General features: G+C 42.9%; 7 protein-coding genes across 11 annotated transcripts; 4 read left to right on the top strand and 3 right to left on the bottom strand.

Annotated features, from left to right (window-relative positions):
* Nucleotides 1–3,873: 3,873 nt before the first annotated feature.
* Nucleotides 3,874–7,789, top strand: LOC4350534 (cytochrome P450 78A5). Of its 2 annotated transcripts, XR_010737674.1 has the most exons (3): nt 3,874–5,373; nt 5,458–6,817; nt 6,940–7,789. XR_010737674.1 is itself a non-coding variant. In XM_015760006.3 (2 exons), exons 1-2 carry the CDS (start codon nt 4,360–4,362, stop codon nt 7,540–7,542), a joined length of 1,617 nt encoding a protein of 538 aa, XP_015615492.1. In that variant the 5' UTR covers nt 3,874–4,359; the 3' UTR covers nt 7,543–7,789. The 2 variants fall into 2 exon arrangements, 1 of the variants encoding a protein (XP_015615492.1); XM_015760006.3 differs by lacking the exon at nt 5,458–6,817.
* A 2,839-nt stretch (nt 7,790–10,628) lies between these two features.
* On the bottom strand, nt 10,629–12,335 carry LOC9272396 (F-box protein At5g50450). 2 transcript variants are annotated; one of them, XM_015760429.3, is made up of 3 exons: nt 12,007–12,335; nt 11,736–11,898; nt 10,629–11,649 (listed from the first exon to the last, which is right to left on the bottom strand). In XM_015760429.3, exons 1-3 carry the CDS (start codon nt 12,255–12,257, stop codon nt 10,987–10,989), a joined length of 1,077 nt encoding a protein of 358 aa, XP_015615915.1. In that variant the 5' UTR covers nt 12,258–12,335; the 3' UTR covers nt 10,629–10,986. The 2 variants fall into 2 exon arrangements, with proteins under 2 accessions (XP_015615915.1, XP_066161829.1); XM_066305732.1 differs by having other exon boundaries at nt 11,736–11,892.
* Nucleotides 12,336–29,446: 17,111 nt separating this feature from the next.
* Nucleotides 29,447–31,566, top strand: LOC4350537 (uncharacterized). 2 transcript variants are annotated; one of them, XM_015760285.3, is made up of 8 exons: nt 29,447–29,615; nt 29,727–29,767; nt 29,903–29,947; nt 30,060–30,117; nt 30,490–30,583; nt 30,963–31,047; nt 31,143–31,208; nt 31,346–31,566. In XM_015760285.3, the coding sequence occupies exons 1-8, from the start codon at nt 29,459–29,461 to the stop codon at nt 31,430–31,432; spliced, it is 633 nt and encodes a 210-aa protein (XP_015615771.1). In that variant the 5' UTR covers nt 29,447–29,458; the 3' UTR covers nt 31,433–31,566. The 2 variants fall into 2 exon arrangements, with proteins under 2 accessions (XP_015615771.1, XP_015615772.1); XM_015760286.3 differs by lacking the exon at nt 29,903–29,947.
* Nucleotides 31,567–32,140: 574 nt separating this feature from the next.
* On the bottom strand, nt 32,141–35,464 carry LOC4350536 (alpha-ketoglutarate-dependent dioxygenase alkB). The gene is made up of 7 exons (XM_015760245.3): nt 35,290–35,464; nt 35,022–35,191; nt 34,044–34,393; nt 33,059–33,197; nt 32,895–32,961; nt 32,692–32,813; nt 32,141–32,588 (listed from the first exon to the last, which is right to left on the bottom strand). The coding sequence occupies exons 1-7, from the start codon at nt 35,403–35,405 to the stop codon at nt 32,449–32,451; spliced, it is 1,104 nt and encodes a 367-aa protein (XP_015615731.1). The 5' UTR covers nt 35,406–35,464; the 3' UTR covers nt 32,141–32,448.
* Nucleotides 35,465–37,500: 2,036 nt separating this feature from the next.
* On the bottom strand, nt 37,501–38,986 carry LOC9272549 (arabinogalactan O-methyltransferase 2). Its single transcript, XM_066305332.1, has one exon. The coding sequence runs from the start codon at nt 38,699–38,701 to the stop codon at nt 37,814–37,816; it is 888 nt and encodes a 295-aa protein (XP_066161429.1). The 5' UTR covers nt 38,702–38,986; the 3' UTR covers nt 37,501–37,813.
* Nucleotides 38,987–48,289: 9,303 nt separating this feature from the next.
* On the top strand, nt 48,290–51,564 carry LOC136354126 (uncharacterized; the record flags this gene model as incomplete). Its single annotated transcript, XM_066305805.1, has 4 exons — nt 48,290–49,322; nt 49,424–49,962; nt 50,104–50,876; nt 50,985–51,564. Coding segments are annotated over exons 1-4 (2,925 nt in total), but the record flags the coding sequence as incomplete, so codon positions are not given.
* An 8,286-nt stretch (nt 51,565–59,850) lies between these two features.
* On the top strand, nt 59,851–61,811 carry LOC9271875 (uncharacterized). Of its 2 annotated transcripts, none has more exons than XM_015760393.3 (3): nt 59,851–60,123; nt 60,233–60,328; nt 60,714–61,811. In XM_015760393.3, exons 1-3 carry the CDS (start codon nt 60,076–60,078, stop codon nt 61,674–61,676), a joined length of 1,107 nt encoding a protein of 368 aa, XP_015615879.1. In that variant the 5' UTR covers nt 59,851–60,075; the 3' UTR covers nt 61,677–61,811. The 2 variants fall into 2 exon arrangements, with proteins under 2 accessions (XP_015615879.1, XP_015615880.1); XM_015760394.3 differs by having other exon boundaries at nt 59,883–60,123; nt 60,717–61,811.
* Nucleotides 61,812–70,765: the final 8,954 nt, after the last annotated feature.

Below are 70,765 nucleotides of genomic sequence, written 5' to 3'. Positions count from 1 at the left end.
TTCTATTATGAAGTGCTTTAGTATGTTATGTAAAATCAAAGTGTGTTTGATTGATATTTTGTGATGAACAATTGGTATATGATATTATTGGATTTGATATTTAGAAATTATTGGCGAAGTGGTTTTCGAGATGATTGAATTTTTGAATGATGAACAAGAGATTACTGACAGTGTGCACCAATCAGACCGGACAATGGTGGCCGTCAGAGTACTTGATAGAATAGGTGTCAAATCTACTAGTCCTATTTAGTTACAGTTGGACTTGTAGTTGTAATAGGCGGTAGGGGTCGAGCTAGAGTCGGACTCTGTAACCCAGCAATTCTCTTAAATAGAGAGGAGGGCACCACAATATAACCATGGCGACTACAATATGTTGGCGATGTTGTAGGGAGATGTTGGCGCCGTGGCTATGGACTCATAGCGGCTTGGAGATATATTGATTGGAAGTAGTGCCTAAAATCAGAGCCCCAGAGATGTAGGCTTCAGTTGTACTTCGTTAACAAATATCGTTGTTGATGCCAAAAAACACACACTGGCCTGGGAGATCTGCTTAACTCCAGTGCAGGTCCAAAAGTTGATGAGATGCGGGCGTGCCAGTCAGTTTAATCCTGCAACAGACAAGATATGCAAATAGTAGATCAATGAGCCGATCGACTGACAAGCCGATGGAGTAGTTCTAGCTGATAGCCGATAATAGCCGATGCCGATACCAGCTAATAACGATAGGGTTTAAGCAATCGGCTATATGTCCAATGTAGATAATGATATAAAGGCAATCGGCTGATGATAATAAAATATAACAATAATATAATCCAATAGAAACCAATCGGTTGATAATGATATGATAGATAAGTATTGATCCGAAGGTTAAAGCATACATCGGCTGTAGGTCCGATGTCATAAAATCCACAAGATTAGATAGATCAATGAAACCTTTGTCGTCATCGGCTAAATCCAACTTATATGTATATGCAATCCTTATAAGCTGATGCAACGTCCAGATAACTTATCGGCTAGCACCCTGATAAAACACTGGCATGAACCTATCGGCTTAATAAGACTTATATTATCAACAACAATCTAGTAGATCGAACCTAACCGATGCAACACGAGATTGTCTATGATAATCTAATACTCGATGAGCCGATAGATCTGTCTAATGTGATGGATATAACAAATCTATTTAGAACAACATTGTAGAGATATATCGGCTAATACAGAAGATCGGACCTAACCGAGACAGTCCCAATTAAACCGATGCGTCTCTAAACACAATGTAATTAGAGATAGAATTGAGATATCAGGTAGGTAAATATATCAACCAAACCAGAGCGATCCAAGAGATCAAAGCGATGCAGCCTTGAACAACACCAACGTAGCCGATAGATTCATCAAGGCCGGTGGAACGTAGGACTTACCCCTTCGCCGGAGATCGAAAACCGATGCAGCCCCACGTCAGGTGCTAAGTTCTGCCGGATGATAAGTAAAAACCTCGGTAAAGAGGGTGGCTATGCGCCGAGAGTAGTTGTATTGATCTGTGTGTGTGATATTTTACATAGACCCCGGGTGTACATATTTATACCCGTGGGTAGATACTATTCCTTGTCGGACAAGAAAGAAACTTTCCTAAAGATAAAAGGAAAACATAGTCCTTATCAGACACTAAACGTACTTTCCTAAAGATAAAAGGAAACTAACAAATACTGCCTAATTAATAGATAAACTACCATGCCACATCCTCCTTGAACTCGGACTCTTCTAGATAAGCTTCCTTTAGTTGATCTGACTTCATCAAGAAGACAATTGTTGACGATTTGATGACTCCCATCGGCTGATTCCGTAACTCTGAAGCCGATACTGACTCTAAGCCGATGATGACTTTGGGCTTACCAAATTTTGGCGTTAACAATCATGTGTTCCTGTGTTGTCATCTGGCGTGTCTTGGGTGATCAAACTGAAGCGATCGAGAAGGTTAGCCGTCGTTCTGCTATATCGACTAAATTTTGCAAGAAGTGTTATCACAGCAGAACGTTTTAACATTGGATCAAGAAGACATGTAGAGTAGGAAACACGAGGTGGGAATCAAGCATCGACAAGAGATCGCCAGCCATGGTGATGAGATCGATGGCGACAGCGAGGACGTCGCAGAGGCGATGATCTCGCTCATGATCAAACCGGCGATGGCGGAATGTGACCGGAAGATGGGGCTAGGCATGGCCGGAGGCGACCGGAGAGATCGGAGGGGTAGCGCCATCAACGACACGCCCGATGCACGCGGCTATCGCGCCACGGTTGTCGGGAGGCCAGTGTCGGAAAGGCGAAGCCAACGAGTGTGACATGGCGTCGCGGACATGTAAGGCCGATGACGATGGGGTCATGGACGGTGACACAAGGGCTGCGACTGCGGTGTGTGCATCGGCACAAACATCGTGTACGAGGCGCGATAGACACACTTGATATGTGCACTACATGATATGAAATTTGAGGCAATAAAATGATTTTTTTTTGAAAATCCTCATCAGTGTCAGGTTATAACACAACCTTGTCACGAGTGAACAACATATTTATTGGTTTGCATCTTGAAGCCGACACCGATGAGTTATGTATGACAAGCTCTTATGTACCCCGTCAAATGTGAACGAGTCATCTTTGATGGGTTAGAGCTGGAACCCATCACAGTTAAGTCATCCATGATGGGACTTTAGATAGGTCTCGCACTCTGGATATAGCTTATTGTTAATAGGTTGTGTTACATTGGTGATAGTTGCTCGTCCAACACAGATGTCTTTTACACATCACTGACCATTAATCAATGACTAGGCCCTCCGCCGACACAGATGAGGGTTATAACCCATTATGAATGACCGGTTTCATAGTGGAGACTAATGCTCTTTTGGGAATTCGTCTTAGGCATGCATTTTCCTAATAGAGACCATTGATTGAATTTTGAATCATGTTTCTTTTGTAAAAGAATTCACCAATAAAGTATATCCATTTTTTTATTTTTATATATTTTTCACAAGCATTGAGACATGGATGTGAAGACTATGTCGGAATGACGTGGGAAATTATGTAGTACATACCTAAAAATTATCGTATGATCAATGGATATCTGATATTTGTCTTTGTCACCACGATATAGTTATGGCACATTTTACTACAGGACATCGCGACTTTGTGGTTTTAGCTGTAGGACACCGCACAAAGTCACTTTTGAGGGAAAACACTATCTAACCTTGGTTATTTGCCAGAGGACACTGTGTCCATTAAAATAGTGTATTCGTGCTGACGAGTCGATATGGGGCCCAAATTTCTACACAAAATGACCAAATTGCCCCTCCTTTCTTTTCGTCTTCCTCTCTTCTTCCTTTATCTCTTCCTCTTTCTCCCTCCACGGCGTCTCACAGGCGATGCGCCCACGGCTCAAGATGGCAGGCGTGGGGCGAGAGAGTCCCAACCGCCGGTGGCCGTGGTCGTCAGGCGAAACCTCCTGCTAGGTGCGCCTCGTCCAGACACCATGGCTAAGCTGCTGCCAGTGGTGCCTGAGCACTCCACAGCGGTGGCACGTCGATGGGGAGCAGCTGCAGCAGCTGCTGCTAGTGCTTGTGTGTGGCTTGCTACTGCACGATGTGGTGTTTGAGTGTTGCAATTTGGCTCAATGGAAAAAGGAAGAAATTGGAGAGGAGAGATTTGACTCTGTGATGTTGGTTGCTTGTGGATTAGCACAGAGAGGGGGAGAGTTCCGAGCTGTAATATATAACATTTATTTTGAGGTATATATTTAAGGAATCGTTTGGGACAAGATGTCACGGTCTATATGACCTTATTTTATAGTGGCACACACTATAACTGAGACATAAGTCATTACTCACAGTATAACTTCCATGCCATAACAATGTAGCAAAACAAGCTATAGCTAAATACATATCCATTGCCACAATAGTTGAGCCTCAGAGGCCCAATTAACTATGCCTGCATATCCAGCCATTAGTTAGAAAAGATAGAGCACTAGCAAAATGCACAAACTTTACCCCAACCAACCACAGCCTCTCACCCTCACTATAAATAAGCCCATTAATTTGTCCCAAGCAAAGCAAGCTCCTTGTGCCCACTTCTAGCTAGCTTCCAAGTTCCAACCAATTAACAAAATAACCAACAACACATATTACACAACTAAATCTCTCTTGTGCTTTGCTTGTTCCCTCCTATGTAGCATTAGCTTCATCCATTAGTAAAATTAATATCATTACTCACTACTCACTCTAGTTAAGGTTAGCTATCTATAGTTAGAGGAATTAAACCCTAATTACTATAGCTTTGTCTTCTTCTTCTTCTTCTTCTTCCCCTAGCTTAATTACCATGAGGAATGAAGTACTCTCCACCATTTTCTTGCTCCTCATCTTCTTCACCACAACCATAAACCCTAGCTCTTCACAGCTTCCATGGCTCTTCTCTCTCTTGTATCTCTCTCTGGCCATGGCGGTCGTCGCCTTGCCGCCGCTTCTTGCGAAACGCCATGGACATGCACGCCGGGTTAATGGCGGCGGCGCTGCCATTCCCGGGCCGCGGGGGTGGCCGCTGCTGGGGTCGCTCCCGGTGGTGTCCGGTCCGCTCATGCACCGCCGCCTCGCCGCGCTGGCCGACGCGCACGGCGGCGGCGCGCGGCGCCTGATGTCGCTGACGCTCGGCGCGACGCCCGTGGTGGTGAGCAGCCACCCGGACACGGTGCGGGAGATCCTCGCCGGCGCCGCGTTCCGCGACCGTCCCGCCAGGGCCGCGGCGCGGGAGCTCATGTTCCTCCGCGCCGTCGGCTTCGCCCCGGCCTCCGGAGACGACGGCGGCGCCTACTGGCGCCGCCTCCGCCGCGCCGCGGGCGCGGGCATGCTCTCCCCGCGCCGCGCCGCCGCGCTCGCCGCGCTGCGCGCCCGCGTCGCGCGCCGCACGTCCGAGGCCGTGTCCCGCGGCATGGCCGTGCCGCCCGGCCGCGTCGCCATGCGCGCCCTCCTCCACGCCGCCTCCCTCGACAACATGGTTGGCAGCGTGCTAGGGCTCGAACACCATGACCACCATGGCGGCGTCATCAGCGACATGGGTGACATGGTGAGGGAAGGGTACGAGCTGGTTGGCAAGTTCAACCTAGGAGACTACTACAGTACTACACAGTACCAGTGCCTGTGGGGGTTGCTGGATTTCCATGGGGTGGGGCCCAGGTGTCAGAGGCTGGCAGCTAGGGTTAGGGAGCAGTTTGGGAGGGTGATGGAGGAGAGGAGGAAGGTGAGTGACCTGCACAAGAGGGATGATCTTCTTAGCTACATGCTCTCCATGCCACAGGAGGAGAGGATTGAGGACTCTGATGTCATTGCTGTCCTCTGGGTGAGCTTACATGTTCTCTAGCTCCATCTTTTTTTGCTGCTACCTCAGTCTTATATTACTATCTCCATTTTCGTTTTTAAATAGAGGGATGCTATAGGACGGGATGAGCCGATACCTATCGGGTACCAGGCGATACTACCTCAGAGGTGTCATCCCGTTCGAACGGGATACCGTCGTGTAGCATCTTCCTTTTAAATATATGACACTGTTGATTTTTTAGATATGACGTTGAACCATTTGTCTTATTAAAAAAATATCTAAATATAACTTATTTTGCTGTGAGACCCGCTTTATCGATAAAGGTACTATAGACATGACTTATTCTTTTTATAGCTATACTAATTTTTTTTAATAATGAAGAGAATGTTATAATATCATGTTAAAAAGTAAAAAATATCATATATTTAAAAACGGTGGGAGTATATGTGCATGAGTGAGGCAAAAATTGGCTTGGAAGTAGGGTTAAACTAATTTTTGTGGCCGTGGCACTTTTTTTTGGGAGTGGGGGTAATAATTTATTGACAATTGGTGCAAAAATTAGTGGATAGAGCACCAAATAAGTAAGTGATAATAATGCATAAATTTCTACATAGTCGTACCTCAATTGTACTTTATGTACAATCACGTTAATAAATTAATCAGTACAATAAAGTTAGTTTAAGCTAGTCATGCTGGATTTTTGTTGGTACTCCTATATATTATCATGGTCCTTTTATTTTACACAATAAACATAACTTTTTGGATTCAATAATTAATCAATATATTTCATTCTTCACTGGTCTTTATTGATTACTCCCTTAGTCCCAAAATATATATAGCCCCGTAGTATTAGTTAAAATATATCCAATTCGGTTCTAAGTTGGTATATTTTGGAACAGAGGGAGTACTTATTTATGACCTAAATTCATATGCACTTTCATGCAAGTTTTTTTAATAAGCTGGACTATTTTGCATTAATAACTAATACTCCCTCCATTCCAAATTGATCTACATATAATTTTTTTGAGGTTATTTCTAAATGATCTATATATTTGTGTTTATTCATTAAGTATATTTGTTATTTGTGCATTGGAGTAAATGGACATTGATGCATGCATCCATGCACACAAGTATTTATAACTCACATGCAATATCTTGATTTGCTATTGGCTAGGAAATAGTGGGAATGGTGCATGCATAGAATTTGTTGCTAGAGTAAATATAGTATGAGAGAGTTATTAGCTTTTCTTGGTCTTGGTGTACCTATGAAATATATGTAGATCAATTTGTAATGGAGGGATTACGTGAGATCAATTGGCCCACACCTCGAAAGGCAAAAATAATGGGTGGGTCATCTCGCAGAAGCTCCTAATTATTAGGAGCAAATTCATTTGGCCAATTATTGATTGAGACATGGACAAGATTTGAGGGAAAATGAAGTGACAGACAGCGCTTAGTACCACTAGTATGTCCCTTTATGATGTTTCGACTTTCAACACTAGTAGCAAAATAACAAAGGCACTGTCGTTTCTTCAGGTAGGAAAAACATCACTCTTTCTAATGTTTGGTCTTGTCCATTGGATGCAGGAGATGATCTTTCGTGGGACAGATGTAGTTGCAATACTCCTGGAATGGGCCATGGCCCGGATGGTACTCCACCCAGACATCCAGTCCAAGGTGCAAGAAGAACTAGATAGGGCGGTGGGCCACCGGCCCATGACCGACTCGGACATCCCCAACCTTCGCTTCCTCCATTGTGTCATCAAGGAAACCCTCCGCATGCACCCGCCTGGCCCACTTCTCTCATGGGCCCGCTTGGCGGTGCATGATACCTATGTGGGCAAGCACCTAGTACCCGCAGGGACTACGGCAATGGTGAATATGTGGGCCATATCCCATGATGAGACGATATGGGGTGACCCATGGGTGTTTCGACCCGAAAGGTTTATGGAAGAGGATATCAATGTGTTGGGATCAGATTTAAGGTTGGCACCGTTTGGATCAGGTCGTCGGGTGTGCCCTGGACGGATGATGGGTCTCTCCACTGCCTATCTATGGTTTGGCCGGATGTTGCAAGAGTATAAGTGGGCAGCGGCTCAGCCGGTTAAACTTACGGAGTGCCTCCGTCTTTCTATGGAGATGAAGAAACCTTTGGTTTGTCATGCAGTTCCTCGTAGCAAAACTGGCTAAGCTAGCCAAGCTTGTATCATATAGGTGGTGTTAAAAGAGAACTTAAATGGTTTGTATGTAAATTAGGCAAATATACTTAGATGGTATCACTATGTGAAGCCATGTTTTTGACTTGATGAAGTTGTCAAGTAGACATGGAGAATTAGAAGATACGCAGGCGTAGGGCTGACTAATTTATTCCATGCAATCAGCCCTGTATGAATTATTATAATATGTTACTAAAATTTGTACTTGAGTTGCTATAGCATTTCTGCTTGTTAAGGTTTTATTTTAGTCGATTTTTTATTGCAGAATAGGTCGTCCTTTAGCATGTCGTAGATTTGGACCTAATTTTTACATGGTTGTCCTCAAGCTAGCCACCCCTAAAGTTAGGTCATGGATAAGCTAAACTTTATTTATACTCTACCATATTATTATCTTAAGGCTAACCTGAGGGTGAAGAGCCAATTTGATCCTTGATGATAATCTACTCATGGGACCATAGTTTGGTTCCTTCATTTTCCTTTCAGAATGGCCAGAAAATTCTTAAGGATTCTTGTTAGGCCAACCATGCCACCTATGATTTGTCATGCTAACGCTTATTCAGCTTTTGCTGACTTGGCTTAATGGGAATGACCTTTTTCATCGTCGTGATAATTGAAACAGGATCGTCGGATTCGTTAATTATGTTATATCTAGTACTAGAGTTTTTTTTTCTATATATGTATAAATAAATCATGAATAATATGATGTAGCACTCTCCTTTTTTTCAGTTTCCTTCCTTTTTGCATTGGCTTGTTCTAGTGCAAGAATATTGATATGATATTCTTGCAATATGGTCGAGCCAATAGGTTCTTGGACATGTACATAATAACCACTTTGCCTTTTTATGAATAGTTCTCTCCCAATACCATTAATTCCTTCACTATTCAGATCAGCTGCAGATCAGAAGGAAAACATCTTTAGAGCATATAACATCTGGATCAGAATCTTTCCATGGCTACACCTACACGCGAGAACCAGACCAGGTTCTTCATTATTAAGAATTAATGGTGAGGATACAGCCTCAAAAGTGAGGAATTATTCCCTGTTAAGAGAGAAATCTAGAGAGAGAGAGAGAGAGAGAGAGAGAGAGCGCATATACACTAGTAGTATGTAAGAAATAGATTTGTTGCTTTCACCAAATACACACACAAAAGAAAAATGAATGAGTCATACTTTTTTTTTACAGAATCAGATTCTCATTCTCTCTTTTAACAAAGGTGTTTCCTTGGCCAAACAGGCATTCCATGCATCTGCAGTTCTGCATCCATGGTTTTCAGGCAGAACAAGAGGCTTCTTTGTGCCCATGTATTTGTATAGAGTAAAATACACCAACGGTCCTTAAACTTGTCAGGAGGTTTCACTTAGGTCCACGAACTTGCAAAGCGCACATCAAGGTCCCTAAATTTGGTTTATTGTATCATCCCGGTCCAAAGCTGCGTTTGACTGTGGTCTTACCTACATGGCACACCACGTGGATAATGACATGGAATTTTTTTATTTTTTTCTCCCTTCTCCCTTCTTTTTTCTCTTTCTTCCTTCTTTTTTCTCGGTGGTGAGAGGCGGCACGAGGGGAGGGGTTGTCGCAGTGGTGAAAAAAGAAGGAAGAAGGGAGAAAAAAATAAAAAAAATCCATGTCATCGTTCACGTAGCGTGCCACGTAGGCAAAACCACGGTCAAACGCGGCTTTGGACCGGGATGATACAATAAACCAAGTTTAGGGACTTCGATGTACACTTTGCAATTTCGTGGACCTAAGTGAAACCTTCTGACAAGTTTAATGACCGCTGGTGCATTTTACTCTATTTGTATATAACAAAGCTCCTTCATTTGTATATAACAAAGCTGGAAGGAGCTTAGTTATGCCTTAGTCAATAAATCAAACTTGCATGAAGAATTGTGGATGAGCCCCACAGTTAATTGATTTACAATTAGACTGTGTACATGAAATTAAGGTAAAAACGATTAATGAAACGGAGCTAATACAAACATATATTTAAAATTTTACATGGAACATGAGAAGTTCTCATCTCAAAGGAAAACACAAGGATCTCAGACATTTTCAGCATAAGAAATCTGAAACTTTCAGTTGGAAAGGTTCAATGCAAACTTGCATATAGGAAATTCCAAATTAAAACACAATTTGGAGTGAAAACATATATATTTTTTCCAAATCCCTGTTTCGACCTAAGGGCCCCTTTAAATCGCAGGGTTGAAAAAATGGAGGAATAGTAAAAACAGATGATTCTGATAGGAATTGAAGTGTAAAATAGAGGATTGCAAAACACAGGAAAAACACATGAATGGTCGTTTGATTGGAGCGCAGGAAAAATGCAGGAATCGGATGAGAGAGATAGACTCAAAGGGAATTTTCCAAGACGTTAAAGCTCTTGCTATATTTCCTCCAAAATTCACATACAATGTGTCATTCCATAGAAATTTTATAGGATTTGAAAAACTTCAATCCTTTGAATTAAAGGGCCGAGTAGATAAATTTCCTATAGGATTTGAATCCTATGAAATTCCTACATGGGAAATGAAAGTTTCAATCTGAAAAAGGGTGATGTACAACAAACACTTGTTGAAACTTAGAAAGAAGATTCTCCATTTACCAATGAGCTCTGAGCTCAAATTTGGAAATGACACTGCATGCCAAGGAAACAAGGATGACTTTATATTGTACATTAGGTTTGTGCATTTGCGTACTTATAAAAAGGTTACCAATATGTTCATGAATGTGATAAACATGATTTCTTAGGGAAATAATAAATGAAGCACCATATTAGTCAAATCGATTATTTGCAACTGAAGTTTCTTTGATTTTTCTTGTGCCGTGCACATATGGTCATATTTTTCGAACATTTTTTATGGATTAATAATACACATGTTCCTACATGCTCTGCACTATTATATAACAAAACCAAAGTTCTTATTAATTATGTAGGGCAAATTAAACTAATTATGGAAAGACGACACCAAATCTAATCCAAGTCTACTCGAAAGAGACACAAACATAGGTTGGTCCTTGACACAAACAAAAGCTTATGCACACCACAAGAAAACCATTTGCAAATGCAACACACAAACCTTTTTCTTCTCCTTTACACCAGAAGAACCCCTACACACGCCGATGGCATGCATTGCCTAACATCCAAAACAGCTAGCTCACACTACACAAACACAAACAAATTAAACCATCATCATTAACATCTTAAACAGCTCACTAATCACTATCCTCCCTAACCACTAGCCAAAGCGACTAATTAAATTATTAAGCAAGAATACATAAGTGCCTAAGTTAACTAGTCATTATTATCCCTCACTAATCTAATTGAAGTATTAAACCTCGTATTTACACTGGTGAGTTGAGCTAGTGTGTACAGGGGTGTGTGTGTATGTACATGGATGCGCGACGTGTCGCGCTCAGTGCGCGACGCCGTCGGCGGCGGCGGCGGCCGCGGCGAGCCAGCGCGCGGCGGCGCACTGGGCGCGGTGGGCGCGCTTCCAGTCGAGCGCCTGGCACGCGCGCGAGCAGTAGCTGGCGGCGCCGCACACCGAGCACCGCCGGAACTCGTGCCGCCGCGTCTCCCGCCGCCCGCACCGCGCGTGCGAGCACAGCCGCAGGTCCTCGCCGCCGTCGTGCTCGCCGTCGCCGTGTTCGCCAGGGAGGCACCCCCGCGCCGCCGCCTTGGCGCGGTGCGAGTCCCACCACGCGACCATGAACCGGCTCACCGCGTCCTCGGCGGCGCTGCCGTCGTGGTGTCCGTGGTTGTGCTTCTTCCAGGAGAGGTGCTCGCGGGCGGCGGCGTGGAGGAGGAGGCGGCGGCCGGCGGGGGCGTCGCGGCGGGCGCCGTAGCCGTCCTGGAGGCAGTGGCCGAGCTCGCGGAGCGCCGGGGTGTGGCCTAGCCACGCGGCGCGCGCGCACAGCGCGACGCCCGCGCGCGCGTCCTTGTCCGCCTTGCCCCCGCCGCTGCCGTTGAACTGCACCACCGCCAGCGCGTACAGCGCCGGCGCGTGCCCGCCGCCCGCCGCGCGCCCCAGCAGCGCCGCCCCCGTCGCCCTGCTCCCCAGGCAGTAGAACCTCACCTGCACCGCCGCCGCCATCAGCCGACGAGATCGAACAAAAAAACAGAGCAAAGAAGCAGAGCAAGGGGAGCTTGGGTGACTCTCACCATGCCGAGGAAGTAGCAGGCGTGGAGGCTGCCGGCGGCCGCGCACCGCCGCAAGAACCGGTGAGCCGCCTCCGACCACGCGCCCCACCGCACCGCGACGGCCGCCGCCGACGCGCGCGACAGCACCGCCGGGTGCGTCGCGAGCTCCCGGAACCTCCTGCACCTGCGCCCGCGCGCGCACCCATGAGAAATCTCTTCGCCTCGACGGACGAACACGACACCGAGGGGGAATAAAAAAAAAAACAGAGCAGCAGCAGCAGCAGCCACATACGTGAGTGCCGCCGAGGCGACGTCGGCGGGGGACGCGGCGTTGGCGGCGAGCCTGGAGAGCACGACGAGGACGATGTCGTCGGGGAGCCGGTCGAACACGTCGGAGTCGTCGCCGTCGCCAGCCACCACCACCGCCCGCTTCTTCGCCGCTGGCGGCGAGCGAGGGCTCGCCGCGCCGCTCGCCATGGCGGAACACGGCGGCGCCGTCGCCGCCGCCGGGTGGACGCCGCGCCGCCTCCTAGGGCTCCTCATGGCTGGCTCGCCGGCGCGCGACGCGACGCGCGTGGCGCGGGGGCAGTGAGCTTTGGAGAGAGAGGAGGAGAGATCGATGGAGAGAGAGAGAGAGAGACAAATATATATATATATATATATACTCTATACGCACAAGTATACGTACGGACGCACGCATCCTCGCGTAATTTATACCGCGGGGGGTGAAATGACGGGTTTGCCCTCGGGGTGGATTCACCGCGCGGCCGCCGGCGGGGAGGTCGGCGCGGCGGCGGGGTCGGGGGGTTTGACCGCCGTAGTTGGGGTAATTTTGTTTCCATTTTTACCGGCGGGTCAGTTTAAAACAAGTGAACAAGAAAAGGAAACGGTATTTGGTTTTGCATCAAAATAGAACCATCGACGGCATGCATATTACTCCCTCCATCCCAAAATGTTTGACGCCGTTGACTTTTTTAAAAATATTTGACCGTTCGTCTTATTCAAAAAATTTAAGTAATTATTAATTCTTTTTGTATCATTTGATTTATTGTTAAATATACTTTCATGTATACATATAGTTTTACACATTTCATAAAAGTTTTTGAATAAAACGAATGGTCAAACATATTTAAAAAAGTCCACGGTGTCAAACATTTAGGGAAGGAGGGAGTAATTATTCTTTTCTTGCGAGAATGATCTTATTTCTTTTTGTTACATGATATTAGAGGCCGCGCACAAACACCACTACACACGCACACCATACCCACACGGTTAAGAATATGTCCTCTAACATGTTAGGAAACGATGGGCGAACAAACGATAAATAACAATAGATCAAACACAGAAGACACGAGATTTAACGTGGAAAACCCTCCCAAAACAGGAGAGAAAAAACCACGGGCGCCAGCCAGCAAAATATCTTCACTATATCTAAGGTGAGGTTACATCGCCGCACGGCGGCTTACAAGAGATATATATATATGGTGGAACCCTAAAAGGGATGACGATCCATACCAAGTTGGATCGTTAAAAACATTTGGATCACAACTCAACATAACACACGCTAAGAGAGTTAACTTGGGTCAGCGGTAAATCCATGATCTCACTATAAATGTGTTATTGGAAGCACATAAACTTATGTGGTAATATTTACGAGCGTTGAGATTTAAGCCTTTGTGAGTTTTGGGTGTGGTGGATCCACAATTCTACCACCATATTATCGGTGATTCCCATGATCATATTTGCTGAAAACAACCCGCCCATCAATTCTATATTTTTAAGTGACTTGTAGACACGATGCAAATGTTTGATTATTGATTTTTTTTTCTAATCATATTCATAAGTTACTAAATAAACTAGTTGTACGACAATATTTATCATGACAAGTCTATACATAAATGTTATTTTCACATGCCAAACTTAAATATTTCCTACATATCAGTAAGTATTTCAAGGTTTAATAAACACACATTTCAACGCACAAAATCGATTTTAGGATGGACAACTCAACTCATCTAGATAGAGAAGGGGTTGCATAATTTTTCCATGAAAAGCGAGGTTGAACATTAATCTCATTCACACAAATGTTTTCATGGTATAACAGTTTACAATTGTTCAGTTTTTATGTCTATGATCCAGTTTTCAAAAAGAAAAACATCACATTAAGTATCTCGATCTATTTGTAAAAAAAAATATTTCTAAAAAGGCCAAATTGTCAAAACTACTCGAGAGATTACGGCCGGGTTAATTAACCTAAAGTCAAATCTGTATGGACAAGATCGAGTACCCTTTCGGTTTTACAATTTTTAGCTAAGTTAGCTATATATGTGATCATCAAATTAAAACCCCCATCCTGCAGTGTGTTCATGCAGGCAGGCGTAGATATATATGCATATATGGTTGGCAAGCTATAGCCTAATTAACGCAAAGCTAATCAATTAAGGTCTCTATCGTGTGTGTAGCAGGATCAAAATAATTAGATCCATGTTAAATTAAAGAATCAGATCGAGATGATGGAGATATATATTGAATGCTGTCGTGTAGTTTTAGCGAAGGACAAGAGTTTCAACGGCATGCGCGGGTTGACATAATTTGTTGAGAAGCTAGCTAGAGGCAAGAGCAGAGCCACACTGGCAGATCGACCAAGGAGACAGCAAAGCTCCGCGAAACATGGCTTGTGTCTTGGATTATTGCTTACGTAGCTGGATTAATTACTAGCTGCGATCAACTCCACTCGATCGGATCATCCATATCCATCGAGCCGTAAAATATACAGTACTTCATCTGTCTTCAATATATAACGTATATACTTTGACCAATATTTTATTTCATTCTATAATCCTAATAAATATGAAATTAGCATCACATGAAAGTACTCTAAAATATGAAAATAGTGATATAACATACATAATACTTACTATATATAGATGTAGTTAGTATGATTATTAGTCAAAAGCTACAGAGTTTAAATTTTCTTAAAAAGGGGACGTCCTGTAATTTAGGACGGAGGGAGTATATGTTAAGAATACTCTTTCGTAAAACCCTCATGCATGTATCATGATCCAGAATACAAAACCGCATGAATTTTAACACGTAGGTACACAAACTCCACGTATTATGATCCAATCCAAGTTATACGAAACCATACGAATTTTAACACATATTATGTTACGAAAGTTTTGCAAAACCATATTATTGATCATTTTGACTTTGATCTATAATACTTTTGAGCTTCACATCTTAGATTTATGAGGATTTTATCCATAATGTAGTTGTTGCACCCGCTTGTTTTAAAATTTTATATAGAGTAAAGTGTATAGGCAGTCCTTAAACTTGTAATGTTGTGTCATCTAGGTTCCTAAACTCTTAAAATACAGATACAGATCCCATAACATGTCAAAGTGTATCATCTAGGGCCCAAATCAACACAACCCCTCTAGGATCCTACGTGGCGCTGATGTCTTATGCCACATGGACGTGACGGTCCTTTTCTCCTTTTTTTTTCTTCTTTTCTTTTCCTTTTTCCTTTTCATTTTCTTCTCATTCTTCCTTTTGTCCTTTCTTCTGCTCGGGTCACAAATAAAGAAGAAGAAAGGAAAAAAAAAGAGAAGAATGAGAAGAAAAAAGAAAAAGAATTTTTTTTAAATGGGTCACATTTATTAGTCAAAATGATGCCACGTCATGTTCTGGCATGCCACATCAACGCCACGTAGGATCGTAAAGGGGTTGTGACGATTTGGGATCTAGATGACACACTATGATAAGTTATGGGACTTGGATATGCATTTAAGAGTTTAGGGATCTAGATGACACACCCATACAATTTTAAGGACTGCCCGTGCACTTTACTCTTTTATATAGGTGCATGTCAAAATGGCTAACAACGTGGTTTTGTGAAAATTAGAACTATAATATCTGAGGTATGAGGTTATGTACCACACGCCAAAGTTTCTATGGTTTTATACAACCTAGACATAATAGATGGGTTTTATAAATTTAGGTGGGGTAATGTATATAAGAAATTTTGGCTATATAGATTGGTAAACTGGAGTAGTCTGTTCCCCTCCATTAATCCTCTTACAATGCATAAGTGCAGCTATTGTCCCCCTTAGGAAAGTTTAAAAAAAAGTAATGAAAAAACATATAGTTGGATGGAGAAAAAAGTGGTTGCATACTATGCTTTTTTTTAGATCCACATTTCAGTCGCATGGGTAGATAAAAAAGTGGTTGCATACTATGAAAAAGATTATATATTTTGATACAATTTACTTGTTGTTCTAAAATTCAAATATCATACCCAAGGAGATATATAATTTTAAAACTTCTGAAAAACACATGGTAGCACAATGGAGTATATAATTAAATTCATGGCAAAATAAAATTTACTCAACGAAGAAACATGCATATATACTACAGGTTTTATGTAGTTTCAGTTAAAACTATCTTCAGGACCCAGTTATTCCTTCTTTGATTTATACTGCATTTGTCAAGATTATAAATGCACTTAATGCAAATTTTCCTGATGTACTTTTTAATTTTTATAAATCAATAATAGTTTCAACCTTTGCACCATATCACAAGTGGTCTAGTTCCGATAAGGCCAAGGCTGAAAAGGGAACAATTTAATTTGAAGTTTAGTGTTCATATGATTTACATGCTTTTGAGAATAAAGTAACTTTTTATTTGTCGATGGGCAAAGCAAAGGCTGGCCAGCTAATCGACCTCAACACTATCAGTAGTTGTTCGACAAATCATATGGTAAGGATGGATATATACATGTGGTTGGTAACAAAGGCTTGGCTTCTTGCTTAATTAACAAACCATATGCATGCATGTACATTTGTTTTATCTCCTATAAGCTGATATTTTGCAGACAACTTAATGATTACATGATAGCAACATATTGCTTGATTAATGCCTTCTATTTTTCTCCTAATTTTCGAATGCGTGTTGCTTAATTTCCAGTTGATGGCAATATATACAGCTGTATAGGATAAATTAATTATATTCCATCAGAATAAAATGAGAGTCTGGTACTCCCATGACAATTATATATCTGTTCTTAAGAAATTTTGATTTTCCTTAATGGCTAATAAAACCAACATGATCATCGACTCCTCTAGGCACATGCATATGTTGTCACCCTCACACTGGCCTCTGCTTGCACGCACGCAATCTTTAAAAATTTAAGTGGTTTTATATCCAACTTGTTCGACTAGCAACATATCATCGTACATATTATGATCGAGATGTTCACATGGTCGTTTTCATGATATATTATGAAATAGACTAAATTGGAGCTAGCTATACTTCGATTTGATCAAAGATATTTATGTGATCATCTTATCCTGATCTGTAGAAGATTGACGAGAAACCAAACAGAAGAAAGTAAATTGATTGGTAATAAATCAGAACATTTTAATAAAATTGTTTTGTTTCATTTTTAGGATTCAATTAAGTTAATCTTGTTTGGTTTCATTTTTAGAAGTAAAGTTGATTGGTAATCAGAACATTTTATATTCTTTTATGAAACTTGAGATTTATTCAAAGTTACTTGAAATTGGAATCAAAATAGCATTCAAACCAATGCACACACAATATATATATATATCTACAGGTTAATCAAGAACCAAAAAAATTCTAGCTATATATTAAGAGCCAATAAGATGTAAGAAACTTGATTATCACACACGAATTGCACAGAAATAAGCTATATCATCAACTTTATGAAACAATATGTACGTATATATTTGTGCATCATTTCTTTTTCAGAAAAAAAAACAACCTAGCAACAAGCATATATATCCACAAAATGACATGCAAATCCTGCCGATGTGGATCATGAGACAAATTGATGTCAGTATCAAAAAGGTTCACAACTGTCCATGCACATACAATGTTTTGACGTACACAACTTTACAAGCTCGGAAACACACGATACATACAAATAATTATCAGGAAAATTTATCTCATTATTTGAGCGACACATCATCAAATTCGTTGAGTCGATCCTCAAAAATCAAAATTGGAATTTGACTGACATACGAGAGCCACTAATTGGTTATCTTCATAAATATTGTGGTCCCGATTGATCAACGTATGCATGAACCATATAGCAATCAAATGCAGAGCTGGAATATAATTAAGCAGATCGAGCATCGGATTGATCGACTTACAGTTTTATTGAAGTCGTTAATTTTTTTGGGTGACTTTGATAAATCTTGAATTCATTTTTTAATTTTCATAGATATTAAACTCAGAACAGATGCAAGCATTCATACACACGCATGTATACACCCACCCATATGATCAAACTCCTCGAAGTCGAAGGGACTAGGTAGATTTGATTCTAAGATTAATGAAGTCATCATGAGCGACTTACTGGTAGTAGGTTGCCTATCAGTCGACTTCCCTAAGATTACTTAAAACTAGGTGATTTCTCGTGTTTTGCTGCGGAAATTATTAAGCAATTCTCAACTTTTTTATAATCAAGTTAGGAGTAAAAAATATAATGAAATATCAGGGTTTATCAGTCAAATGATACCCATGCTTTACTGTGAAACATATTAATAAGTATATGTTAAATATTGTAAAAGTGATAGATAAATTTGTTAAAATATTGTGCAAATGATATGAGGGGTGATGATTGGATATGCTTACATTTTGATTTTTAGAATTAAATAAATTGTACATGATGTTGTATGCTTGCATGAGATTAAATATGTAATTATTGCTAGTGGATGATGATGTGGCATGATTGTATGTTAAGCTTTAGACTCAGTAAGCTTTAACTTTATAGAAAATATAGAAGAATTTGCTGATTAACATAACAAATAGCATGATGTTGAATCCTGGCTTTGATCTGGTCGCATGTAGTACGACCACCACCTTAATCATCCAAAGCGATACCTGGATCACGTTATTACATATGACTTCTATTCTAGTGTCGTGTATATCAGCAATCCTTGGCATGGAATGTTAATTAATTATGGCCCTAATTGTTTAGTACAGCTTGAAAATTACAATCATGTATAATTGCTGGCTATAACTATCTACTTACTAGCTAGCTACTTATATATTATTCCAGGCGAATAGTTAATTTCACATGTCATATATATATATAATTGAGCAAGCTTATTGAATATCGTTTTTCTATATATATTATTTTGTATATATACCGATCCCCAAAAGTCGTTGTTTTATCTTAAGTGTGACAGAGACACCTATTTGTCGTTAAATATTTGTTCTTGGCAAAAGGTTGTTCATAATTTCAGGGAAAATACTTTGTACCAGTGCTGCTGAGATATTAATTCCTGGAATTCCACAATGTTGTCATCGCTCCAACCAGCAAAGTCACAATCTGATGGTGCTATGCATGTGCTTGCCTAACTAGCTAGCTATGTACGCCTTCATATATATAATTTTATAAAAGAAAAATGTTGATATCGTACATGCACATGTATTGAAATTCGATCGATTCCCCAAAACAAAATAATTTATTAATTATTATGTCCTTTTTGTTCTATTTTTATTTTGTAACATATGTAGCAAGAGCAAAATGAGGAAGTAAAATTCAGCAAATTCATCGTAACATGTCTAGTTATACTCCCTCCATACTCGTAAAGAAAGTCATTTTGGACAGCAACACGGTCTCCAAAATACAACTTTGACTTCTTGTTTTAATAAAAATATTTATTGAAAAGTGATATATGTATACTTTTATGAAAGCATTTTTCAAGACAAATCTATTCATATAATTTTTACATTTTTCAAACTCAACAACTTGAGAGTTATTCATGATTTATATTCCCAAGGTTTGACTTAAACATTGTCTTAAACGACTTTCTTTACGAGTACGGAGGGAGTATAGTTTAAACAAAACCAACAAGATGCAAGAGTACCTAGACATTTGTAAAATTCAGCCATATTACTTATCCCAATTTTGTATGATTTATTTAAAGAAAATCAAAATGGGTGTGGTTTCTTATATGTGTTTTTAGCCTATTTTTTCTTACGCATAGTGTTATGGTCTGATTGTTTGATCTACGGCTGATAAGCTGTGAAAAAAAAAGAACTAAGCAAATGAAGAAGCAAAACTTATATATCTATATTATTATATTTTAAAACTAAAACCAATGATGAAAATAAACTATGACAAAGAAACAGAAATCAATTCTAAAAAACTTAAAATTCAAATTCAAATTTTGGCTATGGATAATAAGATAACGAGTAAACGACGAGAGACTATTTTTCTGACGCAAGTCTTCAAACCATGCATATTTTTCTTATTTTGAAAGGAAGGAAAAACTAGTGAAGAAGCCTATCTGCTCTAGCTCCCATGCATCTGTCTCCATTCTTCCCTTCAACTGTACGAGATGTTCTGATCTGTCAATTAATCCTAACCATGTTGCTTTCAGAAAGAGACCTGCTGGTCAAGTCTAACATAACATGATAGGCTTCAATTCAAAACCAACATGTACACACTTTTGGGCTTTTGCATAGCATGCATGCAACTTGCATTATATTGCACATCACACATGCCAACTTTGTCCACTGATTATATACATATTGCATGCAATGGACGATAGGATCGGCTCTCTGTCACGTCTGATCTCGATCTTGTTGTTACAAATTATTCTCAACACCCAGAGAAGTAGAGGTAAATTCGACTTTAATGTTCACTTGATTGAAGCAAGTTACAATTCGTCATGTAGGGTTATAATATCTACCATCCTAGCTAGCTTCTCTTCGTCAATTCTTCTTCCTTGTTTGAACATTGGATCTTGAAACGAAGATAAGATTAGTTGAGAAACATGACTAGAAGCCCAATTATATCCATACATTTGACCCGCTGGATAGTTTTGTTTGGAAGCAATGATATGATATGCAACATGTGGGATCCAATCATTATTTGATTTTATAGAAAAACATCTCAATTGACTATATATATTGATATTATTCAACTTTCATATGGTTTAAACAGTTACATGCTAAATCTTTGGATATTAATTTGTCTTCCCAATTACTACATAATCAATTATTAGTAATTATGACAGGAATACTCGGTGAAACTAATTACCTGGCCATTTAGTTTCATTGAAATTAGTTAAATTAGATAATGCCCCGCGTTTTGTTGTGGGATATATGTTAGATAATGGAGAAATGATGAAATGATTTGGATTGAAATATTATGAAAATGATTTGAGAATGATGATTTACCATATGTATGTTTAGTTTTAGAATGAAGTAAATTATAGATGTAATTACTATATGCTTGCATGTTGAGCTTTGTATTCTTAATGGGTTGATGTGGTATGCTTGCATGTAGGTTTTATGAGTGCTAATAAATACTATGCTTCCATATTGAGCTTTAGGTGTTTAGTGGAACATAAGGTTTATAGAACGAAGAGATATAGATTGTATCGATAGCCATGGAGCCAGCTAGCTAAGTAATTTGATTTCTCTATGTTCATCCTAGTGAATTCAAATTATGTCATTTGGAGCTAGCTTTCAAGTTAAGGATGCTGACCTAGTTAAGGCAATCCTTTAAAACTTATTGCTTAATTGTGATGTCATTGGGAGACCAAAATATGTAATCTTGGTTTACATGTGCATATATATAGTAAGCAGTTTAAAACTCAATTTTAGGGTTGATTTCGAGGTTTTTTTTTCTATTATAGTTTATTTTTCAGTATTGACTTTTACACTGCTAAGAACATAGATACATAAGTTTTCCCCACTAATTATTTCTTGTTGTTTAACTCCAATTTCAACCGCTTCTCAGCATAGATGAATTAATCCAAGCATTTTTTTAAAAAAAACATCCTTCATATGCCTTATACCTTTTTTTGGAATGTTGCAATTTTTTATGATTTTAGGAAAAAAAATCCATACTTGAGCAAAAACATAAAATATATATACTCCTTTTCTCTGCATATCATCAATCAATCAATCGTCACTCTATCTCAGTGGCTGTCCTGATAGCTGATTGGGCCACATGGCGCCCTTAAGTTTGCAAATAGATCCAAAGGAAAAAAAATGCTAAGAGGAAATAAACACTTGGTACCAGAAGGGGCTAGAAGAGGGTTAGGAGGGTGACCAGGTTTTATAAAATCACGTGGTTATTATGCAGTTATCGAGATTATTACATGCGATAACCTTCTCAATTTTTGAAACCACATGGTATATCTCACAGTAACCGCCGAACTGTGAAGGGGGGGGGTGGTAATCCCATCGAAAGCGGTTTGGTAAAAACCCTAGAGGCGACATAGATAAATTGATATAGACAAACTAAATACTGCATCAATATTTTTGTTTTAGAAAGTGTGTTGCATGATATAACGTTGTAATAGAAAATTAATTAGATTATAAAGGAAAAGGTACGAATTACCCCCCTCCCAAACTTTTGCGGTCATCCGAATTACCCCCCGAACCACAAAACCGGATATTTTTCACCCCCAACTATGCATACCGGACGAAATACCCCCCTCAATCCAATCCGCGGTGGTTTTAGCCTACGTGGCGTACACGTGGCAGTCCAGTCAGCATTCTATTTTAAAAAAATTGTGGGACCCACATGCCATACTCCTCCTCCACTCTTCCTCTCTCTTCTTTCTCTCACTCTGGTCAGCGGCAGCCGGGGGACGGTGACGCGGGGGCGGCGGCTGAGGGCGGCGGCCTGGGCGCGGAGCTGCGGCGCCGCCGTGCTGGTCACCCACGACCCGGCGCTCCGGCCCCACGCCAAGATGGAGCTCGGCTGCCTCGTGCACGCCAACATCGCTGCCAACGACGACGCCCACGCCTGCACGCTGCAGCGGGAGGACGACGACGGCAGCGGTGGACGGTGACGCGGGGGCGGCGGCTAAGGGCGGCGGCGTCGGCACAGAGGTGTGCGTTGGCGAGGTGGACGAGGCCCGCGCGGCCGCGGACGGCGTGCCCGCGCGCCACGAGCGCACGGTTGTAGCATCGGAGCTGCCTGGCGCGCGTGCGGAGCTCGTCGGCGTCGGCCTCCCTCTCCGGCGGTTGCAGCGGCGGAGCCGCCCGGCGCGCGCGGAGCTCGTCGGCGTCGGCCTCCCTCTCTGGTGGGGCAGGGCGGCGCAGAGGCAGGGGGGCACGAAGCGTCGGCGGCGGTGTACGCGTCGCGCTCTTCGCCGAAGCTGTCGTGCTGGTCCACTGGTCCGCATCCGCCTCGTCTCGCACCGCCGCTCACCACCCGCCTCCGCACGACGCATCCGCCTTGTCTCGCGTCGCCGCCTCGCTCGCACCGCCCGCCCTCCCCCACGCGCCGCCCACCCATCGCCCGCCCTCCCCGCGTGCCGCCCACCCATCCCCCGCGCGCCGCCCGTCCATCGCCCGCCCCGCGCGTCGCCGCCTCGCTCACGCCGCCGCCCATCGCCCGCCTCCACGCGCCGCATCGGCCTAGTCTCGCGCCGCCGCTCACCGCCCGCCTCCGCACGCCGCCACCCATCGCCAGCCCTCTCCGCACGCCGCCTCCGTCTCGCTCGCCCCCTGCCTCGCTCACCATGAGACGGTGATAGTGAGAGAGGAAGAGTGAGAGTGAGAAGTGAGAGAGAGTAGTGTATGACATGCGGGTCCCATAAATTTTTTTAAATAGAATGCTGACTGGACTGCCACGTGTATGCCACGTATACCAAAACCACCATGGATTGGGTCGAGGGGGGTATTTCGTCTGGTATGCATAGTTGGGGGGTGAAGAACATCCGGTTTTGTGGTTTGAGGGGGTAATTCGGACGACCGCAAAAGTTCATGGGGTAATTCGTACTTTTTCCAATAAATGACCGTTCAACTTTATGGACCATGACATTTCTAATCGTGTCTAGCATATTATTAAAACCAAAAGAGGGCATATTATTCAGGTTGAGTTGAACATTTTAGAGTAGCCAAATTGAAAGTGATTGCATAATCCTCACTAAGGTACGAAATTGTTTGTCAACCAATTAATATACCATACAATATATTAATATTATAAGGTAGATGTAACTATGTAAGAAACCGTGGGTCATGTACTGTGTGCGTACATCGTCACTGATACAGATAACAGGTACATTTCTCCATGTATGGCCATAATATAATAAACCATAATTGACCTGGTAAAACTATAGAGTTTAACCACAGAAGCTTAATTAGCTGAACTCTATCTCTGATTAGTTGGGGTAGTTGGTTTCTTTACTTGCAAGTTCAGTAAGTGACACTCCTGTGAAGTAAGTAAGTATAGTGGATATATCCATATCATGCAGATGCACCTTAATCCAATGTAATAGTGTCAAGAAAGACATTGCCATAAATAAATAAATATTATTAAGCAGCATAATTAATCAATTGGACTGCATCTGCTTAAGCTGGTCAACGCGATAATTAATTGATCCATGTCTGTCTGTCGTTTTTCCACAACCAGGCAAAGATTTCTGGAGATCTTGTCCCTCCATTCCTCTCACGTTGATTTGGACAGAATTCATGAAGTGAGTAAATTAACATGATTAAATTAGCTTATTGACAACGCTAGCTTCTCGTTAAAAATAACTCTCCGAAGCATGCTTGGTCGACAGTAACATGCAAGAATAGACAGTTAAAATAGACATTCATCCATCCTTGCATGCATGCGTTTGGGATTTGCAAGTTTCCTTCTTGAAAATGATTTATTTATCATGATCATGAACACTTGTTGATTTTCTATTGTAGTAGTAGTTTTTTTTTTACCACTAGTAGTTTTACTATTGTAATTTGACCACAAGTTTATTTATGACAATTGACAAATAATATATATATAATAATCTTACAATTTTCCACCTTTTATCATTGTATATATGCATATGACAATTAGTCCAATATTTAGTTATCTGAATGACAGCAATTTCCATAGAATTTCCTAGCTAGTCCAACATACACGCTGCCGGATCAGATCATTAACTGCTTCTAGAGAGTTTTTGTCTATTTAATTTTCTTTGGGCCAGAAGTCTACCAGCTGTAATTATGGTACATCAGCCTGCAAGACTTCAATTATATGCATATAGGTATCGTCATGGAGAGTTGAATAAATGAACATAACTGTATATATATGTTACAAATGAAAAAGAAAAGTATATGTTACACCATATAAATGTATGCTCGAGTAGAAGAATTTTATCTTTTTTTCCTCATGGTTTTGTATCAAAGCAAAGGTCAACACCATGACAAGTTACTTAACCAAAATGACAAGGAAAATAATTCAATTAAGAAATTAATTAATTTGTGGTAGAAGTCCATTATTAACGTTAATTGTGGCAACTTGCTTTTTTTTAATTATTTGAGATGTATATATCTGAAACTGAGTAAATCACTGGTGTCCTAGCATTGTTGCTGCTTCATATAGCATATCCAGACTAAGTAAATTTAAGCTGAGTTCTAACTTCTAAGTTCAGGCTGGGGTGGGCTATCATATCATTTTTCATTAGCACCATTACCAAACTACTAAACGCTGCAATTTTTTTAAAAATCAAATAAATATATTTTCAAATTATAATAACTAATACTTAATTAATTATGTGATAATTACTCATTTCATTTCCCGTATCAAATTTTTTTTAAAAAATCAAATAAATTATGTGATAATTAATTATGCGCCACGTATCAATTTTTTTTAAAAAATCAAATAAATATATTTTCAAATTATAATAACTAATACTTAATTAATTATGTGATAATTACTCATTTCATTTCCCGTATCAGGAAAAAAAAACTCACCTCTAAACTCACATTTAGCTTTAGAGGAGCAAGTTTGTTAGGTTGAACTCTTTCTAGCAACTCAAAATAGCATCTTCCTCATTTCCCATTAGCACAATTCCTAAATTACCAAATGACATGTTTTGTGTCGTTAAAAAAAAAGACATGTTTTGTGAAAAATTTCAACATAGAAGTTCTTTTTTAAAAAAAAATCAAATAAACAGTTTTTCAAGTTAATACTTAATTATCCATACGCAAATTATTATTCTTGTTTTGTTTTGTGTGTAGGGAAAGATCAACCCAATTTGCCTTGTCGAACATACCCCTGATCAAGCCACACGAAAAAAGAGAGGAGGTCATGCTAATTTGGCCAATCTTCTACTTGTCATAGGAGGTCATGATTAATGATCATTTTCTTTTCTGATTAATGACCCTAATATTAATATACTAGTATTTTAGAACAAGCTAAGCTTAGTCAGACGGAAAAAAAAAAGGAAGAATCTGGAAGATATTTGTACTTACAGTGGGACCCACATGGTGACGTGTACGCAGTAACTCCACCACAGCAACTTGCAGTCCAAGATGGGCCAAGCTGCCGTCGCCGAGGGAGCACGGCAACCTGCAGCTGAAGGAATAGTCCAACGTACGTGGCGCTGACGTGGACGTTTGCCAGCACAAGAGGCTGGCAGCTTGGCAGCTGACGTCATGTAATCTAATGGAAAATTTCATCTTTGTACTGTAGAACTTAAGTAGCTTCAATTTTATTAACCACCTTGAGATTATAAACATTGTCTCCCTCTATTTAAAATTATTTGTTATTCTAAATTTGTTTTTAAGTCAAACATTTTTGACAAACAATTTCTATAAACTTATATAATTTAACATCGTAAAATTTATTTTTTTACCATAAGAAATATTTTCATAACATAAATTGAAATATTGGTAACTACATGGATTTCTAAAAATTAATCATCAACGATAAACATGGTTGATTAACAAAACTAGAACGGCAATCAATTTGAAACGGAACAAGTAGAATGCTTGCGTGTCTTGTTTCACTTGTACGTCAGTGAATTTAATCAAACAAGTGATGATGGGATTGTTTGATCTTATTGGCGATACTGTTGTTAATTACTTGGCTATCTCGAATTCTAGATACATTTTTTCTTATACTACTACTAGCTCTGTCCGTATCACTCCACTACGATGTCATTTCTAATGGATGAAATCTTTACCTACGAACTTTGGCGGGTTGAGGGCCCCCGTGCCGCTCCAGGCGCAGGGGCGACACGGGCGGCGACCACCGCCGCCTTCCTCCCTCCTCCGCCTCGCCGCCGCCCGAGCAGACCACCGGAAACCGCGCGGCTGCGAGGAAGGCGGCGGCGGGGCCTTCCTTCTCCCTCGAAGGCGTGGGTCGGCGCCCACGACCCTGACCAGATGGGAGCGACGACGGTGCGGCGGTATCGGTGTCGGTATCGGGGCGTCGGGCTGGGCGCGCGGAGGCGACTGGGTGCGGAACGGGGGTGGCGGCGACGGTGCCGGATTTGGCGTCCCTCACAAGATCCAGCGGTTTGGCCCCCTCCCGAGACGACGGCGGCACCCAAGGAGGTGGGGAAGGGAGATGGCATGCGGTGGCCGGGGAAGGTGGAGCAGCAGCAACGGCGCTCCCTTGCGTCGCCCACCCAGGGCGGCTCTCTAGATCCGGGCTGGGGGAGAGGTCGGTGCCGGGGCGGCGCGGAGACCGGCAGGGGGCGGCATCGCGGTGGGCGGGCGACGGCAGTGGCCATCGATCAAGTCGAAGCTGCTCGCTGATGGGGGTGCGGCGATGCTTGGCAACGATGATATGTTGTAGTCTCTTTCAAGGAGTTATGGTGCTGGCCATGTGAAGGAAGTGGCTCCTCGGTGGCTTGGCTGATGTCCATTGTTGGACGTCGGAGCCGCTTTTCGCTTTGGCAACTTTCGTCTTCAGTGTCGCTACGGTTGTGAAGTCGACGCTGCTGGGTCGCTAGGGTGGGTAGCTCGGCAACGATAACACCTCTTCTGCGATGTGGGAGTTGTTGTGTCGCTTTTGTATTTAGCTTGGCATTGACGTCCTGTGATTGGGCTCCTCCGTCATTGTTAGTTGTGTAGCGGTGGGTTTATAATTAACCGTGCAGTTGTATGGTTTTCAGGCCTGGTTTTCCTTATAAAGTGGGTCAATTCTCTTGTTTTAAATATAAAAGATGAACAAAGTTCCGCCTTAGGTTTCAAAAAAAAATCTTTACCTACTTAAAAAAGCGAAATCTGCTTCCAACCAAAATTTCATCCGTCCATCAAATCCAAGCGCCGCTTGGTGATTCATTCGCGTCACTCTGTGTGCATGCATCCACTAACACCCGATTCAAACTCCCACGTGTGTGTTTCTATTCCGAGTTATACAGAAATGGATTGCGACATTTTGGATGTGGATTCAGTCCGATTTTGGGGGAAACTGAAAGAGGAGATTGAGTGAATCAAAAGCCCTCCACTAATTTTGGAAGATTGAGAAAGATTCGACCTGATTTGATAGGGAGCATCGGCTCCAGTATCGTACGGGTACGAGACTGTCGTTCGGAGGTTGAAGACGCTGGTGTAGCGCGTGGGTATAGTTTGGCAACGAGAGGAGGTAGCCGAGTATGCTAGCTGGGTCTGCGGCTCCACTTGTTGGCTGAACCGGAGAGGCAGACTGAGCGGAAGTAAGAGTTGTTATACCGCTGAGAAAACGTTTTTACTTGTTGCAACACACTGACATTTTTTCTAGTTAAATAAAACAAGAAAAATACAATTACCTTGGTATCCAATTATTCATGCTTTAGGTGCATGGTATTACTCTCTCCGATGAGAAAATACATGACATATGGGTTTTTCCCCCATGGTCTTTGATGTGCGACTTTGCTAACAATTTTATATTAAAGTAAGCTTACATAATCTAATAAACTTAACAGGTTGTAAAAGTATATTTCAAGGAAGATCTACAATCACCATTTTTATGTTTTGGTTAAAATTAATTTACTAACGACCAAGTTTCAAAATTTAACCTGATATTACCAAAGCATCGAATATTTATTACCGGATGGGGTGCATATAGGAGTATTGATTTCTGCGTTACTTTGCTGTATGAACTCCTCTATGTGTACTAATGTCTGACTTTATATTTTAAATGTGGGCTTTAATGCTTATCACAAGAACTGGTGGTATATGTGACTCTTGTTTTAATTAGAACCACCAAATAGTACTACTTCACACGTGTTTGATATGTCTTCGTGAAGTTAGTGGGAAATCCAAAAATCAAATAATTACCTTTATCTGCAATATGCTAGGTCTTAGACTCAGTAGAAATATGTTTTTGACAAAGCTCCAATTAAGTCTCACATGCGAGTGCTCTTTAGACCTACCGATTGGTGCTGACATTGGTCGTTATTGCAAAGTTGTGAAGATGATAAGGACAAGATGAAGCATGTCGAACTTTAGAGACAATGGCGACACAAAGTTTTGCGCTCTAAGGTTTAATAATAGGCTAGACTTATTTGAGCAGGTTTAATAGCAGAGCTTGTCGCCTGCAGTAAATTTGGCCATGTCATCTAGAGCTTTAGTTTATAATACTTCATGCAGTAGGGAGCTGCACTATATGGTCTGATTATTTGTCAGTACTTTGGATACACCAATTAGTTTGCCTTCTCTTGAAGTTCACGTATAGCCAGCGACAATATAAGCGTTCATTCACACTCTCTTTCTAGCTCATTGCTTTTGCTAGACTCGATATTTTACCACCAGTTTAATTATTCTATTGTACCTGCTCTATTATATTACCAAATTTTATTCGTAGCCTTATGTCCCGCAAAAATTGTAATAATTGGTCGTGAAATTCTCAAAAGTTTTGCTCATAGAATTTTCGTGAAACATGCTAAATTGCAGTCTAATAAAACTAGACAACATAACGGGCTTTCACGGCCCAGCCCACGACATACCCACCATTGGCCATTTGGGCCTGGATTGGGCATCTCCGAATGACCCACTCACAGTCTCGCTCGTCGGAGCAGAAGCAGCCAAGAAAAGCGGCGGCCATGGCGGCGGCGGCGGCGGCGGCGAGCACCACGAGCATGATGACGAGGCCGCAGCTGCTCCACCTCTTCTCCCGCTTCTCCTTCCTCACCTCCCTCCCAGGTCAGCCTCCTGGCCTCTTCTTCTTCTACTACTTCTTCACCTCCTAATCCTGTGTCCCCTTTTCTCTAACCTGTTGTTTTTTTCTCTTCCTCGCCTCCGGCTTGCTTGCAGAGGTCAAGGCACGGATCGCCGACGCCGTCAGGGACAAGCAGGTGGGGGATTTGCTCGCCGATTCTTGAACGAACGGCATTCGATGCCTTTTAGCTGTTGGGGGAATTTATCGGATGGGGGTTTCTTTGTGTTCTTGGAATAAATGAATTCATGACATGCTGGATTTTATGAACCAGTCTTCTTTGGGGGTGCGATTGGAACAGATGAGCTTAGCTAGATATGTGAGTCCGTGGATTGCCAGAGATTTTGCAGAAATTGTTGTACTTGACTGTGTGAAATTAGCTTAGCTGCACTTATTAGTGAAAATTACAGAATGTTTTGATGTTCCTGTAGGAGGCTGTAGCGGTGACCACCGAGATACAGGAGGAGATTCTCCGCGAGATGGGAATCGGTAATGCTAGTGTGCGTTGTGTTTGAGAAATATGTTGCAACAATCTCTGATGCAAATTAGAGGTTGATACACTTTGTGATGAAATTGAAAACGTTGGAACTTCATTCATTAGAAGCTCTTTTTCTTTTTTTGGTTAAGTAGCTACTTATATTTGTTGAGTTAATTCACTTGCTTGAATTGTCGATTTCTTGTATGTTGTAACCTGTAAGAGGCACTGGAAGAAGTGTTCATATAATAATTATTACAGACTTTAGGGTAATAGAGTGGTTCAATTACATAGGATGCAGACCTAGGAAGAGAACATCTGTTATTGCGATAATTATTCGTTCTAAATAGCACTGTTGTCACTTGACGTGATATTTTGAACATCAGATCCAAGTTTTGGTATTGGCTGCCTTGGAAAGGTGAACGTTATGTATGAGGATGACATGGAATTGATGGTTAAGTTCTATCAGTTTGTTGCCAAGTAAGCACATTCCAAGCCTCTCGATAATTTTAGATGTGTGGTTTCATGTATTAGTTATATGTTTCCATGGTATTTAATAATATCGGATATACTAATTTTGTTAAATAATCAACCATCTGCATACTAGAGATATATTTGAACATGGTTCAAATTGATGAATCTATCTGGTGTTACTTCAAGTTTTCTTGTAGAAAGAGAAATTTGATCAATCAATTAGGGCACAAATCATAATGAACAGCTAGCATAATAAGAAACTGTAGCAATACACCAATGCCTGCCATATGGCAATTGGCAAGAATAGTTAGTGGATGGCATGTTTGACTTCAACTGTTGTCAACTACTCTAGACTCATGTTAATTTCTATCATTCAATTTGATAGAGAAGAGATGGCTATTGATGAAGCTGAGCTTGACCCTATAGAGTTTGCTGAAAAAATACATGCTCAGCATAAATTACAGGAACAGGTAAGGCAAATTCTTATTACGAAGATTTTCAGGAAAAAGAAATGTCTGTCATGTTTGTTTCAGGGAGCTAATGTCATGGTGGATTACTATTACAGCAACTGAAGATGTTGATTCAGATGAGAAAATATAACCCAGAGAGCCAATCCGTCATACTCGAAACTGTATGTGCTCTTACTACTCTCCCTAGCCGTTTTCCATCCCTCACCGAAACATATCTCAGTTGGACAAATTTATGAATTTCGTCCAAGTTCATTATCAGAAGCAATTTATGCTTATTTGTATCTAATCATCGATGCAGTTGCGCAAACAGTTGGAGAGTGCTAATTTCGATACCGACGCGTCGATCTTGACTCCGGAGCAGATCCAAGAGATTGTTGAGAACTAGATCAAAAAACCATATCAACAGCTATTGTGCATATGTTCTGTTTAAATCTGATTGCTGTACATTTCTATTGCTCATACAAGATATACCAGCTTAATTAAGTGTTACTCAGCTCTCGCCATGGTTTATGGCATCCATTGTGTTATCGTGTTAACTTTTGTCCACGTATAGTACTTTCTATACATAATTCAAGATTTTATACCCCCCAAAAAAGATCAATCACTGAAACACCACTAAGCGCATACTTGTCTTCTGATCCCATTGACAAGATCATGGCTACTAACAAGATAAAGCTCCAGGAAGGCACATGTGCTTACTGCTAGCTCATTGTGTGTATTTTCATAACATTTTACTGTATCTAAGATTGACATTATGATCCACATTACAGTAAAATTATAACGAGAGTTTTTTCTTTCATCACCTAGATGAGCATGCAGGTGCAGGTAGGCCCAAAGTGTGACCAGCAACAACATGCATTTTTTCCCCTCGAATCTCTTTTAATTTTTGTTTCTTTTTATGGTTTAACATCGTTGCAAGAAGCATCAAATCGACACACAACGAACCTAGAAACAGCATAAACTCGTTATTTTGGAAGTGCAATGCAGGTGTAAAACTGTCCAGTGGGTAACTTCTGAGCTATCACGCAATAACTCGATAACTAACTTGCAAATGTCTTGCATTAGCAGGAAAAATCTGAGGGAAACATCAAGCTGGAGTTGAGACAGGTCACATTGGCCAATCCATTAGTAAAGCCTGCTCCAGGGTAATCAGTGATCAAACAAACAACTTGTCCTAAGAGACCCTTTTGATGGTCAAAGAATCTTTTTCATGGTTAGTTTGGACATAAGGGATTAAACTGTAAAATGGATCCAAAACTTTCCTATCTTTCCACAACCGGTCTACTCCAACTCCAGAGGCAATCAATCAGACTATCGCACTATGTGAGTTGATCTGGGGAGGCAGCAGAAAGGCAGCATTTTACAACACATTCTCTTAACTGTAACAAAAGAATTGACTGATCAGTAGACTTGTCTGATGTTGATATTTATCCTTGAATTTTGAATGTAGTTTAAGATAAAAGAGTCATCTTCAGCAGATAGCTGCGGAACCAGCGCAGAGATTTCTGCCTGATCACTTCCTGTGAAGATTCGTGGAACACCTGCGATAAGAGGACGGGAAAGATAAAAATAGGAACATGATAAATATGGTGTTTGAATTAGCATTACCACTAAAAACAACTTTAGTTCAGTAAAATGCATTACCATGGAAGCATTCCCGTGCCTCCCCAGCCATCAATACGATATCACCACTTCGCAGAAACATTGCTGTTGGAACTTCATCTCTCGTTTTGCCTCCAAGAAGAAAAATGCACTTGCACCCCAAACTAAATTTATAAAAAGGAAGCCACTTTGTTAAGATCGAGTGACATCATAACATGAAAAAGTTAGTGAAGCATAATTATTACCTTATGCTTACAATAGGTTTACTCCAATCTGCTTCCATGTCATCAACGTGGCCACCAAGCATGTCACCTATAGACAGGGATAGGAACATGAAACTTTGAGATTATTTCCTATCATTTATATCAATCTAAAAGGACAGTCACTGTTGAAGGAGCAAATTACATACTTGGGCCATAATAGTTCACTATGGCGGCCTCTGGCTTGAATTCCTCTCCAGATGGCATGGCTGGAATGGCCATCTTTTTTGCAAGAGCAGATAGGAGGTCTGGAATCTTGTTATGTGGAAGTGATACATCATAGTTGCGCTGTAGTGACAGAAGGATTTTACACAAGAAGTCATTAGCATCCTTGGTTAAGTTGTCATTAGGAAGAGCTAATTGTACAACCTTTGCATATCTCCGTAATGTCAAAAGATTGCCAGTATGCCTCAAATTTCAAGCTGAACAAGATGATATAATTATATGATGTAAGCACTGTGAGATTATTTTGACATTACTTTCAGGGGTTGTAATGTTCAGGCACATAGCTTGCAGAACAGCCATACTAAAATAAAATTCCTTAAGTCCGTAGAATTGGCTGTGTATATCCCACTTGGGCATAGAGGTCAGATTTTTATCAATTATTTAAAAATAACGTATGTGAGCATGTCTTAGAGTTCTACTACCTCCATTAAAAAAAGAGAGAGAAGGTGCATAGTTTAAATAGGTTTGTTGATAAATATAAAAGGTTAGGATGTAAATTTAATGACTTTACCCTAACATGTGCTATTTATTTCCTATTCTGTCACCAAAACAATGTATTTTCCGTCCTTATCATACAAGTCTATTCCTTTCATATCTTTATCTATTCCGTCACCGCCTTAATCCTTATGTTATAAGATCAGAATTTGCATTATATCGATTAATGGGTAGGGAATAATTTTGTTATATACTGCAATGGAATTATATAGATTCATAATAATACCAAGATTGAAATGAATTCAGCATGACTGGAACAATTGCAGAAATCCTAATGGAAAGGTAAAATCTATCTATTACTTAAGTATCACTAGACAATATCAAAAGCACTACAAGCTGGAATAGTTCAATCAAACAAGAGAAAACAACATAAAGATCTAGTATAAAACTGGCATCGAAGCTCAAGGGACATACTTTTGACCAATCAAATTGCAGACCAAGGGTACTCCATCGGAGTTTCCGAACAAGGGTAGTTGCTGCAGTTGACCTGCATACCTCCCCCTTGTGTATCTCTGTGTCTTCAAGAAATTTGAAGCTATTGGATTTTCTTCCATCACTGTTCTGCTCGGATCTTTCTTGGTCATTGGGATTTCCCACTTCGACTAAAATCTTTCCACTTTTGGCAGCAGTGAGTAAGTCAAAAATTGGACCATACAAAGCTGTCAGGTTAGTTCTATTAGGAGGCTGTGGGAAGGTTTTCAAGCTTTCCCTGATCCAATAGCATTGTTCCTCAATAGATAGAGCACCAGGTATGAAATAGAATCCTACAAAATTAACACAAGAAGGATATCATTAAGTGTCACAAACATTATGATTTTTTTTAGAAATATGACCAATAGGAAGTGCAATGTACGATGTGAAGAATCAATATTAAATTGAGCAATGTATTAGTTGAATTATAATCAAATAGACTACATAATATTTGTTGCAGCTTGCGCACCATCTTTCTTTCTGGATTTATTCTAAATGACCAAACTTATCTTAAATTTCAGAGTGAGCTCTATGCCTCCATCAAAGGTATAATAACAATACAAGTCTAGCATATGTTACATAGGTAGTAAGATGGCATCCAGGAATGAATCACACCAAGGATTTGGTATCTTGCTGCTACCAGAGCAATCATGACAAAAGTAACACACTGTTGTGATCACATACAAATCAAGCAATGTTGCGAGTATAACAAGCAAAGTAGTAGTATACCCAAAACAATACTTGAATCAAAATACATTAGGTGCTAAAAGAGTATATATAAAAATAATAAGCAAGTAGTATGCCAAGAAAGCATCTATGGAGTATGATAGGGTGATCAAAAATCCGAAGCTCCCAAACTAGCCGCCATGAACAATCGAGAAATCGAACTGTGAAGCGAATGGTGGAGCTCCCAGATTTTACCAGGTCGGTCCAAGAAGCAGAAGAGGTCGAACCCGGCGACGTCGCGCCTCCCGATCCCGGCGGGCAGCTCCCCCCCGCCGCCGCCGGCGGCAGCGAGCAGCGCGTGGAAGTCGACCACCGCGGACAGGTCCTCCAATCCTCCGCCGCCGCCGCCGCCTCCTGGCTTGCTCCTGCAGCGCTGCAGAGGTCAGGGCGGCTAGATAGATGGATGGATGGATGCGTGTGGACAGGGGGAGAGAGGGGGAAGGAGAGGGAGAGGGATCGAGACCTTGCCCTCCCGCCCTTGGGCTTCAGCGGCTTGTAGAGCTTGTACTGCTTCTCGGCTCGCCGGAACGCCGTGCGCTCCGCGGCGGCGGCGGCGGCCGGCTCGGTGTCGCCGTACATCGCCGGAGGGAGAGGTTTTCTGACGGGTCTGTCTGTGGGCGGTGGCCTAGTGGCTGACCGGTGGGCCCAACAAGCGTGGTCAGGGTTTTGACCTGGGAATTTCCTGCCACCATTATTTTTCACGAAACCAGGTACTCCCTCCGTTACATACCGTTACATAATACAAGCCACAACTATTTTTTAAGTTACATAATATAAAACATGATGTATGCATACAATTAATTAGAACATCTTCTCTATTAAATTATTACTTTTTTAATCTTCTACCCTCAAGATCTCTAATTATATTTATTAAGATGATTTAAATTAGAATATGATAATAATTATTTATTGGTCTTTGGGTTAAGAGTGGTTGTGCCTTATATTTTGGAACGGAGGGAGTAATAAACTCCTACTATCGGGTAATCTATGTCTCATATTATAAGTTGTTTAGCTCTTAGTCAAAGTTCTTTAGATGTGACTAAATTATTGAAAAAACTAATAGCATTTACAACACCAGATTAGTTTTAGTAAATTTAGCATTGAATATATTTTGATAATGTATTTATTTTATATTTAACGTATTAGTATATTTTTCTATAAACTTACTAAAAGAGTCAAATGACTTATAATATAAAACAGAGTATTAAGCACTGTGAAAGTGATATATAACTACACCCGAATCGCAACACTACTGCCACAAGTATAAGGAAATAAAATATGCATGTACACGGTATTTTCTGATAGCAAAATTTAAAAAGCAGGTGCCCGTTGCTCCTCCCAACCATTGCATGCCCTGCCTCTCTTGCCTTTTGTATGTTGCATCTTTATCCTCTAAAAAACATAGATGACTCAGGATTTTATGAACATGTTGAATCAACATATACACATTTTGTAAAACTTCGCTAGCTGAGATGGATCCATTAGAGAGGTTTCGTGAACTTGTTGAACTAAGGCTTCCCAAGCCAATATTGTAGCCAAAACTCCACTCCTACCCAATTTCCCTCCACTTTCTCCTAATCACAGTTTCCATAATCCTCACAATTTACCCAATCCTTACCACCTAATTTTCAAACCTTCCACCCTTTTGGTCCTCCAGCCAACTATCACCTATATGGTAGTTCTCCTAACTTTCAAGGTTTTCAGTAGCAAGTAAGTTGATTATAATCTGCGCCGATAAGTTTTCAAGATTTTTGTCCTCAAGAAAGTTGGGTGCACTCACCAAATCAAGTTGTCGGGTCTGTCTCTTCTCATTGATTAGAATCAACCTCTTAGCGCCCTGCAAGACAAAAAGAGAACAATCTAGTTAACATCGAAGAATCAAGTGATAATAGCCAAGAGGCAATGAGTTGAGGAACACATGTCAATTAGACTGGAGAAGAAAATTTACAACTCCTCAGCTCTTGGTTCAATAACAACACATCTAGCAATAACCGTAAAAAGAGAGTCATGCAATACAAGACACATTGGGGTGGTGTTAAGAAGGATATTATAAAATTTTGTCGAGCTTATTCTTGAGCTAGAAGCACCTGGAGCAGTGGATACTCTGATGATATGATAATGAAGAAGGCCCATGCGGTGTATAAATCAGAAAACAATGAGAAAACTTTCACATTAAAGTATATGTGGAGAGAATTAAATGATCAAGCAAAATGACAAAGGATTCTTGAAGAGGACAGCAAGAATAAAGAGGACGAGGATGTACTTCCTCTGCAGCTATGAAATCCCTCGTACGAAATTTTGTGGTTTGAGGATAATTGTAACTGTTTCTTTCACCAGATCTTGTTTATTTGACGACAATTATAGGTATTTGAAATGTGCTTCCTACAAAGCTGTGTTTTAAATCCAGCTCCTCCTGCAGTTCATTGACGTGCTGTTCTTGTAGCCCACACAAATTCTTCATCAAATTTGCTTCTTGTTCTAATGTGAAGTACAGAACTCACAGAAAACCACTTTATGAAGAACAAACATGATTAATTAGAACATAGCATTTCATCACAGCTGCAAGAGCTGAACCTCTGGATGCATCAATCTCAAACCCAATATTTTTTTTAAAAAAAAATGGGATTATCACTTCATTATTGTTCCAAACAAACAAAAGAAAACAAACAGGCAGTGAAACAACAACAATTCGGTTTACTAGTATACACTTTACAAACTCTCTGCTTGTCTTTGCATTGCATCAACCATCAAGGAATTCAGTTCGAGCTATGGAATTGCATCAATCCAGTACCTAAAGAGTAGAAAGATCAATTCTTCACATTAGCTCAGCTCACACTAGCTATGAACAAACCAACTGCGCGGTCGCCGTCGCCGTCTTCAAGAACGGCTCCTGTCTCCGGCGATGCCGATGGAAGGGGGATCTGTGTGCTGCATTGCCAAGAACCGGCGATGTCTCCGGGGAGCATTGGTTATTGGTCCGGCCATCCTTACAAGATCTGGGCGGGGCCGGTCGAGCAGAACGCGTCCGGCGGGCCGCCGCCGGCGACGCGGAAGTGCCAGAGGCGGCCCTTGGCGGCGGCGAGGTTGTCCTCGCAGAGGTACTCCCAGGCGTACCACCGCTCCACCGTGCGGTGCACATCGTGCACGGCGACGTCCACCGCCTCCCGGCCTCCCGCCGCCGAGGCGCGCGCCAGCGCCGCCGCCGTGTAGATGGCGCCCATCCGGCCGGGCTCCCCGGCGGCGGCGCCGCTCGGCCCGTCCACGACGAGCACGTCCCACCTCGCGTCGAGCACCTCCCGCGGCAGCGTGGTGATCAGCGCCAGGTGGCAGCCGGACCTGCGCACCGCCCCCGTCGGACGCCGGCACGCCGGGCTGTCCCGCGCGCGCCGCAGCAGCGGCCACGCCTCCCCAGCCGCGTCGCGGTACCTCACCTGGTGGATCTTGGCCGCCGCCGCCGCCGACGCCGCCGAGCCGCCGCGGAGCGAGCGGCGCGCGCTGTCGGCGTCCTCGGCGCTGTCGGTGACGAACGCGGTGGCGGCGCCCTCCCCGGCGTTGACCGCGGCGAGCGCGGCGAGCTGCGGGGAGAGGCCGAACACGAGCAGCCGGCACGGCGCGCGCGCGGCGACCACGGACCGGAGCAGTGCGGCCTCCTTGGGCGCGAGGCCGCCGTCCCCCACGTCCGTCCCGTTCCCCCACGCCGAGGCGCGGCCGCGGCGCGCGGCGGCGGCGGGCGACGAGGAGCCGGTGAGGAGCAGCAGCTTGACGAAGGAGAGCGCGCAGAACACGACGAGGACGACGGTGAGCACCTGCTTCGGCGACATCACCTTGCTCCCTCCGCCGCCGCCGACGCCGACGCCGCCGCTGCTCATCTGCATCGATCCGGATGCTCCTCCTCCGATCTGGCCTCTTCCTGTGAACACTCTACCGATGATTTCTTGATCTGGTCTTCTTCCCCATTGATCCGCCAGATTGCCACCCAGATCTCCTCCTCCTTCTCTGGTTCTTGGATTGGGTTGCTTGCTGCTGTTGCTGGTGTGGCTTGGTGTGTGTGATGGTGATGTGTGACTAGCTTAGCTAGCTGCCTAGCTAACTTTGTCCTCTAAGCAATTAGGGTTTGGTTGGTGTTGACTTGTTTTTGTGTATGCTGATGTCTTTGTGCCATTTTCCAGAGGTTGGAGAAGCTAAGGTTGTTGAACAGTTCATGGGGGTGGGGAGTCACTTTGCTCAACTATTTTCTTCACAATAATAACTCTCATAATACCCGTGCGTTGCAACCGATTTATTTTAAAAAATAGTTCGTGGCATATAAATTTTAAGTATTCATATTGTCTAACATATAGCGATGAAAAAATTCATAATAAAAATATTTGATTCTCATAATTTTTTATGTATCTGATTCATGGGGCTAGGGGAAAAAAAGCAAAGTCTCTTCTCATTTTTTTTTCCCACGTGTTAGTTCGGAGTGGTGGCTGTCACCACCACTACTATTTTTTAAATTAGTTTTTCTTCACAATGATTTATTAAATTGACATTTTTTTTGTTTTTAGTTCTTTCGTTTGTTTAATTAGTATTATTTTTTGTTTGCTTTGATTTGAAGAGATATTTTTCGTGATAATTTATTTCCCTTTGATGTGATAACATGGATCTGTTGAGCTGGTGGTACGGTGCGATGGGAGTAGTGTGCTTTGCAATGTACGAGTGACTTCAGAATAGGAGAATATAAGACATTTTTGTGTTCATTATTTTGAATAAAATCCGCAGTATGTTATTTTGTCGCGCTTCTTCATAAGTTTTCCATGATAATTTTTTGGGTAAGGTAACAAGCATATTTAGGGTCAGGAAACAAGCAATAAAATACGCTTTATGTTACAATTTTTTTCCTTACTTTTCCATTTTAACTGAGGTGAATAAACTTGAGTAATTTTTTTTATAATAGTGTAACTTTTTTTGGAGGTAATACATTGGAAAAGGTTAATGTCAGATTCAAATTCTTAGGGTACCTTTGAAACACAACAATTGAAAAACGGCGGAATAGGAAAAACACATGATTCCGATAAAAATTCAAGTATAAAACATAGGAAAACATAGAAATGACTGCTTGATTGGATCGCAGGAAAAACGTAGGAATAAGATAAGAGAAATAAATTCAAAGAAAATTTCCGCAGGTTGAAGCTCTTGTTAAATTTCCTCCAAAATTTCTATATAATTGTCCTTTCCATAGGAATTTTAAAATATAGGATATGATTAAATCCTTTGTTTCAAAGGCATTTATAGAAAAAATTTCTATACGATTCAAATTCTTCAAAATTCATATATTTTTCTTCCAAATCAAAGGCCCATAGATCATTTAAGGACAGCCACCCATCCACAAATCTCCTGTCAGATCCAGGCCCAATATTATAATTGGAGAAAATGATTCGGGCCGAATGTTGGTGGGCCTTGTCAATTGGGTCTTGTGTACCTCTGGGCTTGCATTTCTTTTTTTTTTTTTGGAAAAAGTATACTGGAGGTCCCTAAACTTGCCACCGAGATACAGAAACGTCCTTGAACCGCAATACCAGACACCCGGGGTCCCCCAACTATACAAAACCGGTCATCCAACGTCCCTCGGTGATTTTGACCCCGGTTTTGATCTACGTGGCGGCTGAGTTAGTGTGGGACCCACGTGGCCCCACATATCAGGTGTCCACATCATCTTTATTTCCCCTCTTCTCTCTCCCTTCCTCCCCTCTCAGCTCTCTCTCTCGCAGGCCAGGCCGACGGGTTAGGGAGCAGACGGCTGGGCGGTGGCGCTGCGACGGCGGCCTGCGGCCGGCGGCGGCGGCGTCGCCCTCTTCTTCTTCTCCCGCTCCCGCTCCGTCCTTATCGAAGGTGATCACCGCGGCATCGGGCACGATTAGGAGGATGCTCGAGGAGGGCCGCGGCAACGGCGGCGGCGGTGAGGACGACGTCGTCGTCAACCTCCCCGAAGTCGTCCAGGGCGCTGCCCTCGCCCGCGTCATGGAGTACTGCGACCACCACCACGGCGGCGGCGCCGACACGGGCTCCGCCCGGTCCTCCTTCCCTCCCGCCCTAGCAAGCGCAGCAAGCGAGGGAGCGCGGCGGCCAGCTCCTCGCGGTGGCCAGCGCGCAGCAGAGGACGGCCACGCCGGACGCCGACGCTCCGGCCTCGCCGGAGCCAATGAACGCCGCGGAAAGCGCGGCAGCGCCGGCCAGCGCCTCGCCGTGGTTAGCGCACCGCAGAGGATGGCCACGCTGGACGCCCACGCTCTGGCCTAGCGGGAGCCGATGAACGCTGCGGCGAGCGCGGCGGCGCAGGCCAGCGCCTCGCCGTGGCCAGCGCGCCGCAGAGGACGATGGCGGCGGAGTACGGGATGGTAGCAGAGTGCGGGATGACGGCGGCGGGCGGGACGACGGCTTCCCCTTCGCCGTCGTTGAGCTCGTCGTCCTCGCGACCGTCCGCGTCCTCGCTGCACTCCACCGCCGCGCCGTTCGAGGTGGGCGCTGCCCTCTTCTTCTTCTCCCGCTCCCTCCTCATCTCCCTAGACGCCCAACTCGCGGCCGTCTCGTTCTCGGCTTCGGCGGCGGCGGCGAGGGGGGAGGAGTTGTCGGCTTTGGAGGAGGAGCGCTTGCGGTCGGGGTCGGGGACGGCGGCGGCGAGGGAGCCCGGGAGGCGGAGGGTGAGGTCGGTGTCCTCGAAGTCAAGCCCCAACACCGCGGACGACTGGAGCGGCTGTGTGCGCCTGGTGCTTCGACTCACGGACTTCGCCGGCGTTGGTCTTCACGGCAGCGTCGGGTGCCTCCCCACGTGAGCGGTCGACGAGGCGCGCGGCCTCAGCGAGGTCGTCGCGGGTGATGCAGGCGGCGGACCTCGTGCCTCGGTTGTTGGGGGACGACGTGCTGGGGGCCTCGGGCCTCGTGGCGGCAGCGGCGAGGTGGGCGTGGTGTGCGCGGCCATCGCCGGCCGCCGTCACAGCGCCGCCGCTCGGCCGTCTAATCCCTACTCATCGGCCCGGCCTGTGAGAGAGAGAGCAGAAAGGGGAGGAAGGGAAAGAGAAGAGAGGAAAGAGAGATGACGTGGACACTGACATGTGGGACCCACGTGGGTCCCACGCTGACTCAGCCGCCACGTAGACCAAAACCGGGGTCAAAACCACTAAAGGACCTCAGGTGACCGGTTTTGTATAGTTAAGGGACCTGCATATCTGGTTTTGTGGTTCGAGTACGTTTTTTATCCCGATGACAAGTTGAGGGACCTTCGGTGTACTTTTTCTTTTTTTTTTTCTCTTTCAAGTGGACTGGGCTGTACTTTAGCTTGCAAATTTGCCATGAAATGCAAACCTTTTGCTCAACATTTTTATAGTGACGAGAAAAATGAAAAGAGGCAAGGTAGAGGGGGGGGGTGGCTGATACGCGATCAGCCGCGCGGGGGTGCGCGCGCGGTCAGTCGCCCCCTCCTCTAGCCTATATCTAATCTACTACTATACATTATATGTATATACGTATGTATATGTGTATATATATAAATATTTTTAATGCATAAAAAATATATACATATATACAAAGTTTATATACGATGTATATAAAGTTTATACAGGACATATACAAACTTTGTATATGATAAATATAAACTTTATATACATACGTATTAAAAAATAATAAAACTAAAAACTACACAACATATACAAACTTTGCATACGTATATACAAACTTTGCATACGCGTATACAAACTTTACATACGTGTATACAAACTTTGTATATATACAAATACAAACTTAATATACATACAAATACAAATTTTGTATCCATACACCTTAAAAAAACTGGGAAAAACATAACAGAAACCGGAAGAAAAAAAAGGAAAAACCAACCGAACAGAAACGGAAAAAGCGGAAAAAACAAAAAAAAACGGAAAAACTCTCTCTCCCTTCTCCTCCGCGTGGCACGTCCGCCACCCCTCTCCGCGCGCGACACGTGTCCAGTCGCGTGGGGAGAGGCGCGTGCGACTGTTCGCCAACTAGCCTTCTCGAGGTAGAAGAACCAAAGGACTTCGTTTGGGACAGGGAACTATGGTATTCGTCTGGAACTCCGGGCGAACCTGAGGTTTCGGGCAATATACTATGGCTTGGTGCCTACCAAAAAATGCCTATTTTGCAAGAAGTCCATTTTGATACCCTCATAGAGTATAACCCGAGTCTAATATTTGACCGTAAAACCAGAAAAGAAATACGTCAATCTTCACCTATTAATACCGGATCAATTTAGCTCCATCTATTTTGGACATTGGTTTTGTCCTATGCAACATATTGACCAGATCAACCCGTGCTAACGTGGCTTCTACGTGGCCATATGTGTGGTATTACAAGGTAAAAAGATCATAGTGAGATGCACATGTCAGCAGCATCACCTCTACCCACTCTCCCTCCTCCAGGCGACCCGGCTACCAGATGAGGCATTGCAGCGACACCAGTGCTCGATCTCCGCCGCAAAATTGCCCGGCATGTCAGGGTCTTGGTCCTCTTATTCATTCTCTGACCTAAGATAATTTATATAATGAATGAAAATCAAGCTAGATGCCTAGATTATTCAAATCTGCAAGGTTGATGTTGGTTATATCCTATAAATGTGTGCAACATATTAAGGAAAACATATTCTATACATATAACTTTGGGATACACATAACATACACGCGAACTAACAAATGATATTGAAAATTTTATAAAAACATTGTCGGTGTATTTTCAATAGTATTATACATATTTTTTTACGTGAGTAGTATTACACATATTAAGTCTCAATTTTAATTTCAATATATTTTAGACTTAAAACTTTTTTGACAATTTTAAGGATATAAGTATGTCAAATTTTTTGTCTTTTTTCTCTCTTCAAAATATGATTTTGAAGATGATTTTGAAGATAAGACTTTATACATAGGTGTAATACTATTAGAAATATATATACAATTTTTTTCTAGATTTTTCTGTTTGACATTTATTAGTTAGTGTGTGCATCTGAAGTTTATTTGCATAAGATATGTTCGATCATAATATGTATTTCAATTCAGAACACGATTAGGAGCCATGCAAATATGACCAAAATTTAGAACGTGTCCATGCTAATGGTATTTTCTAATAATCTTAAAACTATTTGCATCTGAAATGAGAGATATTTTTGTTTCTCCATACATAATTAGGTTCATTTTATTTTGACGTAATTTTTTTCCTTTGGGATACTAGAATCATCATTAGTTTACCACATTTTTACGATTTAAATATACACATAAATCTAACATTTCTTATTAGGAAGACATATAGTTATTTGTCACAACTGGCTCACAAAATATGTCCCTCTCAAATACCTGGGGACCAAACAAGCAAGGTGACAAAAGAAACTAGCTAGATCTTCATACGTGTGGCCAGATCGACTGAAACCATTACAAAACTTAAAATTCATCAGTAAAGCTTCAAACAAGATAAACTAAGAAAAGTAGAGGAGAAAACGACCTGAAAAACTAAGAATGGTAGTTTTGAAACAAAACAAAATGAAGGAATAACTTATAGCTAGGAGCGAAATTTAACTTGCATTTGCCATGCATGGTAATGATCGCCATGGTGGAGGAGGCTTCGGCGAAGCATAGCTAGGTTGAAGGCGATGTCCTTGGACTATCAGTCACATATACACTTCAGCTCTGAGAGCAAGGATAATAATACAGCCGATCTGTTGACTATAAGGTTCTTTGTAGCCTTCTTTCAACATATAATAGTTAGCTCTTTACAATTAATACAGGGCCCACTTGTCTTTCTCACATAATTTCTTGGTTCTTGTGTCCAAGCCGGCTGTAAGTTTACAGCCCGCTTCTCCTATCTCTCATCTCTTCTCTCACCCACCTCAGCATTTACCCGGCTTATAGCATAGTATTATACTTGCTCTGATGGCGATGTCTCCAGCTGCGTCCAATATTGTGGACATCATGACCAACTAGCTGCCATGGCACAGCTACATCATGAGACCAACTAGTGTAAGCAGGTTGAATGGGACACATATCCAATATAACGAATTTGGATAGACAGTCTGTCCAGATTTATAGTATTAGGATATGTCTCACTCAACCAAAATTTATTATCATTATATTTTGGGACATATGAAGTAACATAATATTAACCATGTAGTATGACAATTAATTGCGCAGCAAAATGATATTCCCAGTGTAGGAGAACAAATATTGTTTTGGCCCGTAAGAAATTATTGCCAATGTTGGTTGTTGCCAAATACTACATACTATAGCTAGCTAGATTGATCATATATAATATTGTGGAGAAATATTATGGGTCATTTTAATTTTGTTCTTGTTGTTACCGTGCATGCTCTAACAAGGCTCGGAGTCATTTGATCCCTTAAGGGGACGTATACACTCATTCTTTACGTGTCATAATGCAAGTCATCTCCTAATTAGGCGCACTGTAATGCAAGGAATTCATATGGGAATTATAATCATAGCAAAATAAAACAGTAGCCTAATATATAACACTTCATACATAGTAGGAAGTAGTCCAATGCACACACACACACACGATCTCACAATTCCATTTTGACCGTGTAAAATATGGTAATAAAACTTGTCCCTCCGTATTTTAATGTATCACGCCGTTGACTTTTTAACCAACGTTTGACCATTCGTTTTATTCAAATTTTTTATGCAAATACAAAAATACTTATGTCATGCTTAAAGAACATTTGATGATAAATCGTCACAATAAAATAAATGATAATTGCATAAATTTTTTGAATAAGACGAAAGGTCAAACGTTTGTTAAAAAGTCAACGGCATCATACATTAAAATAGTCATACATTAAAATACGCAAGGAGTACAAAACTAACTACAAAAAGTGTAGGAAGTACTTAATTATAGATGAGAAATTAAGTACACACAAAAACTTTGTAGTGTTGAATGCGACGACAGCATAATATATTATGGTGATCGAAAAGGTCTCTATCAAACCCCATTTCCTCCCATCTTCCTTAATTTCATACAAAATGATGGGAGTCAGTATTGCCCTTGATAAAATATATTAAGTTGAACAGCTGTGAAGAAGTGCCTGTCACTGTTAATTATCTTACAATGCTTATGGCAGTTTTAAGCTAACTTTTAAGCTCGGCCTTTTCAACAACTCTATATAGCCTATTCCTTTCACATTTGGTCAACTAAAATGTTCTTGTGCGTCATTGCCTCAACTAACACTCTATCTAGGTTACATCAACAATGAGAGATGCACAAATTTCTTTAGGAATCAAACATGAAAGCGTGGGACTAATTCTACTTGAATTGGTTGATCGGAAAAGGAGAATATTTAAGCTAAACATGTTCTTAGAAAATCCATATTCATATTTTGTGTAGTTACTATATATAGGAGTTACGATCGAACCGTCAGTCATTCGTATCACCACTTTGGTTGTGTGGTTCAAAAAAAAATCGGCGCTATAAGAGTTTACCAATTAACCGGCAGTGATGCCCTGTTGTGTAGTAGTAATATGAGCATTTAAGAACAATAAATCCATTTTCTACTGAAAATAAGTCAATGGTTCATAGCAATGAAGAATCCACGAATTTATAGATGGTTTCACTTCTTACATAAAAATAATCAGCTTCATCGGTTGCCCTAACAAGAATAAGCTAATGCTAAAATTTGAATTTTAAAACTTAATTGTAGAACTGATTTGGAGATATTTTGTAGTTTTTTTTTAACATTGGTCTCTAAGTTGCTAAGGACAAACACATATATAAAAGTTTTACTTTTATTTTTGTCGCTAATAAACCGTTACGGTTTATAATAAGCTATTGGCTAAAACCGATACGACCCAATATTATAATTACTTATTATTGAGTTATATATATTGTGAAATGTGACAAGGAATCAAAATCGTTTGTATTAAGTTTCCATTCCAGTAGTGTTAATTCGGCAGTGAACCATATATCAAAATATTGACAATGTTTGGTAGCCAACAGTTTCAACTTCGTTATTAGTTTCTTTTTCTTTTCTCTCTAGCTAGGGTTTGAATTTTTGCACAAAAGACAAAAGTGAACTTTTTTGGTGACAATGAAGTTAGATACCAGTTCTAATCTCACATGGACCAACAAGCTTGAATTTCAAGCCACCTTGAGAAAACAAAGAATTTGAATCAGTCATGTGTTGACATTATACTTACAGCACGCATGCCTTGTCCAATTATTCTTTTGAAACTATAATAATTTCAGCTAGAAGACTGAATAATGCTGTTAGGTTAATTTTTTGTTGTTTTAACATGTACGTCGCAGACAGAGAAAATTGATTCAAACAGCTGGTCTCCTAGCTAGTTAATTAACTCACCCCAATAATAATGAGAGATAATATATACATCGATGCGTTGGAAATTTACAAGGACTCAAGAAGCCATAGTTGATAATACTCTGTCTATCCAAAAGTCTAAGTCCTCGTATCTCTTTTGTCATCAAGATCAAGGAAAAATTAACTCATCCCCTCATGTATCAAAACCAAGAAAACAATATACATGCATACAACCTATAAACACTGGTGGAGAAACCATCTTTCGTCGGTCGGCCGATTTCCACAATAGTCCCGGATGCAATAAAAACCGGGGCTAAAGATGATCTTTAGTCCCGGTTCAAAAGGGTAACGGGCATATTTGATCTTTAGTCCCGGTTTGTGTTACCAACCGGGACTAAAAATCATCTTTAGTCCCGGTTCGAATGCTGTCAGGGCCTGTCAGGCCCCCCCGGGATCTAACACCAACCGGGACTAAAGATCTTAACTTTAGTCCCGGTTGGTAATACCAACCGGGACTAAAGATCCCGGTGATCTTTAGCCCCGGTTGGTGCTACCAACCGGGACTAAAGTCACACCCCTACATATATGTCTTCTTCCTCCTCCAGCTGCCCGAGCAAGCTTCAAAATTTCTTCAAAAAAGAGGGGAGGTCATGCCAAAATTTCTATTGAATTTATTTTGGTGATTACATACAAATCGGAGGTGCCTAAAAGGTTTACAACTTCATCCTCCAATGTTTTTTTTTGTCATACTACATTTGCACCTATGTTTTGCACACTTTTTTTGTCTCCAAAATTTAGTTGTAAGTTGATGAGAGAGAAAATGTGTGTGGGGGAAGAAAGAATATATAGAAATTTAGTTCATTTGCTAAACAAGGTTTTATAAAATAGTTGAGAAGGAAAACTCTAGTGAAAGTTAATCTTAAATAATAGAAAACAAACTAAAATGAAAATTAAAAGAAGTAAAACACATTAAAATTAGTTTATAACTTTACAAATAGCTTTTAAGAATTATTTGGTGTAATATTTTATGATTTTTGTATGAATAAAGATATCTTATAATTATTGTATGACTGTCATTATTGTAAGAATAATTATTTGTGTACGGTTTTTTTGACTCATGTAGATGGATCGGCAATGGATGTACGCTGACCGGCGGTCCAAAGAGTTTATTGACGGCGTGCACTATTTTTTGAGAGTGGCCGAAGCTAGTAGGCAAAGGGGTTTTATTTGTTGTCCATGCAATAAGTGTAAGAATCAGAAGGAGTATTCTGCATCCAGGACTATTCATTTCCACTTGTTTGAGTCGGGGTTCATGCCAAGCTATAATTGTTGGACATCCCACGGAGAGCAAGGTGTTGAAATGGAAGAAGATGAAGTGGAAGACGACAATATTCCGGACTTTGCTCAGTATGTTGGATTTGAAGGAAATCAAACGGGCGAGGAGGAAATAGCTGCTGATGGTAACGACGTTGCGGATGATCTTGGTCAGATGTTGCAGGACGCCAGGGAAGACTGCGAAAGTGAAAAGGAGGCCCATAAATTGGACAAGATGTTGGAGGACCACAGAACTTCGTTGTACCCAGGTTGCGAGCAGGGGCACAAAAAGTTGGATACCACTCTGGAGTTGTTGCAATGGAAGGCAAAAAATGGGGTTAGTGACAAGGCATTTGGCGATTTATTGAAACTCGTCAAGAACATTCTTCCAGGGGGAAACAAATTGCCCGAGACAACGTACGAGGCTAAGAAGATAGTCTGCCCGTTAGGACTGGAAGTTCATAAGATTCATGCATGTCCGAACGATTGTATCCTATATCGCGGTGAGGAGTATGAGAACCTAGAAGCATGCCCTGTTTGCAAAGCACTACGATACAAGATTAGACGGGACGATCCAGGAGAAGTTGACGGGCAGCTAACAAAGAAGAGAATTCCTGCTAAGGTGATGTGGTATTTCCCTATAATACCACGGCTAAGGCGTTTGTTCAGGAACAAGGGGAATGCTAGAATGTTGCGATGGCACGCTGAAGAGCGTCAACAGGACGGGATGCTGAGACACCCCGCCGATGGTTCGCAGTGGCGAAACATCGACAGAAAATTTAAAGAATTTGAAAAGGACGCACGAAACATACGGTTTGGTTTGAGTACGGATGGCATGAATCCTTTTGGAGAGATGAGCAGCGGCCATAGCACTTGGCCCGTTACGATGTGTATCTACAACCTCCCCCCTGGCTATGCATGAAGAGGAAGTACATAATGATGCCGATTATTATTCAAGGCCCCAAGCAACCTGGTAACGACATCGACGTGTACCTAAGACCACTGGTCGAAGATCTTAAACAGTTGTGGAAGAAGGAAGGTGTCCCCGTGTGGGACGAGGACAAACAGGAGGAGTTTAACCTACGAGCGCTGCTGTTCGTAACCATCAACGATTGGCCTGCACTTAGCAACCTATCCGGACAGTCCAACAAGGGGTACAAGGCTTGCACTCACTGTATGGATGAAACAGAAAGTACGTATCTTAAGCACTGTAGGAAGGTTGTATACATGGGTCATCGTCGATTCCTTGCAGCAAACCACCCGGTACGGAAGAAAGGCAAGCACTTCGAACATAAGGCCGACCACCGTACGAAGCCTAAACATCGCAGCGGGAAAACAGTGTTTGCTATGGTTAAAGATCTTAAAGTAGTGTTCGGAAAGGGGCCTGGAAGCCAGCATATAGAGAGCGAAGATGGTCACGCGGCGATGTGGAAAAAGAACTCTATATTTTGGGAGTTACCATATTGGGAATTCTTGGACGTACGCCACGCAATCGACGTGATGCACCTCACTAAGAACCTTTGCGTAATCCTTCTTGGCTTCCTAGGTGTATACGGAAAGTCGAAAGATACACTGGAAGCACGTAATGATCTGAAGCATATGGAACAACGTGGCGACCTTCACCCGGAACCAAAGGAGAAAGGAAGCCATTACTTGAGTCCAGTCAGCTACACTCTTAGCAAGGCAGAGAAGGAAAGTATGTTTGAATGCTTGGAAAGCATAAAGGTACCGTCTGGATACTCCACGAATATCAAGCGAATAATAAGCACGAAGGAGAAGAAGTTCACAAACCTAAAGTCTCATGACTGTCACGTGTTGATGACACAACTGCTACCAGTTGTAATAAGGGGTATCCTTCCAGACAATGTCCGGGCAACAATAACAAAGATATGTGCATTCATGAACGCAATTTCGCAGAAGGTCATCGATCCGGATAGATTAGAAGCCCTTCAGAATGAAGTGGTGCAATGTCTCGTCAGTTTTGAGTTGATATTTCCACCTTCATTTTTCAATATAATGACGCATCTGCTTTGTCACCTTGTGAAAGAGATCCGTATTCTCGGGCCTATGTACCTACACAACATGTTTCCTTTCGAGAGGTACATGGGCGTTCTGAAGAAGTATGTTCGTAACCGTGCTCGTCCAGAGGCAAGCATCGCCAAGGGTTATGGAACAGAGGAGGTCATCGAATTTTGCGTAGAATTTATCGAAGACCTTCGCCCAATCGGGGTACCTGAATCACGCCATGAAGGGAGACTACGGGGAAAGGGAACTCTCGGAAGGAAAGCAATAACGACGGTAGACAACAATTTATTCCGTAAAGCCCATTTCACTGTTCTGCAACACTCTTCATTGGTAGCTCCTTACATCGAGGAGCACTTGGCTCTAGTTCGCGCCAGGAACATCGGTAAGTCCGATGCATGGATTACACGGCATCACATTGATACTTTCCCCGCGTGGCTACGACAACATCTCATGGGTAACGAGTCGATCAACCAACAACTTGCCTTCCTGGCGAGGGGACCGTCTGGGTCGATCGCGACATTCCAGGGATATGAGATCAATGGGTACACATTCTACACGAGAGCCCAAGACATGAAGAGCACGAACCAAAACAGCGCTGTTCGTGTCGATGCCATGGGACACGATGGAACAACTGCCACGTATTACGGTGCCATCGAGGACATATGGGAACTTGACTATGGTCCTATCAAGGTTCCTCTGTTCCGGTGCCAATGGGTTAGGTTGACTGGTGGAGGCGTAATGATTGATGACAGTGGGATGACAACTGTTGACCTTAACAAGGTTGGATACTCGGACGAATCTTTTGTCCTTGCCAATGATGTAACGCAAGTCTTTTTCGTGAAGGACATGTCTAACAAAGGAAAGAAGGGCAGGGGGCCTGATGAGCCTAAGCGTCAAGTGGTTCTCCCAGGCAAAAGAAAAATCGTCGGAGTTGAGGACAAGACTGACGAGGATTACGATCAGTTGGATGGGCAACCCCCTTTCACGGTGACGATTGACCCTAGCATCCTCCTATCAAATGAAGACACCCCTTACTCACGCAGCGATCACAAGGAGGGAACAATAGTGAGGAGAAAGTACGTGCCGTAATTATTGTGTACACGATGTAAACTATTTTGGATGTATTGATTATCCATATAAATCACGCAAGTGGCAATTTCATATGTTAATTAGAGTTTTTAACATTTAATTTACTATCATTCATATGCTAATTATAATTGACTGGAGAATTTTTAAAAGTATTAAATTTAATATATTTTTAAAACTATCATTCATATATTAGAGTTTTTCACAATTTAATTTACTATCTTTCATATGCTACTTATATATGACTATTCGAATTTTTAAAAGGTTTAAATCATGCATGTGGCATTTACATATGTTAATTAGAGTTTTTAGCATTTAATTTAATATAATTCCTACGCTAAGTACATATGATGATTACAATTTTTATTAATTTTAAATCATGCAGTATGTACATACATATCTTAATTAGAGTTTTTACCAATATAATAATATCATTCATATATATGCTAAGTATATATGATTATTGGAATTTTTATTAATTATATTTGCTTATTACGATTTATCCACTTAATTTATTACAGACAAAAATAATTTTTCGAAGTAATTGTCATTAATCTTTGTACTTTAAATAATGTTAATGCATTAACTTCTATTTTATAAACACATATGTAAGCGAAAATCATATGCAGTGCTATAATCTTTAGTCCCGGTTCTTAACCCTAACCGGGTTTAAAAAGAATTTCGAAATAGCGGGAAAAGATATTTAGTCCCGGTTGTTGAGAACAACCGGGACTAAAGATATCTTTAGTCCCGGTTGTTGAGAACAACCGGGAGTAAATATCTTTTCTTTACTCCCGGTTGTTCTCAACAACCGGGACTATAGATTTAGTCCCGGTTGTTCTCAACAACCGGGAGTAAAGATCTTTTCTTTACTCCCGGTTGTTCTCAACAACCGGGACTAAAGATATCTTTAGTCCCGGTTGTTCTCAACAATCGGGAGTAAAGATCCGGGGGTATATATATTCCCGGTGCGCCCTCGTCTTCTTCACCAACACTTAGACGTTTTCGGCCGATCGATCTCTCTCGGCCTCTCTCCTTCGCCGCCACTGCCTAGGGCAAATCCCCGCGCCGACGCCGCCGTATCTCGCCGTCGTCTCGAGCTCGTCGTCCTCGCCGCCGCCTCCGCCTCCTCCGCTGCCGCCGCATCTCTGGGGTGAGTGCCGCCGCCGCCAGATCTCCCTTCATGCATCTCGATCTCTCCGATCTCGATCTCTCTCCGTCGCGCCGCCCGCCACGAGACGTCGCGCCACGACGACGACGCGCCACGCCGCCGCCTTCGCCGCCGCGCAACGCCGCCGCCGCATGCCAACGCCACGCCGCCGCCGCCGTCGCCACGCCGCTGTCGCCACGCCGCCGCCGCCTTCGCCGCCGCGCGCGCAATGCCGCCGCCGCCACGCCACGCCGCCGCCGCCACGCCACGCCACGCCGCCGCCGCCACGCCACGCCGCCGCCGCCGCCACGGCCCCGCAACGCCACGCCGCCGCCGCCGTCGCCACGCCGCCGCCGCCGCCGCCACGCCGCCGCGCCAACCGCCGCCCCGATGCCGCCACACCGCCGTTAACGAACGAGAACGAGAACGATCGAACGAACGAGAGTGAGAACGAACACGTCAACGTACGTTGCCGCGAGAACGTGAACGAGAACGAGAACGATCGAACGAACGAGAACGATCGAACGAAGACAAGCGAGAACGAGGGAACGAACGTGAATGAGAACAAGCGAACGAACGTGAATGAGAACGAGCGAACGAACGTGAACGAGCGAACGAACGAGGACGAACGTTAACGTGAAATGCTATATATATATATATATATATATATATATATGTTACTTCGCATTTATCCTAATACATTTTTTGTATCTTGCAGAAAAGACGTGTTGTCGGAGTCGTCCGTCAAGCCTGAGTGGAAGAGCTAGCCCTAGAAGGAATTGGAGCAGGCAAGTGACGTAATAATATAAATGATCGTTATATTTGTAATGCAATTAATTAAGATTATTAGACCTGTAATTAGACTTATCATATAAGATTGTGTAGTGTTCTAATATTATTTGAGTTTTAATATAAGATTATTTTATTGCAAATTAGACTTAGTATGACATTATTGACTACGGAATTGGTGCGACTCCTAGCAATTGACTATTGTAGTCTTAATTAGACTTAGCATATACGCACGAAACACTTAGCATACATGACTATTTTAGTCTTAGCATGTAATATTATTTGAGTTTTAATATAATATTACTTTATTTGTAATTAGACTTAGTATGTAATTATTGACTACGGAATTGGTGCGACAAGTAGCAATTGACTATTGTAGTCTTAATTAGACTTAGCATATACGCACGAAACACTTAGCATATACATGACTATTTTAGTCTTAGCATGTAATATTATTTGAGTTTTAATATAAGATTATTTTATTTGTAATTAGACTTAGTATATAATTATTTACTAGCTAGGGTTGTATAATATACGTCACCTAGACTTAGCTTATATCACGATTTGTAATTAGACTTAGCACGTAAGGTTGTGTAGGGTTCTAATGTACGACATTTACACTTAGCATACATGACTTAGATTGTTAAAACATAAATGTCTCGTGACTTAGCATATGTTTCTTGTATCAACAGATGGCTGACCGCGATGAGGAACAGATATTGTACGATACAATCGCGGAGGGAAGCAGCCAGTACTGGAATGAAGAAGAGGGGAACGAGGATCCAAACCAGTACTTGAACGAGGAAGGGAACGTGGAGAGGGATGCGGAGGGGAACCAGCAGGGGCACGTGGAAAGGGATGTGGAGGGGAACCAGGAGGAGGAGGCTAGTGGTAGTCAGCCCTCCGTTGGACAGAAGAGGGCACGCGGGCAACGAGGTGCAGCGAAGAAGCTTGAGGGTCGGCACATCATAACGGAAGTGGAAGAAGATGGACGTCCTAGTGCCCCGGCCGAAGCCGCCAAGAACTATGTACGTCACAGCGGTTGGGTTGTGCGGGATAACGTGCCTGTCAGTACGGTGTACTGGCGAAGAACAAGGGCACGCGGAGATCATGAGAGCTTTGTCCCAGATTCGGAGAAAGAGATGCTGTGGACCACAATGCTCGAGACATTCACCCTTCCTGCGGGTACAGAGGACAAAGTGAAAAGGTGGACTCTGAAGAAAATGGCAGAACAGTTTCAGAGGTTCAAGGGAGATCTGTACCAGAAGTATATACTGAAGGGGCAGACACCAAACTTCGACACATTCCCAAAGCTAAGGGATCACTGGGACGAGTTCGTTGCATATAAGACAGGCGAACAAGGGCAGGCGATGATGGAAAGAAACAAAGAAAATGCCGCCAAGAAGAAGTACCATCACTACTTGGGGTCAGGAGGCTATAGCATCGCGATGCCGAAGTGGGAGCAGATGGAGGCTAGCTTGATTGAGAGGGGTATCGAACCGGCAACAGCCAATTGGCCGGAACGATCGAAGTTCTGGTACTATGCTCACGGTGGAACGCTCAACCCAGCTGATGGCTCACTGGTCTTCGGCGATCAGATACGAGAGGCTGCGCGACGACTAACAGATGCAGTGGAAGCCTCCTCTCAGGGCACGTTCCGACCAGACAGAGATAGGGACGAGCTGACACTCGCCCTGCAGACTCCAGAGCATCCAGGACGAACACGAGGGAAAGGGGTGATTCCTTGGAAGATTGGTTTCAAGGAGGACATCCACACGTACAGGAGTCGGATGAGGAGCAAGAGAGATACCGAGGCGAAGATTGCAGACCTAGAGTTTCGGGTATCGAGCTACGAACTCAACATGCAAGAGGAGGTGGCAAGGAAGGTTGATGAACGCATGGCCGCACATCGGTCCCATGATCCCCAGCCGACCATTCCTCCTGCAATGGTGAGCCCGTCAGGAAACCGTAGCAGCTGCGCCTCAACGGGGCAGGTAGGATCACAGAGCATGGACGCCATGCAAACACAGGACGAATCGACCTATCCCGTTGATGACATCACTCAGCGGACACCATGTGAGCTGCATATTCCTTTCAAGAACTTATCAATAAAGGTAAGATTTAGCCATTCCGCTAGTTGCTGCTTATATATGTTGATTACTAATAAATAATATCTCACAACATGAAGGTGGCGTCGGGCATGGCCATCCCAACGGACCCTTCAGGTACTTACCACTGCAGGCCGATTCCAGCAGGATACTCGAAGGTCGAAGTTGAGTTGGTCGAAGGCGCGTACGAGGACCTCGAGCTGGATTACCCTGGAGGAGACGGTGAGACGCATCTACGAGACACATGCCATGCCATTATTCTATGGCGCAAGCGGTACATCATCCTCCCTGGGCGACAAGCGGCGTCTCGTGCACCATCTCCTCCGGCTCCGCCATCTCCTTGTCAGGATCCTGCACCGTCTCCTCCTCATGCTCCGCCAGCACCGTCTCCACCTCAGGCTCCAGCATCGACTCCTCCTCTGGATCCTGCACCGACTCCTCCTCGTGCTCCTACACCTACTCCCCCGCAAGCTCCTCTTCCGGCACCTTCAAAGTCAAGGGTCCCCCCAGCTCCACCGCCTGCCCACACAAGGGCAACGAAGAAGGCGAAAGTTGACGCCGCCAAGAACAAGGACCCGGGGTACGATTGCACGCAAGAGGAGCTTGACGCTTACGTTGCATCAGAAGTCAAGAGACAATTCAAGCCTCGAAGTCCAGAAAAGAAGATTCCTATAGACCCCAGTGTCAGGAACTTCTTCAGGGGTATGTCTGCATCTGTCAAGGAGGCCATCAAGCTATCGGACTATGAGCGAACGCTGAAGAAAGCATCTTCTGGAAAGTCCAAACCAGTCCCTCAGCTTGGAGAGCAATCAAACCAGGAGATCGAGCCGTTGGTGACCGGTAAAGAAATGACGATAGAACAATTTATTACTGACACCGGTCTAACTACGGATCAATTGCTAGGAGTCGCACCAATCGAAAAGGCGGAAGTGAAATACATGTACGAACTCGGTAAACCGCTTGTCAAGCCTGAGCTGCTGCAGTCCCTACCCACACAAATGTACAAGTTCCATCAGCTGTACATGGAGATGAGCGCCACCGGTAGAGAGATGATCGGAGCGAGGATCAGGGACACGGACTTCTTGCAAGGAGATGACATTCTCTGGATCAATTTCAGGGGAATCTACGAACTATACCAGCTAGACGCCCTCGACGTCTCTATTATGAGTTGCTAGATTTTGTAAGTATATCGTTCAGTTAGATTTCTTACTATACGTCTCCTTTAATTAATTAGGTCCTTGTATATAAGTAGACTATAGAAAATAATATACTCCCTTTTATCGTTGTAGAATGGAGATTCAAAGGGCCCGACGGCGGAGGGTTTTCGATACTGGATTCATCGACCCTCGGAAAGTAAACGTCGCAATGCTCGACCAATATCCACAAGAAACAGAGGACAATCTCGTCCATCTCCTGAAGGCGCAGCATTACAAGACGTTCATACTGTTGCCATACAACACAGAGTTAGTTTAATTTTACTGTCTTCCTACATACCAAATTTCATTCCCGTACGAACTTGCTAAGTGTTTCATATGTAATGCATCCCACGCACATTGCAGATTCCACTGGGTGCTTTTACTCTTCGACCTGGAGGCCTGCACCGTCGACGTATATGACTCAATGGATAAAAAAGAGTCTACGTTTGACAAGGTTTTCGAACTTATAGACAGGTACCGTCATAAGTTCCTTTGTTAATTAAGAAAATCTTGTTATGTTAATTGCTACTACGAATCATAGCTTTAAACTCCATGTAGGGCTTGGTATTGGTTCCGTCATTTGGTCCGCGGCAAATGGAGAGAAAGACTTAGGCGAAAGTTCAAATTTCCTGTGAGTACACATGCTCTACATTTATATTTCTCCGATTCAAATACATACAAGTGTATATTAATTAGATCTCTCGTTGTTTGTCATTTATTTGTAGTGCGCAAAGCAAAAGCAGGGAACTAACTTGTGCGGCTATTACGTGTGCGAGTATTGCCACTGCCTTGCAGACCAAATCATCACCACAAGAGAGCTCGATGTACGTACAAATAAATTCAAAATTTCATTACGTAGCGATTTCTTGTTTAATTACTAATCAATTTCATACATTCATATAGCTTATTCGCATGAGGGATAACCTGACCACACACAAGGAATTTATCGCGGCGGTTCAAGAACAACTCATGGGATTCATCAACGAAGAAATCCTTGATCCCAAGGGTGAATTCTACTACGACGGAAACACAATTCACCGGTCCTTAGCTTCTGAGCTAGCAGCTAGTACTACTACGTCGAAATCGTAGCTAGCTAGGACATATAATGGATTGTAATTAATATATGACTACATATGTTTCTATATGCATGTGTACACATTTTCTATAATGTAAATATATTTTGGTCATATATATATCTATATACATATGCATTTGCATAACATATATATGTATAAATACATATATATTATGCATGTATATACATATAATATAATATAATATATATATATATACATATATATATGTATGCATATATATGTATTGAAACATATATATGCATACATATATATATGTATATATATATATATTATATTATATTATATGTATATATATATATATATATATATATATATATATATATAAACCATGCAGCAACAGGGCCATGCAAAAAAAAAAAAGGTCAGCTCGATCTTTAGTCCCGGTTGGTAACACCAACCGGGACTAAAGATGGCTCAGCTGGCCACGTGGCTGAGCCATCTTTAGTCCCGGTTGGTGTTACCAACCGGGACTAAAGATAGATCTTTACTCCCGGTTATTTCACCCGGGACTAAAGATAGCGATCTTTAGTCCCGGATTGGTACTCCCGGTTTGGAAACCGGGACTAAAGGGGGGTTACGAACCGGGACTACAAAGGGTTTCTCCACCAGTGAAATATTAAGATGATTGCTTAGGTTTCAGTCAATAATTTAATTTAGCAAGGTAAAACGAAAAGACAACTATTCCATCTAAGTCTAGATGTATGAAAAACTACAAATAAAACCTATCTCATTTGGAAAACCCAAGACATAAAATAGGATCAAGCTTTTTTGGATGGAGAGGGTATTTACACCATTGATAAAATTAATACATACTTAATTACTCCAAGGTTAATAGTAAACCCAACAGTTAGCTATTCATTTGTTACAACATTAATAACTAGCCTTATCACATTATCCAACAAAATTTCTTAGAGTCTTGTGTGCATCTGGCTGCATATATGCAATTAATCCTTTTCCCTTCTTCCTCCTCTCCTCTTTTCTTCAACTCCACACAAAATATAAGGTGGCAACTCTTAATCAACTATAGTTTACTTATATCACTTATTATGTATGCTCTTAGTTGTAGCTGGGCATATAGCACTAGTAGCATTAACGCACTAAAATCCAAGGAACAACCTTTTCGATGTTTTCATCAGCATGACCTAATTATATTGTCAACCAACAATCTTCAACTGGAGGAGTATTAGATTTATATTCCTTCTGTCTATATTCTGGACAGGTCTTTGTCCAAGACTAGAAGCAACAATATTAGAGTAACAGTACCTGAAGGAAAGAAAAAGTATACATTGCAAAACGACGAAATGAAGATGGATCGTCAATTCATCATACTCTTGTCTACAAGGGGATGAGAAAGGACATAAACATAACTGATGTTTGCATCTAGATTTTTCTATATGTTTGCAAACAATCGTTTGGCTAGTGTAGAGACATATGTTAATTACCTTGTACATGAATTTTATTTTTAAGTATTCCATATAAGAACAATTGTACACCCAACTAATTAATGTATACATGCATGATTTAAACATATTATCTTCAATTATATTCCTAGACCAAATAATAATTGAGACAAAACAAGACTAAGTCAAAATGGTTTGCATCTATGCATGGTGCAACACGCTACTAGCTCTCTGCTTTATGTCCAATAGTCATACATAATGCTAAATCGAAATTATTTTTTTACAAACTAATTATAATCAATATGAAGCAACCAATAATGGAGATGAACATGGCATATACCCATAGCTGGGTACCATGGACCCACATTACAATTACACACAACCGATATATATATAAACAACTACATGAGATTTCTTATCATGATAGCAATTAATTAGTTTATGCCTCTCTTGACAGGGACAAGAATTAGTACTAATTTGTCATATGTTCACCAATTAGTGCACGACTGGAGTGTGGAATGATGTTATATATATAATCACCTTGGGTAGAAGTTGTTGTGCATCTTGCTAGCTAGCTAGATTGCATCTTCTTCCTTCATTTTACTCACAACCTACAAAGTGAGAGATTATTCTAACTCTAAACCAAGACCATCTCAATTTCTTGCTACTTAAATCTCATCTTCATCTTCTTCAACCTGTGATCATCATTCAGTAGTTAAAGCTAGTAATAGAGCCACTTGACAAGATTGCAGTACACAGATGTGTGGAGAGATGGAGCATGGGTTTCACCTCCACATGGAGCACCAGGTACCTATAAGCATGATCTAGCTAGCTATATAGCTTCTTAAATCTTGAAATTAAAACCTTTTTTTGGTTTGTCAAAAAATGGTGTCTGATTTTGTGTTCTTTACTCTAGGCTATACATGGTGGAGAATTTAAAGAAGGGATTTGCACGTCGATCCCCAATCCTCCTCTTCCTAGCACATCGAGACCAAATAGCATGGTCATCAAGGTACCCAATTTCCACTACTTTTTGCCTTGTAAGAATTACTCCAATTGTTCTACATATACATGGTCTTCTTTGGAACACGAGGGTTGACACTTTCAGAAAAAAACTGAAATTTCGTTAATATCGGTACTTTTTTGCAAAATTATTTTTTAACAGAAGATCGAAATTTCGTGAATTTTGTTACTTTTTTACGAAATTATTCAAAATTTTAACAAATTTTGATTGAATTTAAACAAAATTTGACCAATTCTTTTATAAAAACAAACTTGAAAAATCCTAAAATTACGGATGAGATAGTTGCTTGCCGGGTTCCGAAATCACCGGAATTTCTATCATCCCTGGGTGTGTGCATTCTTAATGGTCGGGCATCCATGGCGTGGTGGTGCAGAAGGTTTGCCGGCGGGAGTTCATCCCGCCGCACATCGTGGCGGAGGCGATCTCGACGCTGCGCGGCCTCGACCTCCGGTGGTCGGGTCCCATCACCCCCGGCGAGCGCCGCTACGTCGAGCAGTACGTCCTCGCCAAGTACCCCCAGTACTCCCACGGCCTCATCGGCGACGACGCCTCCGCCTCCGCCTCCGACAGCGACGTCGTCGTCGAGCAGCAGCGCCGCCTGCAGACGTCGTCGTCGTCGGCGAGGGGAGCGCCGGCGGCGGCGGCGAGGCTGGAGCCGTCGCGGCTGCTGGACATGCTGGCGAGGAAGGCGTCGTTCCCGGGGAGCTTCGTCTCCATCCCGGAGATCCAGGCGAGGAACCGCGTCCTCCGACGCTGCGGCCTCGCCGACGACGACGACGACTACCTCGTGCTGTTCGCGCCCACGCCCCGCGACGTGCTCGTGCTCGTCGGCGAGAGCTACCCCTTCTTCCGTGGAAACTACTACATGTCCATCCTCGCCGGCGGCGAGGCCGACGGCGGCGACTGCGTCCGCGCGTTCGCGGCGTACAAGGACGCGAAGGTGATCGCGGCGCCGGAGTCGTGGCTGGACCTCCGCATCAAGGGCTCCCAGCTCAGCCAGTACTTCCGCCGCAAGTGCAAGCACGCGCCCAAGGGGCTCTTCGCCTACCCCGTCGTCGTCTCCGGCCCCGGCGACGGCTCGGCGGCGGCGGCGGCGGCGAGGTACTCGCTGCACTGGGTGTCGGAGGCGCACCGGAACGGGTGGCACGTGCTGCTGGACGCCACGGGGCTCGCCGCCGGGGACCGGCTGCCGCTGTCGCTGCACCGGCCGGACTTCGTGACGTGCGCGCTGGACGACGCGCGCGCGCAGCCGCCGTCGGCGGCGACGGCGACGGTTACGTGCCTGCTCGTCAGGAGGAGGTCGTTCGACGTCACCTCCTTAAAGGGAGATAATTGAAACGATATGCAGAGCTAAATTACTTTGTTCCGTTTCAAATTATAAAAACATTTTAGGTTTTGTTTCATGTATGTGCTTCATTTATACTATGTGTAAATAATTTAAACGAGGGATAAAGAAGCCGAAACTTATCTCTATCTCTATCTTTACTATTATAAAATTAAAGATGTTTTTGCCATGCGCTTTGGTACGTCGTGAATCCGTAGCTTAGTTTCTGCATTTTCCGATTATGTATATCTTTCTTTCGTGTTTCTTATTCTATTTTCTTCTACCGAGCGCAACGCAGATGATCGATGCAACCCTGGGGTTGTTCTACCACACAGCTGACCTCTGGGCCGAGCGTCGCGGCCACCACGGGCGGAAAAAGTACACCGAAGGTCCCTCAACTTGTCATCGGGATAAAAAATATCCTCGAACCGCAAAACCAGATATACGAGATCTCTTAACTATACAAAACCGGTCACAATAGGTCCCTCGACGGTTTTGATCCCGGTTTTGTCCTACATGGCTGCTGAGTCAGCGTGGGACCCACATGTCAGCCTCCTCTTTCTTTCCCCTCTCTCCTATCCCTTCCTCTTCTCTCTCTCACTCTTCTCTAGCTCTGGGTAGGCTGGCGCCGCTGGCCGACGGGTGGGGAGGAGATTGACAGGGCGAGGCGGGAGAGGAGGTCCGGCGGCCGGCGACGTGGTAGCGGAGACGACGTGGGATCAGGGGAGCAAGGTGGCGGCGGCGGCGATGACGCGGGAGCAGGGGAGGGGCGTCGGCGACGGCGAGGGGAGCAAGGCAGTGGCTGCGGCAGCCTCCATTGCGCAGGCGCAGAGGAGGGCATTGGCGACCGACGAAGGGAAGACGGTCTTTCTTTTCAGCACGTCGCCCCAAACCTTTCTCCGCGACCAACGATTGGTGACGCGGCGGCGGTGGCGGCGACGCAGGAGAAGGAGAGGTGGCGACTGCCGCCATGACCTCGCCCTCCTCGACAAGTTCCCCTTCAATGTTGACTTCACTAGCGGCAGTGACTTTCGTTGGTGGCGGCGGCCGACGAGCGGAGAGAGGAGTGGCGGCCGAAGCAAGAAGGACATTGCCAGGCTCGCTGCATCCATGCGCAGGGTGGGGAGAGGAGCAGAGGTGGAGATGGACGCGACGGCGGTGCTCAATCGACCAATCAACCAAGCTGCCGCCGACGCCGACTGCCAGCTTCGCGTCAACTCCTTCCTGCGTCCACCACCGGCCCCGAGGCGACGCCCTTCCTTGCAGGCCGCCGCTACTCCCCCGCTCTCCGCCGCTGGCGCGCCAGGGCAAGCGCCGCCGCCAGGATGCTGACCCCAGCTGCGGCCTCCTCACCCTCATCGCCTTGCTCCCCTCGCTGCCGCCGATGCCCCTCCCCTGCTCCTGCGTCGCCGCCGCCGCCTTGCTCCCCTGATCTCGCGTCGTCTCCGCCACCGCCGCCACGTCGCCAGCCGCCGGACCTCCTCTCCCGCGTCGCCCCGCTGGACCTCCCTCGTCTCGCCCTAGCGTCGGCCTGCCCAGAGCTAGAGAAGAGTGAGAGAGAGAAGAGGAAGGGAGAGAAGAGGGAAAAGAAAGAGCAGGCTGATATGTGGGTCCCACGCTGACTCAGCAGCCACGTAGGATAAAATCGGGTTCAAAACTGCCGAGGGACCTATTGTGACCGGTTTTATATAGTTGAGGGACCTCGTATATCTGGTTTTGCGGTTCGAGGACGTTTTTTATCTCGATGACAAGTTGAGGGACCTTGAGTGTACTTTTTCCCACCACGGGCTGAGTGTCCCTCTTTTTAACTGATGGGCCTCATCTGTCTTGGGTCACATAATTCTTAGTAAATTATTTCTTGGTTTTTCTTTTTCTATTGGCTCAGTTCGGGGTCCTCCCCTAATTTTTCTTTATTGCTTCACCCCGTTTCTTCCGAATGCATGTACACTTTTTAAAAAAAATCAAAAGATATTATAAAAATTGAAAATGTTTCAGCTGATACATTGGTACGTTGTTTGTAGTTGAGTCGGTTTTCAAGTTTATATTGACTTTTAGAAATACATAAGAAATCTTTTAAAAAAATACATGCTAACTTGGGACGAGATTCGGATAACTAATTGTTTCATAATTCTTGCCAGACCATTAGAAAGCAACATACAGGATATGGCAAGCGTCCTAATAAGAATTCCAAATTAGATATAAATACTATCAAAATAAAAAACCCCATAGACTTTTTAAATAGAAAAAAAATCCTAATAATAGTACGATTAAAATAGTTTTGACCCGTTGCAACGCACGGATATTTTTTTCTAGTAATATGAAATATTGAAACGGACGGAGTAAGCACTGATTGCCAAGGGACATAAGTGATCACTAGAATTTGTGTGTATTTATAGATGATTTATGGAGAGAACTGCAGTGATGTTTTAGACTATTCCCAACTCAATGACTAGGATGGTGTATACAATATTAAATAAGCTGCCACTTAGGATAAAAAATAATGTGACAAATGAATAAATGAAAAAAGAGAAGAAAACCCTGTCTTGCATGAGACATGGTTTCTACACAACATCCAAGACATCATGTGAGATAAGTAGCATTAAATTTAAGTATAGAATAGTGGTGTTTGCATTGGAAAAGTAGTGTCTAGTACTAGTTTCTTGATGATGTGGAGTTTATGAAACTACGTCTAGTGTCTTGGGTTGAGACTGGCGTTAGAGTTCAATTGCGAGTCTGTGAGTGGCAAAAGAGAAAATTTATTTGCTTTGATATCTACTCTCTTCATCCATAAAAGCAACCATGGCTATCTATCTGGATATGTAACTCATGTCCATATACATACCCATTGTTGTTTTTTTTTTCTTTTTTTTTACGGGTGGAAAATGCAATTAATTTGGGTGAATTAGTAAGCTTGGAGCTTTGCTAGTACATCACAGATGGTTATGTTGGACGTCACATGTATACACGGATGCCGGTGTAATTAGTTAAGATAGTTAAACATGATAGCTTACTTGCCATGTTAAGATCATAGTACTAATAATTAAAACTTGTGTTTTGAGTTTAATTCGGTTTGATATATAGATCCTGGCAATGGCATTGAACGAAGTTGGCGACCGAACTGGCTCTTGAAAAGCTGTCTGATTTCGGCGACATACGACGGAAGAAACACAGGCCACATACATTGCAGGGCTGATTTTAGGCGAGGAAATTAAGTTGGAATAAGTCCACATTACGTCCCTCACCTTCCCATCGAGTTCAAATCACATTCACCTCCAACTTACAAAGGCCTTGTTTAGTTCCAAATTTTTTCTTCAAACTTTCAACTTTTCTATTACATCAAAACTTTTCTACACACATGAACTTCCAATTTTTTCGTCACATTGTTTCAATTTCAACCAAACTTTTAATTTTGACGTGAACTAAACACACCCTAAACCGGTTTAAATCAGTAGTATGCATGGCCAGTTTCGCTGACGTTACAAGTTTACCGAGTCTACCTGTACGTGCTGAATAGGTATTTACGTGACAAATAAAACTAAAACTGGGACCCACATCAATCGGCCGGCTTCGGCGCCGTGCACTTTGAGAATGAGCGCGCGCTGCCGCGCCGGACCACCTCAGCTCGTCGGCGACGAGCGGAGGATCTTCCATGTCCTGCTGCACATGGTCGGCGACCCTGATTGGCCAGAGGTGGGATCGGATTCATGGCGTCCTACTCCTCCCCAGTTGGCAAATCCTCAGTGGAGTTTGCCATTGGTGTCAGTCTAGCGGCAGCAGAACGGCGACACCGCTCTCGCCGAGACCAAGTGGAAAAGGGCCATTGATTGATCTCAGACTTAGCTTCAGCATGTGCAGAGAGTGTTAAAAGAAATTTGGTCATAATTCGGCATATTTAAATCTAAAATATTAAGACAATTAACATGACATTTGTAATTTGAGTAGATCTAGTGACAGTGCTAGATGTGTACAACATAAGCATGCTTAATATAGAATAAGCATCAACATAGACAAGAGAACGCAATAATATTGCGACAGACAGTTGTAGAAAACGAAGAATAAACGGTAATAGTAAAACGTTATACCCCGAGAATGGCCCTCCGCTAGAGTTTGAGGCAGTATTGCCTCCGTTGGTGTTGACGAGAGGCTCCTTCTCCTTGTTTCCAGTGTTGTTGTTGTCACCGGTTGTCGACATGTTGGTGAAGATGATGCAGAGCAGTCGCGCTTGAAGCGCTATCTAAAAACTTGATCGCTCGCCTACCCGTGCATGTTCTCAAGCGGACGGAGTTTCGGAGGCACTTGCTCGTTCCGATCACCCGTGCGCGCGGGATGAACAGAACCGGGGAAACAGAGAGACAGCGCAGGAACAGAAGGAGAGTATCGCCAAGGAACAATAGTAGGAGGAAGATACACACTTTGAGAGCCTCTGCCTTGCGTTATATGTAGAGAGAGAGATCTCCATTACCACACAAATAAATATCATCTGTTGTGATGGTTACCACAAAATAAATCTCATTTGTTGTGAAGGTTACCACATAATGAATCTTTCATTTGTTGTGAAGGTTACAACAAATAAATCTCTCATTTGTTGTGGATGTTACAATATAATGAATCTCTCATTTGTTGTGGAGGTTACAACACAATGAATTTCATTTGTTAATGGTGACTTTATTCTCATCTGTTTCAAAACGGAAGAGCAGCAGGCAGGCTCGGCTCGGTCGGCCGCCTTGCCTCGCTACGCCCACGGCCGAGGCCGACTCGGCATGCGCGCATGCGTGTGGCAGTCCAACCATCACCTCAACTGGTCAACAGGGAATCTCTAATATCACCCTATTTAATTTGAGGTTCTTCCACCTAAATTTTCAAGCCAGTGTTATTCTCTCTAACATTACTTGTGGGCTCTTGAGATATTAATTGAATTAAATTGGGCCTAGCCCATTTATTCCAACAATCCCCACCAAATTTCATGGCTCACAGGAAATGTTCTCAAAACTGAACCTGTTAGTTATACCGGTGTTTCGATGGAGACTGTTAAGTTGAACTTCCACCTAGGAAAAGAGCTACACCAGATCACAACTGAACAATGGACTATGCCTTGAATTATCAGTCTTGTGCGATTCAGGTTTCACTCAAACCCTTAACTGGTACTAGGCTGTCGTTTGCATCCCCTCTGTTTGGAGCGTATAAGTCATACTCCTGGCCTTTTCATGAGTATCTAGAGATCACCCAGATCTCATAGACTGTGACTAACAGTCGGACTCATATAAGTGTGTTCCTTCTAAAATGTTCTGTAGGCCAACATCTCTGCTTTATGAAAAGCCACTCGGATCACATTAAGGTGTATACCATCCTACCATACAGATTAGAAGTGAAGTGCATCATGAAGATAGGCTCATTTTAGGGTCTCTTCTCTCAGCTACACAATAGTTTGTTTTGCCATCTAAATTCACGGGATCTCCGATCACAATGGACAGGTTTCCACTATTGTGCAACTCTAAGTGGGTCTCAAGCCCATCTCCCTCGATGCACAGTCTATCACATTACGTGGTAGCCCCTTGGTAAACTGATCTGCCAGATTTTTAGCCGTCTGGACATAGTCCAATGCTATCACTCCGGAGTTTTTCTGCTTTCTGATAGACTTCAGTCTTCTTTTAACATGCCTGGATGACTTCATGTTATCCTTCGAACTGTTCACTTTAATAACCACTGTTTGATTATCACAGTTCATCAGGATTGCTGGTACTGGTTTTTCAACCACCGGCAAGTCCATCAGGAGCTCACGAAGCCATTCGGCCTCAACTGTGGCAGTATCTAAAGATGTGAGTTCTACTTCCATTGTTGACCTCGTTAAGATGGTCTGCTTGCAAGACTTCCAGGAAACAGCGCCCCCTCCAAGTGTGAACACATACCCACTTGTGGCCTTTATCTCATCAGCATCAGATATCCAGTTTGAATCACTATAGCCCTCCAGCACTTTTGGGTACCCGGCGTAGTGAATTCCATAGCTCATTGTCCCTTTTAGATAGTGCATTACTCTTTCAAGAGCATGCCAATGATCATCTCCCAGATTTGAAACAAACCGGCTCAACTTGCTTACAGCAAATGAGATGTCAGGCCTCGTTGCACTAGCTAAGTACATCAATGAACCAATGATCTGAGAGTATCTCAATTGATCCCTTGCTATTCTTCGGTTTTTCCTTAATAACACACTGGGATCATAAGGAGTAGGAGCTGCCTTGCAGTCATTATAACCAAAGCGACTCAAGACCTTGTCCACATAGTGAGATTGCGCAAGTGTAATCCCACCCTCATCTCCTCTCAGTAGTTTAATGTTAAGAATAACATCAGCCATTCCCAAATCCTTCATTTCAAAGCTTTTGGACAGAAAGTCCTTGACCTCCTCAATCACATTGAGGCTGGTCCCAAAGATCAATATGTCATCGACATATAAACACAAGATCACTCCCTCTCCCCCACCATAGCGATAGTACACACATTTGTCATCTTCGTTCACAACAAAGCCAGCAGATGTAAGTGTATTGTCAAACTTCTCATGCCATTGCTTAGGCGCTTGTTTGAGACCATACAAGGACTTCAACAGCTTGCACACCATTCCCTTCTGACCTTCTAGTCCATACCCATCTGGTTGATCCATATAGATCTCCTCCTCTAACTCTCCATTGAGGAAAGCTGTCTTAACATCCATCTGATGGACGAGTAGACCATGAGAGGCTACCAGAGCGAGTAGTACTCGAATCATGGTCAAGCGAGCAACCGGTGAATAAGTGTCGAAAAAGTCCTCGCCTTCTTTTTGGGTATAACCCTTGGCCACAAGCCTTGCCTTGTACTTTTCAATTGTACCATCAGGCCTAAGCTTTTTCTTGAAAACCCATTTGCATCCTACAGGCTTGCACCCATATGGACGCTCGACGACTTCCCAAGTACCATTAGACATAATTGAGTCCATCTCACTGCGTACCGCTTCCTTCCAATAGTCAGCGTCAGGAGATGAATATGTCTCTTCAATGGTTCTTGGAGTATCATCCACAAGATATACAATGTAGTCATCTCCAAAAGACTTTGTAGTCCTTTGTCTCTTACTCTTTCGAGTTGCTACAATGTTATCCTCCTCAGGATTTTCCTCAAGCGTTTGATCAATATGTTCTATCGGCACAAAGTGCTTAGGGGATAAAATGGGTTCTTGACTAGAAGTGCTAGGTGCATTTTTCATAGGAAATTCATTCTCAAAAAATGTGGCATCTCTGGACTCAGTAATTGTACCAACACGCATGTCGGGTACTCCAGAATTTACTATTAAGAACCTATATCCCACACTATGGATAGCATAACCAAGGAACACACAATCTACGGTCTTTGGTCCAACTTTACGCTTTTTGGTTATAGGTACATTTACCTTGGCCAAACAGCCCCATGTGCGCAGGTGAGAGAGATTTAATTTCTTCCTTTCCCATTCCTTGAATGGTGTTACTTTCTTATGCTTAGTAGGAATTCTATTCAGGACATGACACGCAGTCAATATTGCCTCACCCCACCATTCCTTGGAAAGTCCTGCAGTGTCTAACATGGCATTCACCATCTCAGTTAGAGTGCGGTTCTTTCTTTCGGCTACCCCGTTTGACTGGGGTGAATAGGGAGGCATCCTCTCATGAATAATTCCATACTTTTCGCAGAAAGAAATAAACTCATTGGAAAAATACTCTCCACCCCTATCAGACCTCAACCGTTTGATTTTCCTTTCCAATTGGTTTTCTACCTCAGCCTTATAGATCTTGAAGCAATGTAATGTTTCATCCTTTGTTTTTAATAGGTACACATAGCAGAATCTAGTGCAATCTTCTATCAGTGTCATGAAATATTTCTTTCCCCCTTTAGTCAACACGCCGTTCATTTCGCACAGATCGGAATGAACAAGTTCTAGTGGTGCCAAATTCCTCGCCTCAGATGCCTTGTGAGGCTTGCGAGGTTGTTTCGATTGAACACAAGTATGGCACTTAGAGCCTTTGACTAAAGTGAATTTTGGAATTAAACTCATGTTGGCTAAGCGTGTCATACAACCAAAATTCACATGACAGAGTCGTGAATGCCACACATTAGACTCATCATCATCATTGCTTACATGGTTCACAACTTTATTACACATATCATCCAAGGAAAAGCGGAACAAGCCTCCGCTGTCATAACCTTTTGCAATAAACGTTCCATATTTAGATACGATACATTTATTGGATTCAAACACAAGTCTAAAACCATCTCTACACAATAGAGAGCCGCTAACTAGATTCTTCTTTATTGAAGGGACATGCTGCACGTTCTTCAGCTGCACGATCTTTCTCGAAGTAAACTTCAGATCGACCGTACCAACACCATGAACAGCCGCAAGCGATCTATTTCCCATCAACAAGGAGGAACCTCTCCCGACCTGATAAGAAGAAAATAGGGAAATGTCGGCACACACATGAATATTAGCACCAGTATCAACCCACCAATCAGGTGAGTGATAGACAGAGAGAACTGTAGGTAAAAATTTACCATACCTCGATGTTCCTCAGCCCGCACTAATAACCATGTTTGCAGACTTCTTGTCCTTGAGCTCAGGACAATCCTTGGCCCAATGCCCAGACTTGCCACACATAAAGCAACCTCCTTTTGTCTTTCCCTTGCCTTTCTTCTTAAAATTGGTTGTAGCCTTGGGTTTGACGTCGGGTTTGACTTTCTTGTTGTTGTTGTGGGATGCGTGAGGGTTCTTCTTCTGCACCAAATTGGCGCTAGAACCTCCCTCGATCTTTTTGCCCCAGTTGTCCTTTGCCCTCGCCTTCTCCTCAACACTCAAAGAGCCAATAAGATCAGTAATACTGAACTCTTGCCTCTTGTGTTTTAGAGAAGTAGCAAAGTCCGTCCAAGAAGGTGGCAGTTTGGCAATAATGCCACCTGCCACAAACTTGTCCGGCAACTCACAGTTGTTGTTCTCAAGTTCCTTTGCCAACATCTGAATCTCATGAGCCTGTTCCACTACAGAACGATCATCAACCATCTTATAGTCATAGAACTGCTCCATGACATACAGCTCGCTGCCGGCATCGGAA

Source organism: Oryza sativa, chromosome 11 (genome assembly GCF_034140825.1).
Source record: "Oryza sativa Japonica Group chromosome 11, ASM3414082v1".
Classification (NCBI taxonomy): Eukaryota; Viridiplantae; Streptophyta; class Magnoliopsida; order Poales; family Poaceae; genus Oryza; species Oryza sativa.
The sequence above is the reverse complement of the archived record's forward strand: the minus strand, read 5'-3'. Positions and strand labels throughout refer to the sequence as shown.

Excerpts from the sequence above, each read along its gene's own strand:
- LOC4350534 (XM_015760006.3), top strand. The coding sequence starts at position 4,360 with ATGAGGAATGAAGTACTCTCCACCATTTTCTTGCTCCTCATCTTCTTC. Across the intron at positions 5,374-6,939 it reads ATGTCATTGCTGTCCTCTGG|GAGATGATCTTTCGTGGGAC; the intron begins GTGAGCTTACAT and ends CATTGGATGCAG.
- LOC9272396 (XM_015760429.3), bottom strand. The coding sequence starts at position 12,257 with ATGAGGAGCCCTAGGAGGCGGCGCGGCGTCCACCCGGCGGCGGCGACG. Across the intron at positions 11,899-12,006 it reads GTCGCCTCGGCGGCACTCAC|GTGCAGGAGGTTCCGGGAGC; the intron begins GTATGTGGCTGC and ends GCGCGGGCGCAG. Across the intron at positions 11,650-11,735 it reads CCTGCTACTTCCTCGGCATG|GTGAGGTTCTACTGCCTGGG; the intron begins GTGAGAGTCACC and ends GCGGCGGTGCAG.
- LOC4350537 (XM_015760285.3), top strand. The coding sequence starts at position 29,459 with ATGACCCACTCACAGTCTCGCTCGTCGGAGCAGAAGCAGCCAAGAAAA. Across the intron at positions 29,768-29,902 it reads ACGCCGTCAGGGACAAGCAG|TCTTCTTTGGGGGTGCGATT; the intron begins GTGGGGGATTTG and ends TTTATGAACCAG. Across the intron at positions 29,948-30,059 it reads AGATGAGCTTAGCTAGATAT|GAGGCTGTAGCGGTGACCAC; the intron begins GTGAGTCCGTGG and ends ATGTTCCTGTAG.
- LOC4350536 (XM_015760245.3), bottom strand. The coding sequence starts at position 35,405 with ATGTACGGCGACACCGAGCCGGCCGCCGCCGCCGCCGCGGAGCGCACG. Across the intron at positions 32,962-33,058 it reads AGTGAACTATTATGGCCCAA|GTGACATGCTTGGTGGCCAC; the intron begins GTATGTAATTTG and ends CCCTGTCTATAG. Across the intron at positions 32,589-32,691 it reads GGCACGGGAATGCTTCCATG|GTGTTCCACGAATCTTCACA; the intron begins GTAATGCATTTT and ends CTCTTATCGCAG.
- LOC9272549 (XM_066305332.1), bottom strand. The coding sequence starts at position 38,701 with ATGCAGATGAGCAGCGGCGGCGTCGGCGTCGGCGGCGGCGGAGGGAGC.
- LOC9271875 (XM_015760393.3), top strand. The coding sequence starts at position 60,076 with ATGTGTGGAGAGATGGAGCATGGGTTTCACCTCCACATGGAGCACCAG. Across the intron at positions 60,124-60,232 it reads ACCTCCACATGGAGCACCAG|GCTATACATGGTGGAGAATT; the intron begins GTACCTATAAGC and ends TCTTTACTCTAG. Across the intron at positions 60,329-60,713 it reads CAAATAGCATGGTCATCAAG|AAGGTTTGCCGGCGGGAGTT; the intron begins GTACCCAATTTC and ends GTGGTGGTGCAG.